This window comes from Neodiprion pinetum, chromosome 3 (genome assembly GCF_021155775.2).
Source record: "Neodiprion pinetum isolate iyNeoPine1 chromosome 3, iyNeoPine1.2, whole genome shotgun sequence".
Lineage (NCBI taxonomy): Eukaryota > Metazoa > Arthropoda > Insecta > Hymenoptera > Diprionidae > Neodiprion > Neodiprion pinetum.
Window position 1 is genome coordinate 31333892 of NC_060234.1, and position 72089 is coordinate 31405980.

Below are 72089 nucleotides of genomic sequence, written 5' to 3' on the forward strand. Positions count from 1 at the left end.
AAATTTTTTCAAGCCTTGTTTGTGCCTTTAACCGCCCTCGATCGTTGTTAAGGAATGCCGGGTCGTTCTGTGCACCGTATCGTCGATGATATCCAGAGGGTAATATTCTCTTCGGCTTAAATTGGAACCTCCGCAGGATGTTTCGTAGAGCGTGGCCACCCTACAGGGGTGTATACCTGCAGCATCGGTTACAGATACAACGTAGGGTATAGGTACGTCCGCTTCCGAGGAACGAGTCTTCCTACTTTCGTCTAATAATATGAGCTCCAGTATCGTAATCATAATCAGCGAGTGTACATTTTCTTTTAGCTGTTAGGATCCGTAGCGATCTTAGCTCGAGAGGAGGGAAGCGCATATTATGTAAACAGGGGGGTATTAAGAAGGCTGCCGGCCCCCCGCCACCTGTGCCATCACCACCACCACCACCACCACCACCACCACCATCATCGCCGGCCCCATTCGGCTCTTCCGCATCTCAGTCTCTTTCCTCCCTTCGACCTGCAAGATGAATTTATAAATTCCAGACCGTAACATTTTATCATTTAATTAAATATCGGCGATAAAATATTCTTAATCTCGGTAACGAGCGCACCACTTCTGATTACGTGCTCGTCGACGCCCAGGACCCGTGCAGTGTCGCTCACCTTCTTCCACACTTTAAAATTTTATCTCTCTTTCTCTTTGCCTGCTTCTCTCAAACGCTTCTCTCTCCCCCCCACCCTCTCTCTCTCTCTCTCTTTTCCTTCATCTACGCGCCAATCTGCACCCGCGTGTACGCGTGTTCTCATCGTCGTTGGTACTTCTACTGCTTGATGAGGCATAAATAACGAGAAAAATTCCACGTAGGAAATTAATGCCGTTTTGAAAAGCTTCAATTTTCGCTTCAGCGCTCGTTAGGAAAGTGAGAGAAAATTCCAGCGATGTCAATCTCCGTCACAGGTAGATATGTACGTGAATCCTCGACTCGTTACTACCGGAGGAACAGACGCAGATCGGTTATCTCGTCGTACCTCCCTGCATCTGTTTCCTGCCGCGAATTAGAATGAATGACTGAAAGAAAAAAAAAAAAAAAAGAAAAGCTTTTCGCTCTGTGATATACGTATTTATCGGTGTTGGTAGAGACGCGGCGTTTTCCAGCGCTACATGCCTATAGAATTTTTGCGAAGAATGCTACAATTAAAACCCTTGAAAGAATGGAAGCGTACCGGCTAAGGGAAGAAGGGGAACTCGACGTGTGGCGCGTAGCCCTGCATGCCAGCTCCGTTTTACACTGCAGGTTTCCGCGTGCAAAGACAAAACGGCGAATCTTTATTCGAGATGCACGCGTTCATGCGGGTAGTAGGTGCATACAGGTACATAATGTACGTGTGTTATATGGCGTCATTGGCGCGAAAATCTCCGCGAGAGGATCCCTGCATCTAAAGCAGCTTGCAATTTGCAATCGCAATTTTCAATTTCTACCAGAACCAACTTTCCAATTAGACTAAGAGGTGTTGCGGGTGTTGGCTGCATCGCTATTAGGGGTAGCCTCGCCTCTTCTCCCGCAGGCTATGTAAATCGAAACGACGAAATGAAATACTGCACCGTTGCACAGCGATGTCTTGGGTTCGTTTTTCATACCTTTGCCTATATACTCTATTTCCGAAAGAGAATGGTGCGAGGAAGCGACGTTTCTTTGAACCGTTTCACGTAGGTACCGAGTCGAACGCAATTTTTTAAATTTAGTTATTCATCTCAATTAACGACCCTCCTTTTATCCCCGATTTTATTTTCACGAATTCGGTCATGTTTGAGCTTTCCTTATGTACCCCGCTCCTGTTGGGTTCACCTTATTCAAAGGAAACGCCGTGAACAACAATCAAGTAATCGTTTGTGCACGATTTTTTAATTGAAATAAAATTATGCTTTCCCTTTTTTATTCTCTTTGACCGTATGTACAACTTTCAGACTCGTTTGAAGTTAATATTCGCCACGTGGACAAGAAATTGAATTCAGACCAAGGATGAACAAGAATTCTTGTAAAAGTTATGCAAAGGATAACGAAAGTTTAACCACTTTCGCCGCGTAATATCAATCACAGGTCAAAGATTCGTTTGTGTGTTCAGATATTGAATGAGAAATGGATGAACTCTGCTCTTCAATTTGCAAAACGACAATAATCATCGAACGATCTCTGAAGGCAATGGGAGTTACCAGGATACCCTGAATGCATGCCTCGAACCCATCCTTCTAGTTTGCACGACTTTAACGTGGGTAGCTGTCATTGTCAGGCTGTCAATTACGTATGCACACGTTGAAGTCGCTGGTTCATCTAGATTCAAGAAAGCCATTGAAACTGTCACGTTGTCGAGGCAGAGAGGTAAGTGAGTGCGAAGCTGTTTTATTCATAATTAAACGCAGGATAGGAACGGCTCACGTGGGGAGTTCAATTACTGCCGAAGGCAAGAATACGTCGCGTACGCTTGACGGCCGCACGATAGTGCGATCCGGCTACCTTTTGTCGAGATGTCTCTTTGTTTAGCGGCGAACGATCATGTACTGCGCGTGAATCGCGGAACGAATTGAAAGTCTTTCGTCGCCAAACTGCAAAGAGCTCAGTGTCATCGGTATTCGAAGTCCCATTCAAGAAAGACGGATGTAATGGATAGGTTTGTAATCCATCGAGGCCTTCGGGGCCTTCGGGAATGAGATATTTCGGGGGCTGGGGTATTACGGGGGCGGGGATGATATCGGCAGACTGCGGGTGAAATGGCGCGACGTGCCCGCGGGGCTCGCTGCCAAACCGAACCGAACTCACCGCAGCTGGCGTTGCCGATGGAATTGTTCCCTTCGAATGGAAAGGCGCCTCTTGGATCATCCACTTCAACGATCGAACGCACACCACTCGTCCTTCGGCACATCTCGATACCGCAATCACGTCTCGGTACTGCTAAAAGACGTACGATTATTTCACAGCGTGAGGAGACGCAGCGCTGCTAAGGAATTATGTAGTCACACGCGTCAGTTGAAGATTCAGTCGTTGGGCGATCGGATTGAAGAGAATATTCCCAGATCTGATCCTTTTTTATCGTCGCTCCAATGGCGAGAGAGGAGCACAGCGGAGAAGAAACCGAGTTTTTAATTTAGCGCGTGTCACGCGAATGGAAGACGAGATGGAATGGGATGGGACGGGACGGGACGGATGGGATGGAAATGGGCAGCCAGATGAATCTCTCGCATTGTCTGCGTTTGAATGGGTATACCCCACCGCCATCCACCTCTCTATTCCGTCCTCGTTTTTGAGCGTTATTTTCGGTGACAAATATTATTGTGTCGAACAATGATAGCCCTCAATGCGATGCTCGCCTCCAAAACTCCTTGTAATCTTCGACGTTGGTTTCGTGAAAAAAAAAAAAAAAAATCCGCCCCTGGTCACATCGGAATTGCTAATAACCGAATTCTCGCTTCCGCTCGTTGTCTTCTCAAAGATTCTGTAGGTTCCTAATTTACGACGGTGACAATGAAAAATAAAGACTTTCAATTACGGTACGTCTGTAATAATTATTATATCGATCCGAAAACAGGACGGAGAAAAAAAAATGCAATACTCACTTGAAGCAGCTGTAATACTCCACTATACCGTGGCATTCGGTACCATCGTGGACAAGCAATACGTTCTGATCGCTGGAAACACGAACAGGAATGAGGGGCAGTGTAGGAATTATTGTGATTCCCAGCTCGAAGCCCCTGAGGCGAGCAATCTATACCGAGCAGACATTGCTCCGTCACAAGATGAATTTGAATATTGCCATGGTTATATTGCTGCAGGCTCTAATAGTTACTGCGATTGACATTTACATCTCAAACCCCCGAGCAACGAATGTATTTGCGACGGGAGATTATTTACCGCGAGCAAATAAGAGATGATGTAATTAAAATTATTTCTCTCATCTCTTGGACTTATTGGCATAATACGAGAATCGCCACAACTTTCTTGATACAGCTGGGCTAGATGTAAATGTTAAGTTTTGATTTACCACGTACTTATTATCTATACAATTGTCTTCCGTAAAACAACAGTACGGACTTTACTTTTCCTGAGTGCGTTGAACACGTTTGAAAACATGGCGATACTGGTAACGATGATCACCTCCAAAAAAAAAGAAACAAAGCTAATCAACCAAATAATTGATCATGCGTGGTTCGAATTTTGTCGAAATGAAGAGACGCGCAGGTTTCCCTTCGAATGGAGAATCGTCGACTAATGGATCGTTTATTGTCAGCTGCTGACAGAGCGAGGGGCTTGACAGCCGAGATGTGTGTAGAGCGAAAATGTGGTTCGAATGAAAAACTGCAGAGCGACGAGTCTCCCGCGGCGATCTGATAAAGACTTCCTGTCATAAAGCCATCATCTTAATCGGGGGCTTCTTGCGCGGCTGCGTTTGAATTTGCCCCGTAATCCTCTCATTCGTCCCATTCAATTATCGCCAATTACAGTTAAAAGCCAAATAGCCTTTAGAAATAGGGAAAACCCATTTAGGGAAAGTTGCGATTGCCGACTTTCAGCTCTATTTTCATCCGCGGCAGAGCTGCAAACCTCTTTTTAGCGGATCCACTTCGTTCCCATTTATCCTTAAAAGCTCGAGGACCATATTTCCTTTGCGGTGGCTGCACACTGTCACGTAACTGACGAGGTGTGGTAGCACCCAAATGCTCGCGGAACTCCTCGACTGACCGAGGAATGACACAAAAGCTCTGAAAATCATGCTTCAGCTCGAAGTATTCAATGGCGTATAAAGTGTGTATGGGAAGGAAGAATCGTTCGCTGAAATCGTAAAGAAGATCGACGTTAATGCCGGACACTGATACCGTCTGTCCGCGTGATCTGGCAGCTGAAACCGCCTCTTGGCATTCTAGGCGTCCCATTTACCGAGTCTGATTGAAATGGAATCGGCGAATAAAAGTGTTGTAAATAAGAGATAAAAGGAAGAATAGGCGGTGAGCAGGGGTAGATACTAGGTGGCGCTGTCTAGCGGTGACAAAGTGTACTTTTATTGAGACGTAAGGGGGCCATCGCGACCCTGACGACTCAATAATCCTCATTTATAGCTTATAAATGATTTTAACCCCCGTAAAAATGCATTAGCCTCAGGATCGTATAAGCCGCGACGGGATGTGCGTACCTGTTCAGTCCGTACACACACCTCGACAGAGACCAGGACGCGTTGAGATACGTAGATACTCGTTCACCGCATTCACCGATGGCTCTCTCGCCTACATCTACGTCTACGTAAGTAGCACGGCATCAGGTCGAAGGCACGTCTGCAAATGTGCCCGCTTTTAAGGAACTATAAAATAGTTTGGGGAGGGGTTTTTGTGGCCACTACTTTACCCGTGAAAGGGAACCCTGGCCCCCACGCCCAGAAAAGCAGTAAAACTAGGCTCCAAGTTCAGCGCAAGAAGAAATACCTTTCCATCCCCGTTCGCCTATTGCGACGATAAACTTTCTTCGCACCTAAACTCCGCGATAGGCTCCGGGATCTCTTCTGGCGTGTAGATTAATTGCCATCGTTTTTAGTTTTCACGGTCAACCTTCGATTTTCGAACAATTTTTCATCCCTTCAATGTCATCTCGGCGAGCGAGGAATTTTTGACGCCTCTGCTGGACGCACAGACTCCGATACCACCGAAGCAAGAAGTTCATATCCAACTCTGGTTCGATCGTAAAATTTTTACGATAGGCTTATTGCGTACGCAGGTACACCTAGAGCTCAGCACGCACCGCGTGTACAGCATCTGTACCTACATCCGGGTATATGGGCGCACTTCGCTCGCGCCAGACGTGAAAGTGCTTTTTCGTAGCGAAGTAGATTTCGGTAAAGTGGTAAAACGAGGGGATAAGACGCGTACATGTGCAGGCTTTGGGATCGACGGTCACTTCGTGGAGAAGGGGAAATTTCGGGACAATAACAAGTAATGGAGGAAACTGTGATTCAAAGTGGACTTTGTCTCGCGGCATCGAGAAAAATTTCTTCAATGCTTCGGTCGGGAAATTTGGCCGTTTCTTCAGAACAGGAAATCGGTTGTTGTCGCTGCAGCCTTTCGCTGGAGATAAGATTTTACGATGGATTTCCGCACCTCCTTTCGACGATGCCATATAACGCAGAGTCGCTAAAAGCGTGCGAGAACACGGCGCAGAGTCAACATTTCATCCGGTGAATGCGGCTATTGTATAATGAGAATATCATCGGCTCCATAATTATTATACTGCACCGGTCTGCATCGCCGTGCTGTAATCGTTATATGTGACCTTCCGTAGTGCGTTTCTTGTGTTCTACAACTTTTGACGAAATTTAAACCCAGGAGGGCATACGTTTTTGCGATCTATTTGATTGATTTTCTTCCTGGTAAAAATTAGTTGCTTTGAAATATTCTACTTACAATAAGATATCTAGATACTTTGTCACCCACCGTGAACATTGAGGGCTGATCAGTTTTTCACCAAGTAACTTTTTCAATTCTAGTGAAAAAGAACTTGCGCATGTAATACAACCACGAAGGCGAGCCCTGATTTTGCCCTCCCGCGCAAACACAAATATTCGCATACCAAGGCTGATTTCAATTCCCGTTTGCTTTCCCGTTAACAAAGCGCAATAAGTAATTGCTCGAAACAATTTCAGCAAGAACAATTCGCTGCTGACACCGGGTGTGCATTGGATCGCGGAATCTCTCGCCGTTCGCTCGTCAGAGGGTCAGAGCAAAGAGGAGAGCACACAGGACGGAGGACAGAGCGCCAAAAGCGGCGGTTGGCAGGACGTGGGGACGAGTGAAATAGGCGGGGAGAGGGTTGCCGGGGCTGGCTGGGTGAGGGTGAACGGGGCGAGGGGGGGGGGGGGGGGGGAGGGTCGTGCCCCCCGACGCGTGAGTAACGCGTACTCGCTCGCGAACCAGAAAGCGCCCTGTTTAACAGAGTGTTATAATCTATTTACGTTAACATTACCAACGTTTAACGTGGTTGTTGCGGCTGGGCAAGGGGCTGCAAGGGGTTGCAAGGGGATGCCGGAGCGCCAGCGTTTCTCTGCGGTAGACAGCGCTCAAGAATTGTCGCTCGCACGCAAGGCCATTTCGTGCGAGCGTTAATTTCTGCCTATTTCTCCTCCAGCCCCCTCCCCCTCACCGACCTGCAGCCGGTACCGAAGGGGTGACATGCAGTTCCGCCGTTTGATTGCGCCGGATTGAGCAAAAAGGAGAAATTAAAAACAAAAAAAAATAAAAAAAAAAAGAAACAGAAAAAAGGATGGATGGAATGAAAACGAAAAGCGTGCGGTTAAACAAACCCGCGGAACGAATCGGAGCCGGAAATTCTCGGGGGGTGGTTAACCCGAGAGTGCGAGACACCGGCGTAACCTGTGCGAATTCAAGTATCTATATGTCCCGCTCACGCGACAATACGGGCTAAATGGCTCTCAGCTACCCCGACCCGTTAACTAACTCCACGGAACGTCTGAAACTTTAGACGCGATTATCTGCGGGCTGTGCCGTAACAATTACCAGGCTGCCACTCCGCTAAATCAGCAACCGGCTAACTTGTTTGTTCGCGCGGCGTACGTGTTGGCCTATTGTCCCTCTGTCACAAATAATTTCGCAGACGGTCGCTAATGGACAGATTGCCCGATGCGACGCTCCGCGAGCTGCATGTTCACGTCCCTGGGAACATCGCGGTGCCAATCGAGTCAGGAAAAATGTCGGATCCTTCGTTCACTCGGTGCGATATTCTCGTTTCGCAATTTTGCCGCGCTGAGAACACGTTTTATCTTGCGATACCGTGTATGCATCAACGCGAGAGAGAAAGACCTGGGAGGAACTTGCAATTCCATCTTGCTATCTTCTCAAAATTATGTGATTCACCTGTTCCTGTTTTATTACACTTATATTGCACTGCGCAACAGCCGTTATAGAACCTCGGTCACTTGGCTCTTGGCCTTCTTATATGTTAGTTTTGGAAATAGTTTTATTTCTCTGCGGATTTCCTGCCGTACCCATGGAACGATATACGCCAGCTGGTCCCGCTAGCAGACACTTTGATTCAGAGTTTTCTCACTCGTATTTCAAGAAATGTGAAACAGCATGTATTTCGTTGATCATTCATTCGGCCGAAAGGTTGATTTTACCGATCTTACAATTACGTGGTAAGACGTTCCAATTCGATGGTTGAGGATTGGTCTAGCGGTAATTCGAAGGATGTAGGTGAAAAGACGAGTATCTATCCAAGAGAGAGACGCAGAGCAAAATTTATGAAACACGTGAATAGCTATGAAGTTCCCTTAACTTTCCCGACTTCTCGGTAAAATTATTCAAATGTCGTAAGTTTCCCGTTGTGTTTATATTCAGCGTTTCTTTGGTATGTATACCCGCCCTACAGCGTACGTTTTACAGTTTCAAGGGCAGGGCATCGCTTTCCTTCAGGGAAAAGAGCTACGCGTCGAAAGGGGTGCGAGCTCTGCCCCAAATAGTAAACTCCAAACATCCCCGACTGTAAAACTTTATGGCAGCAGCTAGAAACGAAGATAATATTGTGACTTAACCGCCGGCTGCACTATCTGGCGACTTTTAATATTTACCCGGTTACAGATTTCGTTTGATAAGCGTCCGGCTACTCGATAAGATATCAGAGCATTGAATACACAAATCTGTACAACCTGTCTGAGCGTGTGTACAAGCATAAAATGTTGTGATTCCGTTTGATAAGGACAGGCTACAAAAGTAACCGTGAGTGTCTCACGGTACTTAATTCCAGTGCATCGCTTATTCACAGTGCGTAATTACATATTTCGTAAATTTATGCAAGTGTGATGCATACCGCGTCGCCGATTCCATCTCGTCTGTAACATTCCATTGCAATTTTGGCTGCGACGCTTATATCCAATAATAAAATCGCCTCTGGCATGGGGTTTCCAGTGCCTAATATGTTATAGCGTATAGATCGTTGTTAATGGACGTTATAAGAACGCATTAGTCTGATAAATAGTAATGGAGTTTATTGGCGGAAAATCAGAAAATATGACGGCACGGCCTGCCGGCTTCCCTTTTCTTTCCGTTGTCTCCCCTTCCCGCATCTTCCACATCTTTTCCTTCCCTTCCCACATGAACGGGGATGCTCAGTTTTTCTCACTGCTTGCAGCATCTCCTTCGTTCGTTCGTGCCTTTGCCACTACCTATAAGCGTGGAAATATGAACCCTACTTTATTATATTATATTTGTCGGCCATAAGGAGAGCTCATCGGCTATTTTCTTGATATACCGTCTTCGAAGTTTCAGATTGCACGCGTCATTACGGTTCCAACCCTGTGCAGTCCCCGGATTCGCAATCATTTCCGAAGCAGGAAATAACTGGGATTAAATTGAACGTTTATTTTCACTGTGCCACGTGACTTTCATAGCAACTCCACTTCTGATATTACAATACGTTGGTATGTTTACTTAGGACAGATTTTACTTCAGAAGAAATAACTCTCCTCTTCAAAGGTTCAGAACACAGTTTAATTTTGTGCTCTTCGTCGCACGATGCGTTTGACAATTCATCTTCCATTCGTCATCCCAAGATCCCTCGACATAAGTTATACATGAAGAATTTATGTCTTTAGTTCAATTCCCGAGCAGATAAACGTCCGGCAATGTTTCTAATTTAAACGTGTCCAAGTGATTCTTCACCGCGGCGACGTTGGCTCCGTTGTTTTGTTTTTTTTTTTTACTAATTCTGCGTCTAATGCTTCACACGCCAGACCTTCATTAGGAATGTATTAGACGGCCCGGGTTGAGTAGAACGTCTGGTGCATTCACCGCATCCGAATACTCGAGTGGGATTTGTTTGTCTACGTTATAAGCAATTAAAAAAGGTAACTTTCTTCCAAACTTGACAAGGAACAGATTCGTTAGGATCATCAAAAGTCTTGTGAATATTCCTAATGCGAGACTTACGAAGATGCAGCTGGTCCGTAACATTATTTTCTTTCTGATAAATCTGGGAAACAGATTTCCTAGCCGGTTTCATCAATTCCCACAGAATTATAATGAATCACAAGTCTCCAGCGCCACGTGACTCAAGGAAAGTGAATCTGATTATACGAACACTTCGAAGTTTATCCTGCAATTAATTCATCAAGCTGTGCAGCGAGTCTCTGCGTCAGGCGATATAACAGACGCGTGATTCAAATCTTCCGTTTTGGGGTTTTGTTTTTTTAATTTTTTTCAGAATAAGCCTGGTTAGGTAGCCTGGAATCATCTATGCCAGACTAAACAGTGTCATAGACTGTATATGTACGGTATATCCCTATTTATATTAACATTGAGTCAAGGGCCTTTGGTTTATAGTAAGCAATGCGTGGCTACTGTGTGTCTACACATCCCTTATTTATTTTGACTCCCTATCTGAAGCTGAGAGATAGTTGAGTGCTGATCAGTTAATATCATTTACGTTCGAGTTTTTACTTTCCTTTTTCTTGCGAGATGAAAAGCTCGAACCGATCCTCCGGTGATCAGAAGGAACGCTGATTACACTCGGTGTGAAAAGAAATGGAAGAAAAAAGTACAACAGGGAGTTGGTACCGAAGGGTCGTACGAGTCCCGGAGATTCCGTTGCTTATCTGTATTTTAGTGTAGACATGTCAGTAACAGGTTAGCATAATATGTTTAACATAGCAGATAGCTACTATCAACCGCCAGACTTGTTTGTATTACACCATAAAGTAAGTTATAAAAATGCAGACAGAGCGTCATGGTGTTTTGTGAATTATGGTACTCTTATTAGAAATGCATATAGATGCATATGAGAACCGTTTCTTCTTATCGCATCGTTTGATAAAAACTCTGATGGGTGCATTTAATTTACTATATATATATATATATATATGTGCATGTATGCGTATAATAACCTGCATCTTAGACTTTGAATTTTAATAAAACTTTCTTCCAGCCTTATGGCCGTCACTTTATTAGCTCTATATCACGTCGCGTTTAAACAAGCAAACCATAAACCTATCACGCCAAGTTTGCACCGTAAAAATTGTTTCGTTTGTCTAAGCCCAAAATCTCGTTCAATTTCATTGCATTCCATTTAATTTTCGATGGCTAGGTATCGATCGTGAGAATCCAGCTCCAAAATACCTTAGGGGGTATTCCAAATGCCTGGGACAAAAAAAGGAGGGATATATTTTCCGTTGGATCGATTTACCAACGTCAGCTGTTCTTCAGAGTCTGTCTGTCTATCTTGCGGGCATATTCGAGAATAGATGCTCTCTAATTAAACAAACCCTTCCCTCACCAATACTAATTCTTTCATCTCCGGCGTGTATGGGGGGATCTGATGGAAATCATAACGTGCAGATAGTGCGTTTAAGAGAGCGGGCTGGCAGTACGGGTGGGCACAGGCTACCCTCTGTTATGACGTTCACATCCTTCTGGCTCGGCGTCTCCCTTCCTCCCGAATCCTGGGCCAAGGATCCTTCTCTCTTTCAGCCCGAGGCCTGCCCCGTATCACCGCACCAGGACCACGCGGAGGGTGACACGTGTTTTTAATTTTAGGGTTATGTTAAACATCCCCTAAGCGTGCAGCGTAGAAAAAAAACGTGCCCAGCTCCGCCGATCGGCTCACTTGAAATATTTTTAATATCTTCTTGGGAGCCCATCAGGATTCCGATAAGACAGAGCTCGTGTGTGCGGTACGTTCCGAATGACCAGGCGCCGGGCATTAATCACTCCTAATACGTATCTGGGCCATTGTAACGCACGTGCATATTGTCGTACGTAACGTGTGCATAAGTCAACGAGGGAAATTACGCGTTAGTGGAAAATCCCAGACCTTTGCCCCCGCGGATATACCTACGTATGCAAAGACTTACAGCTACCGAGAAAGATAAATTCTACGGGGCAGGGGGGCGAAGGGGAGCCGGGCGGGGATTAAGAATATAAGCTTTAGAAAAAGGGTGCCGCCGTGAGGCAGGCATAAATTCTAATATGGGTACCGCGTATTATAATTGCGTGGCTCTTTTTCGCGCTGGCCAAGGGCTACAGGCCAAATTAGCGACGATCATTATTTATGTCGGGTTGCGGAGAAAAACCGCACCACACGAGGGAGGGGCTCCAAAATGTCCACTTATCGCCGCCACCTAACCAAGGTTTTCAGCTTCCTCCTCGACGGGGTCTAGATCACGCTTTACGACAATGCGTGGATAAGTTGATGATAACTTCAGCCTCGTCCGGACTCATTAGTCGTAAATATTTGTCAAACAGGGTCGAGGTTCCCAAGGAAGGAAGGCAGGAAGAAGAAGTCGACGCTGGGGGCCAAGCAGGAATGGGGTGGGAAGGAAGGATCAGCTACGTATATACGATAAGAAATGTAAACTGCAATGCAGGATGCATGGATGCCTGTCGAGAGGGTTCGGTAACGGCGAATTGTCGGCGGCTCGTCAAAGGATCATAATGTCAAAGATAGCACGGCGCTGGCCATGTGTTCGGGCCACCCTTCTTTCCCCGCAAACGCCAAACCACCACTTCCTTGCCCCCACCCATCGGTGAGGGGGCAAGGAAAAAAAAAAAAAAAAAAATGACACTGGCACTGCCTCTTACCTAGAAAGTTACGAGCACGTTAATTTGTACTCAAGAACGACTCGAACATGAACATCACGTGCTGTTAAGAAATTGGTATCCGAGATTTGATACCACTTGAAGCACATTATAGGCATGCGTCTGACATTTCCTTTCTGTATCCAACTCGGTAGACTAATGATCACATACGCGGCTGAAAAATATGTTTCATTCAAGTTCAATTTATTACATCTCTTTCGTTTATTCGATCATTATGCGACTGTTCATCTAGTGGTTAAGGTAAGCAGGCACCGCGATAGGTTGAAAGTGAAACGCGTGCTCCAATCATCGAAACGTATCACGCCAGTCATCGCAGATACGAGCGTTAATTAAAAGTCTCTAATTGGTACTCGAGCTCTTAGACCAAGGACGCTACGAATGCTGGATAATTATGAAAAATATGGTACGCATTGCGGTGCTGTCTAATACACCGTGTATACATGGCTGGGAAGTTCAGTTCATTCGGAATGATTTTCAACCGAGAAAGTAATCGCAAGCCCCGCGTGAAAGCGATCCGTTGTATTTCTAGTGTGTAATGCGCGGAAATACGTGCAACATTAAATCAAATTCAATTCGCATTCATACTGGCGGGGTGTGTATGGAGTGGCACCTGACAAACTCATTGGTCTGATAAATTGAATCATTCGCCGTTCAATTGCTTCGCTATATACCCACTCTACACCACGACGCAGGCGGATGCCTATACGCGTTGAATCTGCCACGCCGTCCGTCCCTCGCGTCGGCGTCAATATGTCGAAGCCTATTGTACGCTCTATGCACAGTCACGTATTACTCGCGATTTGTACCGTCTAACCGGCGTTTCACTCCGATTCAAAAGATCCCGTCATTCCTCCGATCCGCTTCTACAACCCGTGAACAGCGTGGAATGACGTGTTTAAAAAAAGGTGAGGTAGATGAGCATAATAGAGAGCTAAGAACTCAGCTAGGAATTCAATCTGAGTTTAAAAATAGCTTCACCTTTGTACAAATAGCTATAAATAGAAGTAAGCCAGTGTGCAGACTTACTATACGCTATATCTCGAAATAGGAAGCTGGCTTTTTGTGTAACTGTAGCTGTAACTGATATATATATATATATATATATATATATATATATATATATATATATATATATATATATATATATATGGAGCTTTTCGTGATAGACTTTCACGTTGGGTCCTGTAATTTGATTCGGATTGTTATTTTAATGATTTAATGTTTTAATGATGCTTAATGTTTTCTATGTAACCAGACATAAGTACTTTTATAATCCAGATTACATACCTCATGTCACCCAGATCCAGATTACGTATCTCATTGTTTACAACCATGCTTTAAAAATGATGCCAACTATTAGTTGACAAGTGTCTTCTGCATATGCTCAATTCCGGCGCTGCCGATCAACCCTTACAATTTCCACTCGAAGCAGTTTAATTGCAAAGCCATAGCCATTGCACATTTTTCACGAGATAATCGGCTCTGCGAGAAGATTTTCGTAGCTCGAAAAAACAATTTGCTCACTCCAAGCTCAGTGTATTTCTGGGTGATTCGCCCGGTATCCGTGAATGTCCGCTTATGCATGTGGAAACTATACACGTGCACGCAAACACGTTCTTCAACGGTTTAGTACCATATCGCCGATGAGTTTTGGCGGTGGTGGTGGTGCTCGTGTTGGTAGTAAACCGAAGCAGGGGGTTGTGATCGAGCCGGTGGTGGCGAGGCGTCGGCCGTGTGACGCGATCACACGGTGCGCGATATGTGAAATGGAGCAGGGTTCTGTCTCTGGTAATTATATGTATCCCATCTCGCCCTGTCCTACTCCATCCCTCGCCCCCCCCCCCCCCCCCCTCCGCCCTCCTTCATCCCTCGGCCACCCTCCGGGTGTCCGGGCCTGTCCTCGACGCCGTATCGCGTAGCGCCGCCGCCGGCGGCGACCGACCGATTCTACGCAAGTTCGCACGTACAATCACATGCACACATGGCCGCGGGACACTCCGTGCGTGACTACTTCCCGGCACGTGTGCGTTGCGGAACGCTGCAGCGTTATTGTTGTTCACGGCGCGTTCTGTCTCCTGGGCGAATCTCGACAGTGCCCCCAACTTCCGACTGCAAACCGGCTGTATGCCAAACCATTGGCAAATCACCCAGTCCACCATCGCCGTTCTGATTGCGAAATTCACACCGCGCTGATCGTTCTATGTCAGCGATGCAGCTGATTTCGTTTCAATCGCGGAGCTATTCCTGACGGGAAATCAAGGATCTGCTGTGTGAAATTTCCAACCTTCATCAGCCGTAAAGGTTGGAAAGTTATTTTTCATACAAGTCAAGATCTTCACCAGTTTTTAGCTTGAACTCTTATTCGCTTATTGCGATGTGCGATTTAAATTCCGTTTATGAGAAGTTCTCCACGAGTTGTATGAGAAGCTCAGAATACGAAGGAAATTGACTCCTCTACACTTCTCCCGTTCGCATTTCTGTTCTCCTTCAGCTCGGTGATCACGATTCGTTCCGCGGAAGGTGAAGAATCGTCGTCACTTCGAGCCGACACCCCAGACTTTTAGATGACACTGTCTTGTGATCGCGTAACAAAAGCGAAGTGCTCGAGTTTATTTCGTAACTGACCAATGCAACCTGCAGTCTTGTAAGAAAGTTATGCGGCAACTCTGCAACCAACGATGATTTTACAAGATTGTCCTAATCGAGGACACCGCATAATAGGTCCGAAATGCCATTCGTTTTCTACCTTCTCTGCAAGTGATACAAATTATTTATTGAACGAGGAGCCATTCAGCGGGAGAACTGTCCTGATAATTTGAAATGTTGAATTTTTAGCCATCTACCTATAAATTTTTTCGCCCGAAGATGTAGCGGCGCGGAAAGCTTCGGCGGTGGCCGCAGCGAATCCACCGTTGGTGTTTAGAGCGGACGAAGCGCATGAAACAATTGAGAATGACAAGAACACGAGGTAGACATTTTATCGTTGCAATCTGCAACACTTGGCACGACGCTGCTGCGTGGGTGTCGGTGCGGGATGCGTTTATATGCGTGCGGTCTGCAAAGGTGGGCGGGTTGGTCGAGGTGTCGGTGGACGATTCGACGCGTCGAATGCCTGGCGCCGGGTGCGTTAGGACACCGTATATTGCACAAATCACACGCGTTATTGACTGCTATTGTATTTGCACTGCAGGCAATATGTTGTCCAGACCGACCGGTGCGGATTTCGCTAATTCAAGAATTTCACGATCCCGCATAATTGTTGAGCCTGAATCAACCGCTCGGAATGCACACGCGCCTCGATTCAACGGTAATTTAATTAACTATAAATGCAACTCCGTAATGACTGACAAAATCATCTGTAATTACCATGACACACGTGTGTTGCATTCGGATCACGTAATTTCGGAGTTACAGGCTACAACAAGTCGACGCAACTCAGGGTCCGACTTGTCACTCGCAGTTTATCTTTGATTTAATCCAAGTTTAAATCAATCGAGGTAAAGCTAAACGCGTGAAAAATTAAACATTTCCGATGAGACGAACCTAGCTGCAAACACACGCTCTGCTACGGAATCTACGTGCACCGCAGACACCGTGCTAAACACGAAACAGGAATGCTTGCTGAAATTTACGTACCGGATGTTGGGCACCTAATAATGTTATTTGCGTTGTTTAAGCGCGAACGCGAAAGCGAGCTATGCGGCTATCTGCCACCGTCACCGCCAACCTCATAACATATAAATAATACGCAGTGCCATTTCCGATGCCGTACTTAGTTTATTATTCAGAATTTTTTAACCGGCCCGACGTCCGGCGTCGGTGCAGTGCAGCTAATACGTGCGGCAAGCCGGTGTCGTGGTAGTTGACACTCCTCGTGAATAACATGTACAAGATATTGTTTTTCCTGCGATATGCGAGTTTTCACTTTCTGTACTACGAAGGATGGCGTTTCCATGATTTTCTCGAATATCTTGTTTCACTTCACACAACGGCGGCGTGAAATGTTGCTCGCTTGAAGGGTCGAGCATTTGAATCGTAGCAACCGTCGGTTCACTGTTTTCCAGTAATGAGATCAATCGGCTCTCAGAGATTTTCAGGAGTATTGTACGTGAATATTGTTAATCCAGGATACTTTTTGAACATCGAATCAACGATAATCGTGTGAGCTCCGTGAAAACAGGAGCAATGGAATTGAACTTTGTGGTTTCACAGCTAGACCGGGGACCACTTTCTCAGCCATGAGTCCCTCGCAAGGAGTGCGTGAGAGAAGAAGACGGCGTCTAGACGGGAAACTGTGCAGCCAAGATCAGTGCGCGGCGCAGGATAAATCAATGTCAAGTGGGGCCCTAACCTGACTCAAGCGAACAAGTTCGGGCTTTCAAACGTAAAATATCTCGAGAAACTGTCTGTCGTACCGAGTGCTGCTGGACGGTTGCCTCTTCAGGTTTCAAGTGGACCGTCTCCCCGCATGTTTACGCATTGTCAGCAATCGTTGTGTGCGCCTGCACCAGCGACGGCGATACGGACGACAAATTATACACGATTTGTTTAAACTCGTTAAACTCGCGAGTCAAGTTGGTCGGTAGTTGACGAGGGGAGTGTTTACGCGCTACCTTGTAAATTAGTCACTGCATGTATACCGCGATCCTCTCGCCGGGCTTAAATCCCTTCTCTAAGTCCTGGAAATCATCACTGTACGCATCGGATGCAATGCAGAATCACGCCTTGATCCGGAAAATTCCATACTTCCCTTTCATCACAAAAGCTATTGCATACGCTTCTGTTGAGGTGAAGTGATACTTGCGGAAAAAAGCAGAAACAAATTGTCGATGCCACTCACCATCGATAACATACTTCTGATTACATTTTGAGCTTTTACAAAACGTTGCGCTTTCAGTTCCAACCAGTTTCTGAACAGAATAATTTCTGTATTATACGTACTCTGAATTCGTCTCCGGAATGGTAACATTCCACACCTTTTAAACGAATAATTGAACGAAAGCGTCTTCCTATCGATCATTCATCCTGACTAGCAGGATCTTTGGAAACAAGGTGTGACGCTGCGACTGGCTAGAAAGTAATTTCCCAGACTTCCTCTCTTCCACTGGCCTACCGTACAACAGAAAGTTGAAAGAAAATGAACCAAACGAAAAGCTTGGTCGACTCAGGACCCCGTCAATAGACTCATTGTCACTAATCTTCGAGGACTTCGGAGGCCGCCGTTGTATACTTGTAGTCGTTTCTCTGCTGGAGAGAGCGCCGTTGCAGGCATTCGAACTACGAAGTGTAGTGCACGGCACTCGCCTCGACTCGGGCGTCCCACAGAGAGCAGAGAGACGAAAGGGAAGGCCGGAGAGGCGTCTGGGCGCCAGTCTGGTTGCCACGGGAAATTGGGTTTGGGGCGCCGCGACGGGGACAGTAGGCCACTGGACCACTCTCGGCCAAGCTGCACTCCAACTCATCGCTGGATAAAACTAGCGTACGAATCCAGACCCGGTTGGGGTAGGCCCTGCACACACCGCGTGCACTGCCCGTTCTTTCCCATTGTGTTCCGTTACGCTCCTGGCCTCTGTATTTGGCCCATTGATCTATGGTCGCGTCTCAGTCTTCCTTTACTCAAGATTCAAGGGTATCGGTATCCACATTGTGCACGAAGAGAATGTTTTGGCAGTTTAATTTTACTCCGGAAAAACTTGACCAACTTGACGCGTAAAATCATTTTTTATCCGCATATACCGATGCGTGAGAAATGCTTGTCAATCTGTTCAACCAGAATGAAATGGAAACAGATACTGAATTACAATTATTTGTACCTACTTATGTACAAACTTATCGACGATTGTGTGACATTATTCAGTGCTTGTTGTATTCTGCGATACGTACGGTAATATTTCGGCAATACACGAAATCATTGAGGGTAATTGTGACCGCTGGGATTATCGGACAAATCTCAATGGCACTTGGCATAGCGTAATTGATCGCGTAGCACGTGTCGCCAGTCTGCGGAATTGGCCTCCCCCGCTTACCTCTCTGCAATATCTGCATTATCGATACAATTCGCAACACTGCGATCGAGGGACATAAATTACCAGTATGCTCTGTTCGTTGTTTTTTAGAATCGGTTGACAATGAATTATATCTGCAATGTAGGGTAGGATGTATCATCATTACAGGATTTGTAACTAATGATTTGCTACAGGGGAAACAATAGCATGGGGTATTTTCCTCCGATTGCGTATACTAACTGTTTTTCATAATTAATGACCGTTTACCTATCATCACAACTGTATTCATTTTTCAAGTAGATACGATGGTGGATTAGGATTTGCAGGTTGTGAAAAGCGATGAAGTTGGAGATGGAGGATGGAGCATTTTCATTCGTGGGTGAATCGTGTAGGGAATTAATCTGTTTCCAATTAGTCAAAATTCTGAAGTCCCATTTTAATTGCATCTGACGGTTTAAGCGCGAAGACACATTGGCGCTGTCGCCCAGGTAGAGGCACTTCTGACAATCATGCAGTTAGTCACTCGACACTCCCTGCTGACTGTTGTAAAGCGGTGTCACTATCTCACGGACGTCGCGACGCCCCGTGTAAAAAGCATCCGCGTATCGGATCCCGAGTGCCTGCATACCTACCCTGAGCCGGTGAGTTGCGAGCGTATTACCGATTCACAAGTCACATAAATGATTCGTTCAATCCTATGCCTGAATTAATAAACACAAAACAGATTGCTACCGCCGACCGTCCTGACTAATGACGTATTTACCTTTTTGAGTTCTCTTCCCGCCTTCCCCCTCCTCTCTGTATGGCAGTAAATACGCGATGCAGTTCATTAAAATTTACTTTATGAACTCGAGCGTTGGCGCGTTCACTGTGCGCATAATAAAACCATGTTTCAATAGAGAAAATGTTACGCGTATACCTCAATAATAGCTGATTGCACTTTCTGTTGCAGTGAATTACAAGAAGAGAAATAAACGAATACAAAAGAAATTTTTTTTTAACAAAGGTGAACAACTAGCATCTTCACGCGTCGCTAGCTTCGTACCACGCATCGTTCGAATTGAATAAAACATATTTTGATGGTGAATCAAGGGTTGACTTTGTCTAAAAATCGTTAATACTCGTATTCGCTTACCTATATACACGTATGTATAATGCGGGTACGAATGAGTGTTTTTGTTTTATTCAAATTTTTTAGTATCAGAGAGCGAGCTTTCGGAGACGTGACAGATAAATCAAAAGTATAAAGTGGCCGGTACACAATTTTGGCATATTTATGCGGACAATTTAGTGATACACATGCGTGATAGTCGATATTTCCATCAAAAGCATACCTACCTAGGACTCGTTCCCGGTCACGCCCACGATTCCCAACGATGCTTTATGATATTTTGGGGCGGGTTTGACAGCCAGGCACCGACCAGTTGTTGCTATTTATTCCCACATTACGTTGCTCTGTTACTGCGTTTCGAGTGTCACCACGTAATTTGCATTATAAGTGCCAATGTTGTCATCATGCTCGTCCATATTACCCGCTCATCCCCGCGGTTGACCAGTGCCGTGGAATTATCGTTTTATGACCAAGATCAACCGAACCGTTGACGCTGCAGTGGAAATGAGCAAACGTGCCAACCTTATCATAATTTATTGTCCCCGTTTCATGTTATTATTACATTTGAACTTCTTTTTCGCATAATATCCTTTTTTCTATTCAGCATCCGTGATACTCCAAGGAGGTACAGAACTAGGTGCGCAGTTCCAAATGTGAGCACAATTGATATCGTTTAATTGTTTTACCCCATTTGTAGAATTGGGAACTGAATTTCAGGGATTTATGTTGAATAGCCAAACATTGGAGGAAATTGAGTTGATCAATGAAAAAGTTGAAAATTGATAGGCATAGGAAGTGAATAGAGAAAAAAATAAATGGAGATGGTATCTTTCGAGCTATGAAACTGCCAACGACCTGGTACAACTTGCTGTTAACATTATGCTTACCGTATCACGATATTTCGAGTGAATTTGAACATTGCAAACCAGCGTGCGGAGAATGAACGCGTCGAGAGAGAAAGAGAGATAGAGCGAAAGGGTGAGGGAAAAGAAGATGGACTACGCGATGACCGTGGTCAGTGGTAAAAAAGAGACTCCGATGAAGGCACTCGAAAAGCCCACAAGCTGGCAAATGACCCCAAACAAATTTCCGGACACTGTTGAGCACTCTGCCGTTACAGGTGAGGCAATAAATTTCTCATCCGTTTGCCAAAATTTCAAAGTATTGAATTGGTATGTTTCGAATAAGAATCAGACGCGATCCGCGCTCTTCGCAATTGCCGATCTTGAATTTGAATTTCCAGCTACTCAAGTATATAGATGGATAGAACGTCTAAATCCGGCGAAGAAATTGCAGGTGGTATTCGCAAAACAAAGCAAGCCCGCGTTTGGATCGACGATTTGTTGAAATTTATCAGGCGCTGCTCGCAATTAGGCAAATAACCAGCCTAACGGAATAGAAACGGAAAGGATGCTTCGCGAGAATGGAAAATGGGGTGCAGGAAGGGCGTAACGACAAACAATCTCTCTCTCAACGGCAACAGAGTTTCATTTCATTTGTTCATCCCTCGAATTTTCCACCCCCTCCTCGCCCGCCTCTTGCCCTCTTGCCCTCTTGCCATCCTGCCACTCTTCCTTCCGTGTCTCGAACACCCTCTAATTTGCCAGTGTGCCCACGCCACCCCGTGCCTATCAAACCACCCACCCACCCAACCTTGTGCCACCCCCGTATCGTTGCGCTGACACACCGAGCCGTGATTTGGGTATCTCGAGGCTCCGATTGGTCGCTTCGTTTCGTACCAGCTCTGAAATCAGTTCTCCGGAATTGGCTGTGAGCCAGATTGATCATCTTCGTTCTTACGCGTTAGTATATAAACACACACACACACACACCCAATTTGTGGTACCTGAGCGGTGAGATAATGAGGGGAGTTAGTGCACGGTCTCAGAGACGCGGCAAATATCTTGGAGATTTCGATCTAAAGTACAGCTAATGAATGAACGTGTATTATAGTTGCAATAAAATGGCAGATAATAATAATTGTAGTTTTTACGAGGTCGTCTCGCGCCGTCGAGAATTCTTCGGGCAACGACCGCGCGGCGGAGATAAAGATTTCAATTCCAGGAATGAAAATCATTGATCAATTTAACAATTGACCTGAAATTCCCAGCCATAACGAACCGCCGCAGTCTTATACCTCCCACGCGAAACAACGATCGACGTATTTTCAGTCGCGTTTATACCGACCGACGGATTCGTCCCGTCACTAGTTCGTTCTCCTTTTCTCCATATCTCGTCCTTCTTTACATTCTTCACCCAGCGTTTATTCCTCGCGCTCTACCTCTGTCGGTGTACTCTATACTTTTCATTTCCGGACTGGTGCGTAGGATCGCGTGTTCAACGTCTACGGCCACACGGTTGTTAATCGTATCTTCATTCGAGAAAGATGCAATCAACTCGGAGACACGATCAGGATGGCTCTTCGTGCCTTCGCCTTGTGTCATTATACCTCGATCCGTACATTGACGCCTCTTGTGTTCTCGCGCTGATGAAATTTCTAAACGATCCTAGTTGCGGGAACTTGAAAATGTGCACAGCATACGTAAAGCAATCCTTTGTGTGGTTTAAACGTCAGTTAGTTATATTACAATACTGTCTGGTGATTGCAACGATGAGTCGTTTGTTGTACCGCTGTATACCTATCGTCGTAGTATTCGGCTTGCAATAGTTTTTGCTGAAAGCACCGATATAAAAATGATTGATGCCCGTTATTGCAACAACTGGGTAAGTATTACTCGGAGTGCATATCCTTGAAGATATAATGTAACAACGTGGGTTTTTCCCTTTGTTCAAAAGCAGTGGAGTGAAACGAGGAGAACGACAATAGAGCATGCACACCGAGTACCAACTTATCGACACAAATTAATAGAAGTGTGAGGGAACAGCTGAATATTAATAACCGGTCGAAGGTTTTTGCTCGAGTCGAAATATTCGGAATCTTCTTTCGCATATCAAACGTCGTCGCTTCACTGAGCTCGGAACTTATTACGAGCCTGTCGGCGCTTTGTGCCCACAATCGTAAGATCACTTGCAGTTCTTTTTGATTCTCTCCGTTTTTTTGTTCCTTCTTCGCCACTTTTTCTTCGTAGTAGGCGGTTAAGTCAGAAGAACTGCAATTGATGCGGCCGACGACTGAGATACACTGCTGTGAACCGACCGAAGACGAGTTTACGGAGCTGAGGGAGTGGGAAATGAATAATTAGTCACGCGGATTCACTGCCATTTCTCAGCTCTCGTATACGCATGCATTCCGAACGAAGTAGTACATCGACACCACGGCTTATACTTATATTATAACGGTTGCGTTAATTTACGAAAAATGGAAGCCGGTGTGAGGTTAAACTTCTGATAACTTTTGTGACTCAAATTTGCGAAATAGACTTTTCAGCGAGTCAAAGCTGATCTGGGCCTTGTCCCCTGCTTACAGCCGCTGGGGAAAAGATTAAAAATCTTGCTTTTTCTTTCGGTATTTTTTGATCGCAAAGTGGATCACTACGGCGGGTATAGCGGAAGACATGTGCATAACAAGACACACGATGTCGAAGTGGCTGCTCTGCGAGTGGCTATTGAAATTCCGAGTCCTGAAGCGGGCGGCGTGCGGCGCAGAGATATTGGAGGCAATGAGGCGGGCCACTTTTAACAAGACGACTCCACTCCAGGAGCCCGATATCCTCGATGCTCCGTTGTTATAGAATCCTATAAAATTACGAACCGCCCCTTGTCAGCGTGACGTCACTGATCCCAATTTACAAACGAGAGAAGGTTATAGACCACTTCCCGACCTCGTCCGCCTCTTCTTGTACATTTCGTTATGCGTACACCTACGGATGCTTTTGACGGCTGCATTTCCGCTCCATAATTTTCACGATTCTCCTAAACCAGGGTTCACGTTTTTCACGGATCGTATCGATCAACGGCGCCCTGCTTCATTTTCCGGGAAAACGGAAGACTCGTTCGACGATCTGCTGCGGATCGCGTTGAAGAGATTCCTGCGGTTTTGGGTGAGTCGATTTTGTATCCTCTATCGGTCACCGTTCTGAAGTCGAGGACCCGGAGGGGGGCGTACAAGGCGTGCGTATTCTACGGCCGCAAAGTGCCCGGAGGCGAGCGACGCGAGTTCCCTCGACGCAACTTACTACGATTTTATTCGTTTTTACATACGGCCCGGTACGCGATAAGAAAATAACCGCGATATTTTACCTTTTTATACGACTGTTTTGCCTTGAGGTGTCGGCCGACTCCCGTTCCTCCCGCGTGGGAATATCAACTACAGGGATTTCACGTATGCCACTGATATGCGAAATAAGTAGCCTCGAGCGGCCTTCCTTCCGGCACGCTTTATTGACCTCAATCCCTCCCCCATTCCCGGTACCATCGACTCTCCTTCTTCGCCATCCCCAGCTTCGAATCTTCCCATGTAATACGCCCTCGTTCAAGCGTGCGGATAGGTGTGCTGAATGTATCATTTACAAGGTCCACCTGAGCCCTTGTTGGGCAAAATTATATTCATACAGTGTAAATGAATATCAAAACTTTATGAAACTTAACAGCAGTAGCTGATTCGATTATGAGGATGCAAATTGATATTGTCAGTCTCGTTTATAATTCTTGTGGCCCCTTATTTTTTCAGAAAAGAAGTAAGCCTCCGTTGTGTAGATGCCCAGGCATGCGTCGTATTGGAGTTAGAAGTGGCCTGATTAAGGTTCATATGATGTTGAAACATTGCAGATCGTACCGAGACATTGTTGCCCTGTCAGGCTTTCAAATTGTACAGGCAATTGTTAGTCTGAAAATTCGACTACTTAAGCTTATCTTGAATTAAGTCAAGTCAATGCGCGTTGCAATTCACCTTGCGCCGTAAACTTATCCTCTTGGCACTCTTCAGCACAGTAATCAATTTAATGGTTCGCCAGACGATTACTAAGACGACGAGTGCCTACCAGATGTAACAACTGCTCCTCGAAATTAAAACAACTGGAGGAAGTATTTAAAGGTGATGTCGAACGTTCAGTCAAAAAATCTTAGGTGAAAAATGTCCGCTAATAAGTGCATTTGCGTAGCCGGCTCTAATATGAGTATATTCTGGGTTACTGTTTTAACTGTTGTCAGTCAACGGGAATAAGTTATTTTTGTTCCCTGATTCATCGTCCGTTTTTAAATACCAATTTATCCAGTCTTCTACTTTAGATGCCATGAAAACATACTTTATATTATATCTCTCCCAAATTCAAACTGTGTAGACCTTTTCGTCTGAGTCATAATTGTAGCTGAAGTGGTGAATGCCTCAAGCACTGTAAAAGAAAAATTGAGGGTGAACGGTTTGGATTTGTCGTTGGTGAGCCGTAAATGATGATCAAGGATGACGAACAATTTACATATGTATAATTTTTATTCGTTGCTTATCAATCATCATATATAGTGAGCATACAGGTGATATCTGTTTTAAAATACTATGGTTCTTTATGCGTCTTTCAAGCATGTGCAATCAACTTTTTGAGTTAACGTACAATTTACGAAGTAACACGACTTCACCGGAATTTAGTCGATTGGACATTAGAAATACCTCAAGTCTGTTTGAGATGTTAGAAATATTGTAATTCCGTAATGCGCTGTATTTTAAGGATGTAAAGGCGTATAGGTCGAAATCATGCTAGATCAATGAAAATTATACAAATTGTTCTCAATTTTATTTTAAACACCTATAAGACTATAGTAGGTATGCAATATTACATAGATATGCTCCTCAACGCTCGAAATTAAGTCGAACAAATATTTTATTACACACATAAGTCCTTGAAAACTAGATAGATCCTGATCACTCTCGGTTGAAATTGGTCTGTCAGTGATTACGGATATATCATTTAAGTTCGAACTGCTTATCAAGTGATTTTCAGATCAGAATGATTCTAGAAATTATAAAATATGACTTTCGATATTTCTTGAAAATTGCTTTCATCGCATTTCCATGCTGTAATAGTTTACAGTTAACAGTGATTTGTGTCATTGGATAATCATTTATTGATAAAGCGGAAATACCTGTCCAATTTGACAAGTATTAATATACAGAAAATGTGAAGAATGTAATAATCCAAGATTTGGTTGTTTTAATATCTCTTTTCCCATTCATCTAATAGCTTGGCTGTAACACAAGAATATTCGTGAGGTACGACAGACTTTAATTAAATCTAATTTATGGGATCAACTAAATTATTCATCTCAATTCAAAAGAAATAGTTGAGTTACAAACGTAGGTTTGTTTTGCTGAACTGGTTGAAGTTTTTTACAGTACAACGGAATCCACCTGTATATCTTTCGCAAGCGTTGCCTGAATTGCCTGTGCTACAGTTAAGTTAACAAATGCAAACGGAGATCAACGATAAATTATTTTATTGTAAAAGTTGAAAACGAATTGTTTCGTTATTGTAACGTAAATGGAAATGAGTATGAACTGCACACGTGGGTGTGGAAGAAGGATATGTATTTCAAACCCTAATAGTACCGAAGGTATCTACACTGTTCTCAATTTCATTTTGAGTGAAGATCGCGGAAAGGTCTAAAATTTGAACATCTTGTTCCACCCCATCAGTTTTACCCTTTAATATAAAATATCCTACTATGACGATAATTTTTATAGGAAGAAACGAATTATATTCAAAAATTTCGAGATCAGTGAAAGAAGAATTTTTGAAAAAATCGCATGAAATGAATGTTTAATTTAATGAATTGAACATTTTAATATGAATTGAATTAGAATATCTATATCGAATGCAGGTATGTTAATTGTTTGATACACTGCATTGGGAGTGGATTATACGCTCTAACACGAATGAGCTGTAGTTTTCGCATTACACATTACGTCAGCCGTAAACGCCAAGAGAATATCGTCGAAGAAAGAGTTAGTAACAGGTTTGAATAGCTGCTTTGAGGTTGTCCCTTGGTATTCTATTGAAATTGAATTGTTCGTAGATTGAAAATAGTACTTCATGTAATTGACCATAGTTTCAATTACATTGCTGCATATATTACGTAATGTGAATATCGTATTATTAAGTTCGTATCTCATTTCAGTATTGTTCTGTTGGTGTGCTATTTTCATTAACGGTACATACCAACTATCAATCACAGCATGACTTAAACAGACTGCTGTATCTTTCATGATATCCATTTCCTGCAAGATTCCGGACAATTCATTTTGTTGGATTGTTCTTAATATAGTAAACAAACTCCCAACCATTGAATTGAGCGCAGCGTATGTTGAGCCCTGAACGGTCGCTACGCTCGAAGAAGTTTCGGGGATGACTGTTTTCATTGTGTAATATGCACATTCGGTTAGTACCCTGAAGAACGTGTACGTCACATTTGCAGCACTGTCGATCATATCGGTTCCACTGTAATTCGCGCTGCAGGCATTTTTACGGATTTCGTTGAAAAAAACATCAAACCCTTTGTCGACAGCAGCGTGAGCTTTCTGACGTTGCATTTCTATTAGAGAAAAACCATCCGAAATTTTGGATTTTCGAATGAGACTGACTACTACGCGCAATTGTATAGCCTGGTACGTGAAAGATATTCGATATTTCACATTGGTGTTGCACCCAAGTCGGAGGTTATTGAGAAGAATCACACTTCTGCTGCTTGAAATTCTGCTCGACGGGGAAATCTGCCCAGCGAGAATTCTGATGGCGTCGAATATGTTCTTACATGAATCTTGACTTCTTTCTAATGATTTTTTCAAACATTGTTTCATAATCGCGTCCACTCGAACATCTTTCATATTGACATTTCCAATAAATTCGTGAACCTTTGTAACCGCAGCTGTGTAGTTGGAAGCTGATTGCTTCTCCATCTCTTCAATTTTAGCCTGAAATCCTTTACAATCTCGACATTGCGCCAATTGGCATGCCTCGAAGACAATCTCAATCGATTTTCTAACACAGCCGATAATTTCTGTCCGTGCGGATTGGGATGTCCATGAAGCTCCAATTTTAAAAAATGAGCTGAAAGTAATGTCTAATGCACCTATGAGATGGTTTACCGTTTCATTCACAGCATCCGTATAATTTGCGATGGAATAATTGGACGACGAATAATTACCAGAATTAATGTTGTTCAAGGCGGTAGATATTTTATCGAAAATAATTCGGACAGCATCGCTCATTCTTGAATTAGTTAGTGGTTCGTTCATTTGAATCTGAGACATATTCATTGTGCTTTGACGATCCTTGGTCGAAGTATATACAGCAAGCAATCGCAGCGTATTGAACCAGGATTCAGACAGGGTTACCCATCCTGAGGATGCATTTACACGGCACCGATCGATCAAAGATTGACTATCATTACATCCATGCCCGGTTCCTTTCATAGTGCCAAGCAGGGTCTCAAGTCCATTGAAAACAGGATCTATTGCCCATTGGGCATGCTCAATTGCACTGATTTGACATTTCTTTAAGAGATCACCCATATAGTCTGTGGATGTTTGATCGTTTGTAATTACCCTGTCTAAAATTTCATACCGATTTTTTATTTCAGACAAAGATAAGCTTCTGTAGGTATCATGTAAATTTTGCAGCACGGAATCACTTGTAGATTTGCTGAATCTTATTTCGTCAAAAATGTAGCTGCATACTTGATTCACTGATTCGGATATTGAAAACCGGGTAGCTATAGCAGTCGATGCAGTTACCTTATTTATTGATGAGGTTACATGTTCAAGCACATCATACGCTGCATTGTAGTAGGATTTTGCTTTCTCTTCGGCCATGTCGAATTTGCAGCATTCACATCCAGTATTATTGTCAACCATTCCACAAACTGATTTTAGTTTGAAATCCATTGCATCGAACTCCGTTTTAAGACCTGCTTCTATGTAATTCAGCATCGTGTCTTGGCCCGTTTGTATAAGAATGATTAGTTCCAGTAAACTATCAAAATTTTTTTCGGCCTTGCTAGAAGCCCAAAATTCAACTATACCGTACAGAATATATATTTCACTTCTAAACAACTTGAGTGTATTATTCATTCTTTCGTACAACGCGCAGAGATAATTCTCACTATCAGAGGCAGATCCGGTAAAGGCCTCGAGCATGATCAAACTTCCGCTATAAAATCCTTTAATTGCTGTCACGCAGCCGTCAATTGCTTTGGTTTCGGTATGATTAATAAAAAATTCCATTCCAGGTTGGAGTGCCTGGTAATTTTGCATTCTCATGTAAAGGCTCTTGACGACAGTAGTGACTCCAGATGTAATGGAATTCTGCCTTTTTTTAATGTTATCCATAATTTGGGAATTATTCATACTGTCCTGGTTATTGCACCGGACATTTGATATTTCCGTAAATGTTTCAATAAGTTCATTAATGACTTCACGCACCCCAAATTTTATGATGTATTTGCTCATTTCAGGTGTCGCAGAAGGCTCTATCTCAGCAAATGCATCGTTAATTAAATACAATGCCTCCAAATTTCCACTATTCATTGCATCTTTGAGTTGCATTAATTCATAGCCGATATCGTGACAAGGATCTCTTCCCTCAATAAGGGCAATAATTGCAGACGCCATGAAAATGAAAGGTTTCCCGTTGGCAATGCGAAATTTCTCTTCCGAGATCTCCTTGTAATTTTTAAGTCCACACCAGTTAGGCGATTGTCCAGGCGATGATAACACTCCGAGACAGCATTGTGCTGCCATTGCGAGCATCACTTTAAAGATACGACGGTTTTCCATTTTTTTCGGAATCTGACTCTTTAATGCCGAACCTTGCTTATATATAGCTCTGTGTTCTAAATTTGAATTACTTCATATTGATACAATTGGTGTATAATTCGTTGTCAAATTGTGTACACAAGTAGGTCGATATTCGATGGTGTTGCAATTGCATACATACACTTTGGATATTTTAATGATTATCATGTGAACGTTACCTGTCGATGTGGCACTCGTCGCGCAACCCAGTTTAATTTTCACTCAAAGCATATTCGCAAGCTATAAATATACGAACACAAAAAAACTGTAAATTATTACTTTATTTTTTCTTGAATAAAGCTGACTGTTGATACAATTTCCAATGGAGTTTACGCATCTGTAATAACTTTCATTGTATCACCATCATTTTGTCATACGATATCGGCAGCGGTAAACGCGCGCCAATTCCATATTTTTATAATGCGGATTTCTTGCAATATTTACATATTTATTGCAGTGGATGAAGATTTCAACAAGACAAAGAACAATAATCTATACTCAAGAAAAAAGGTAATCTATCGCCAACTACCCGGCACTTGGACGGCAGGTGTACTTTGTTGACCCTCTTAAGCATTCGCTCAAATTAAAACATACATCTGTCCAAACTAATAACTCACACTTGTCACAAAGTCTGAGTTGTTTTTCACTATGACTGTTTGCAAAAGAGGCAGACATTGCATTACTAATCATCTTATATGGAATCGCTTGAACTGGTCAATCACCCGCGGTATCATCAAATTCAATACGTCTTTCCCACACGCTCCAGTTACTATTATTTGAACACGCTAATATTTTTGGTAGACAGGTGTTCAATATTGACAAGCAACAATATACAAAAGTCAACCATGTGTTAAAAAAGTTGGATAGGTTAGTGGTGTTGTTTTAAATTTCTGTTTCATCACTTCCATCGCAAATTACTTGCACCACGATTAATAGCTGTTTGATGAAACAATTTCAAACGGATAGGAGAAAAGTTGAAAACAAGTAATTAATCTGGCTGAATATGTTGGGCGAGCCAACGAACTTCCCGCTTGTTTCATAGTTTCGTTAGTGAGATTTCATAATTTGACCTTTTTCTTCAATTTTGGTATCGAAACAACTTAAAAACCACTGAACGAAACATATACAAAATCTAACAAGTTCTGAAATTGGTTGATCCGTGCTCGAGATGTCGTCGGTCAACAAGTTGATTACGGAGCATGAGCATATTTCTATCTGAGAATGGTCGGAGGTGATTCTTTGGACCTTGAAATGTGGAGATGGATTGGAAATTTCAAAACTTCACTTACACGGTGAGCAGTTATACAATAACTCTCCTTATTTTCTTTTTCCTCCGAAAGAAAGAGGAACGGAAAGTGAAGATACCAGATTTCTTATTAGCATGAAGAAAATGAGAAAGCAACAGTGCTATATAAAGTAAGAAAAACTGCGTCACCGCGTCAATCTCCATCCGTGGAAATACCGGTATTATAAACTCTGAACGAATAAAATACACTATGATTTTAAGGCAGCATGTAAGAAATATAAAGATGAATAACAAAATACATTTATAGTAACTGATGTATCTCACGGGGAAGATTCGACCAGTGCAGTGCTTCACAGATAAATCTGCAGTGTGAATAAAATTTCTAAATGAAAATGATGTACAACACGCTGAATAATAGCATACGGCTTACACAGTTTCTCGTTACATTGAAATGCGTCAACATCGACGTTGCAGCGCTGCAGCGTACAGAAATGAACGAAATAAGCAACGGGCCAAAAGCTATCTCCTTTTTGTGATGGCCTCCGTTTCTCTGCCGACAAGAAATCCCGCAGTCCCAGACTATCTCGTATTGCTGCCAGACCTTTCTGCCCTTTGCGAACTCACCCCTTTCTCTTCCGCAGGCGCGGTGGTTCGGGGAGAATACTGCCAACATCTCCGGTCGAATCACATTACGTATTATTGCTTATTGTTCGGCAGTCACTAGTCGGTCAGATCCTACCATCGCCTTCGACCACAGCGCATCCCCGAGTTACAGGATGTAACTTGTAACTTAATTTTTTCAGATACTTACCCAGCGGTGGCCAAATTACAACAATGCGTTCAAAGATTTTTAATCCGTTATTGTTACATTACGAAAAACCAGCCGTTTTGTCATGGCACGCCTGTCTTGGAAATAATATTTGTATTTTAACCACCGCATGATTGCTCTTCTGTTCACTTCCCTGCGTGTATACAGAGATTGGCTGACTATGATTACTTTTGCCAGAATTTACATCACTTCGGTTCTGTAACGTGCATTGATTTTTACACCTTTATAAATTGTAGTTAAATGTGTACTGGGTTGCACTGATATAGATTTCATTGCTCGATAGAATGAGTCGCTGGCTGAAGACTATGGACAAAGTACAAATATCAATAGTATTAAAGAAAGCGAAAAGTATGTAATTGAGTTTATAGCACATATTTAAGTGGAACCATAATACGATCTATGTAAAAAAGCAAAGACTCGGAGACTGCACGAAACTAGCGAGTTTTTAATTTTTTTACGTTTTGGCATTAGTAACGCTTGATTCAGCACTTGCTGCTCGGACAGTTTCATTTGTTTTGCACAGTGAAATGCGTAGTTTTAAAGGGAGAAAATTCTGCGACAAATTGTTTCAAAGATGGCGTTGATGCGGAAAGAGGGTTTACACCGATACCTGGTTGAGTTGGTAACAAACTTAATAGGATCCCGGAGAGACGAGGCTAGAATATATTTGACGAGGAAAATTCCATGGCAAGATTCAAGAAATGCCGCTGGTCTAAATCAGGGGGTAAATGACACGCGAAATATAATCCATAGCTTCACCCAACTCCTGAACGTACCTTGGACCCCTTTATTCTGATAATATAACTCCTTACGCTCTCTCTGTCTACGTCAATCCCACGGACCCCCGTCTTTGTCGCGTTCAAATTGTGCGTAACTATGACAATAGTTCGGTCGAATTGGAGGAATTAATGAAAGCCGGAGAGAACTGAAGGCTGAAGGCCTCCCTTCCTAGATTCCACCATTGTCGCTGGAGGAGCAGCTAATCGTGACAAATACTGATCCAGGATTGCCGAATTATAAACTAATGTCTCGCGCAAACTTTGCCGAATGGAACCCCTTCCATCCTTCCTGCCTTCCTGCCTGATTCTCGTCTCTTACGGCTTCTCTTCAAACCTCGAGCACACTTATGAAAGCTAGGGATGAATCGCTCTTAATAGAATAGCCCGGGAAACGGAATATCTCTTTGACGTCTTTCTCCATTAGTTATCCCCTACCCAGTGGTTGTCAAATTACAAATCTGTCGCGCATTCGTTAAATCGTCCCTTTTTTTCAACATATCCTACATCACTCACGCTAGTTAAGGTTCGCCGTAATAATCGATTAACGGTTCAGCATATATGTAGTTGGAAATGTGGACGTTGCCGTACATTAGATTGCGAACGTGATGCAAGCAACGGTTCATCAGTTGAGTCTCGCGGATAAATTTCCGCGCTGCCGAGCTGAGAGGTCGAAGGTCTGGGCGAGGATGGGTTTCTGGCATCAACGGACTACCGGGAAGTAAAACAGCCGCCCAGTCAGCCCAGGCAATGCTCAAGTCGAGAAGGGAGGCAAGGAAATTGGATGATATTTCCCGCAACGATCAAATCTTATTGCCAATTGAAAGAGGAAACTTCGCGGTACATTTGCCGCGTGGAATTACCAGCCTCCAGAGGTGAGTCGGTGAAAATGGCCTTCAAGATCCACCCCTGAGAAAACCGCTGGCCACTAGCTACCATGCCCCAATAATGAGCATGTGGCGCTACTCAATTGAATGGCAAGGAAAAACAAACTAACGAAATTACAACGAGTCGGCGTGTCTTATACGTTGCCAGAGCTGATTGCGTTAAAAAAAAACCTCGAAACCCCGTCACTATCGTTCTCGACATTCTTGTGGTGACGTGCACCGTTTTTACTTTCCGTAGCACCGTTTTAATTACGTAAATTTCCTGAAATTCGACGCAGCAGTCCCCGTGTTACGGCTTTACTGTGCTGCGGTTAGTTTGCTCATTCTGAGCCAATAATAAACAAAGTTTCACTCCCATCGATTACTGATATTATTGGTTTTCTGTCCGCCCCTCTGCAGCCGATCGTCGCTACAGCACCGAATGTGGTTTCGATTTTTGTTACAATAACATCTCGTAGCACCCCAGCTAACTGGATGACTGCTTTCTGCAGGGGCCAGCCAGGGGTGATCAGATTTTATTGGCAATATGCTATCATTTCTGATATTAGACGTCGCCGACGCTCTTAGACTCATTACATCAGGATGGTTCTACGTGATCTTTTGCACACGAGTGCATGAGCTGTTTTTATGGGTCTCTGATTGGAAATTATGGCCAGCTATATGTGTATTGGCGTCGAAAAGTTTCTACCGTTATTCCGAGAGATCGCGAATGGAATCGATGTAAGCAAGCCAAACTCGTAACAACGGTATAAGGATTAGGACGGACTGTCGTATAATGTAATGTACTTAACTATGACACCTTTTTTGAAATGCCGTTTATTTTAGTTCATTATAATCGTTTCATGATCCAATTGTTTTTACTGTTATAGCAATTCGTAAGATCAGTGTTACAATATTATTAACGCACGACGAAAAACAATAGAACTGAAATAAGAAACAGCAATAGCATAACGTAACACATTTGTCAACTCTGAAAATCCTCTCTATTTAATCCGAGAGTCTTATAATCGAAGAGAACTTATAGCTTCACAGTAATGAATGATGCAAAATTACTCGAGTAATTGGCATTCGCTCAGTATGCGAAATTAGGGGGAAAACATTCTAGATTAGGATTACGCAGCGCGGAATTCTGTCAATTTGTAGAATGATGTAAAAATGAGGTCAGCATAAGAAAGCTACCACAGTTTGTTGGTCCAATCCATTTTTTCCGATCAGTTGTCTTGTCTTTTCCATACTCCCGTCAATTGCATATATAGCGGCGCGTTAGACTTGTCAAATAACAGATTTGTAGACTCTTGTGAATAATGAATTGCAGGGTTTCTCACTTCTTTCGAAACACCTTAACGGTCTCGCAATCACCGTAACGTTTCAGCTTTTAGACACGTTCAAAATCTAAAGAATCATTAACGCAATTGTGAGATGGTTCGTAATTTGATAATTAAACACAAAATCAGTTTATTCAATTTCTCACAATCAAATCTCTAAGGTACATACATCCTGACGTCAATCGAGTACTATCAAATCAATTCGAACAAATGAACGATAACAATAAATATTATAATCATAATATCTTGGGAACGCAATACAGTCTGTACCTCAGGTGGCTCCAAACGCGAGCCTGTGTCGTTTATGTTTGATCGGGTGATCAACGTATCTCTGACCATTAGAGATGCTTCTCCAACAGGTAGGACTGGGGTTATAGTTTTACTTTGACAATCGAACGGCGCTGATTTGGCATCAAACTGGTCAGCTCCACTCTGCCGCGTTGGCGTCGACGCTGCGAGAAGGTCCACTCTGGTTGGAGATGCTCCGTCATCCAAAGAAACGTCGCTATATTTGCAATTGGGTTCCAAATTTTTTGACAATCTCTGATCATTGTTCTTCTGATATTTCTCGATTTGTTGCTCTCCAAGGAACTTTCCGTCTTTTCGGATAGTATCTTTCGTTTCGGAGGCAATTTTTTTCATGTTTTCACGAACGTGCTTAACATCTACTCCGTCTATTTGGTGGAGATTTTTTTCGACAATAAGAAAGCGTTCTTCATCCTTGACTAGTTGCAAATCAGTCAGTGATTGATCATTCGAGGTGTGACCTGTGTCGTTATTTTTCAACTCTTGTAGCAGCCAGCTTTGTATTTTGCTTTCGACGGATGACAGTCTTTCCATGTTGGCAAGCAATTGTCTGTGATGATGGTCTGCCTGCAACTGACACTTCGCTAAAATATCTTCAGATGTTTTGGCTCTTTGCTCTAACTCGCTCAACACGTGGATGCTACTCCTCAGCGTCACGTCCATACTTGCTTCCATTGGCGGCATCTTGATCAGATCCCGATGCTTCAATTCAGAAATTTCTTTCTGCAACTCATCGATTCTCATTTCATGCTCATTGAAGTATACTGTGGCAGTTTTTTCGGATTGTATGTTCGTTTGTGACAGCTGTTTTTCAAGCTTCGATACTTTGTCGTTCAAGGAATCTAAGTAACGCCTTTCCTCGTCTTGTCGGAGCTTGACGTCTTTTTCAAACGCTTCCATTTTTGCCTCGCAATTTACTACCTTTACTTCCAATTGCACAAAAATATCTGTTACTCGTGCATCCTTTTCCAAGTTGTTAAAACTGAGTGAACGTAGTTCCGTCTCCGTTGATATTCTTCTATCTGTTAGTGGAATTTCGTTACTCTCAAAACTAGCTTCGACGGTTTTTATTTCCTGCTTGGCATTTTCTGGCCTCTGGAGAATTGGTTTTCTATTCCCCAAATTATCAAATTTTAACTGCAACCTATCCAGTAGTTCACCCACCGAATTTTTAATATATAACCCAGTAATGCTCAGTTTACTATTTCTGCCATCGGTTTCCAAATCTGTACCTACTGGTTCATTAATTCGTTCCATAGTTTGATTTTCACTGCACATGGTCACTGCAATGCCAGAATCATCTATACCGCTGGCAGTACTGAATTTGAAAGAGCTTTGATTTTCGTTACAAACAGAACCGTCAGTGTTATCAGTGCTACTAGCATCTTGCCTTTGAAAAATTCCCTCGTTTAGCGAATCCAAACTCATAATTCGGTCTCTGGTGTTTTCGAACCGTTTCGTTGTCACAAATTCACCTTGAATGGGTGAATTTTCTATTTCAATACTGGTTATTTCCCTATTTATTTTCATGCCTTCAAGTCCAGTCACGGTTAATTCACAATCAGCATCATAAGGAAATAGGCCGAAATTGTGCTCGGTAGGATTAGAGTTTTTCTGAGCACGAACGCATCCAACTTTGTGCATCTTGTTAAGATCTTCAACCGCGCCCATTAGGTTCAACCGAATAGATTCAGATTTCTTCAACTCTCCCTCTGTGTAAATCACTCGCGCTTCAGCATCGGCCAACTGCTTGGTTTGGCACTCTAATTTTTCCGTAATCTGGTCTAGCCGCTTTGATCGTTCCGCCAAGCACACGCTCGATTGGTCCAGCTGCTCTTCAAGGTCGTCGATCTTCTCGGCATGCTCAACGAGATTCGCGTTCGCCTCGATCAATTCTTCCTGCATACGACGGGCGTCCGAAGTTATCCTAATGTACTCCTCCTTGGCCTCGTTTAGAAATTCTTTAAGATTTTTAATGCGCTCCTCTCTACTGTTGAGTTGCCTCTTTAGTTCCTCGGTGAAATGCGCTCCGTCATCCTTACGTCGAATATCATTTTCAGCTGCTTCCAGCATTTTTTTCACGCCCCTCAGTTCCTCCTTGAGAAGTGACAGCTCGAAGACAGCTTTATTTTTCTCGGCAATTGCATTTTCCCTGGCTGATCTGAGCTCTTTAATTGTCTCTTTAGAAACGAGAATTTTCGCAGTCAAACTGGCATTCTCAGCCTCCATTTCTCGGATATCGGCTTCCCTGTCGTCAACAGCATCGCCGTCGTCCCAACGCCTGCGTTTCCTACTGTTCAGACAGTTTAGCTTTTCTTTGTAAAAATTTTCCACTTGGTTCACCGACCAGGCAAGAAGATGCTCCTGCTGCTCTTCCACGTCCTTTGAACGACTCATCCAGCTGGCCTCAAGGTCGTTTATCAACCCGGTATAAGTGTTGGCCATTTCTTCGCGAATTTCCAGATCCTTGTCTATCATAGACTTTTTCAACTCTGCGTACTCTTCCTGTAATTTTTCGTGTTCCGCTATCAAATCCTCGTAACATTCGCGAAGAACGTAGTCGCAGTTTTCGCTCTTTTCCGGACAAACTTCGTGCGTAGGATCTTCTACCACTGCGTGATCCCAATCGGTATAAGTTTTCACGCTCTGCGAAACGGCTCGCGAAAATCTTGTCGTGAACATTTTCTTCTTAACCTCCTTAGCCGGTTCTATGATAATTTTTTTTGCGATGGCAGAAAAATTTAGCACGTTCTGCGTCTCGGCGTACAAACTTGGCACAGGGTTCACATTGACGATCAGAGTGATCTGTTCCTTCCCGGATAAAGCTTTCTGAAATAACCGTGTCAATTTTGATTCGCGGAACGGTCCGAGCAGCTCCGATTTTTGCCTCAACGACTGTCCTTCCCATATAGATTTCAAACATCTGCCAAGAACCAACAGACTCGTATTTATATTCTGCGTCTCCTTGAGTCGATCCCCCACGTTTTTCGTCATCTTCAAGCGTCCTGATCCTGCCAGATCGCAGAAAGACAGAGCGCTGACTTCGACGTCCTCGGTCGCGCTCTCCGCGTAATATTTGAGGAGTTTAATCGTGAATATACAGTGCGAACGAGAGCTTCGAAAATTCAGCGCCGTGGCTGCGGTCTTCGACCTGAACTGTCCGGCTAGTAAAACCTGATATGCCTCTTCATCGGAGTTGACGTAGACCATTCTTAAGTCCTTGATAAATGTCCTGCCTTGTTTGTCCGTCACCATTTTTAACGGTACTTTTTTCTTCTGGCAGTCAGTTGACAGCAGATCATATATAGCGTCGTTGTAGATCTCGGCGAAGGAAATCCAAACTGAGTACATGAGGTTCTCATTATGAGACAGCGTCGAATCGCTCTCTGTCGCTCTGATCGTCTCTCGCATAGTTTGGTAGGCGTTAATAAATTCCGTCTTCTCCGGAAACGGGAAAGAGAGCAGCTTGTCTCTTATCTCGAGTTCGCGCACTCGCTCCGTCGAGCTCAAACCAATAACGTTACTCTGATAAATCGGCTTGTACCACGGCGTTGACAGCGTCGAGTTTGCGTTACGGAACACGAAATTAATACTCAATGGAATGATCCCGGGCGCCGAGGGGACCCCGTTAAGGGTGTAAGACTTTCCTGAATTGGAAGTGCCATAACTCATGACAGTCGAGCTTTGTCCGGCTAAGAAATCCTCGACCTGAGGCTTGATCGCTCCGTCGAACAATTCCTTCTGGGTGATGGACGGCCCGAAGGCAGACGTGAAGGTAAATGTTCTGCACACCCTTTCGTTCGCCTTGACATTCTTCAGGGATCTCGTGCTTACGTCGAGACTCGGGAATTTCGTTAACAACGTTGTAGAATTGACGATGGTATAAGCGTCTTCTTGTTCCTTTGTAAGCTCGATCTCTGGCGGGAAAGGCTTCAATCGAAGGTAAACCTTGATCGTCTGCGAGGCCATCGGTTCCGATCCAAGTGTCATGATGGAATCCTCTTCAGATTTGTTTAGTCCTATCTCGTTCTTCTCCTCTTGGAAATTAGTGTTTGATTGGGATTCACGGGAGGCGAGGGATACGGTTTCTCGCCTTTCAAGGGCATCTTGGCTACCTTGGCTATTCAGAGCAGAATTGATTTCCTTGTTGTCCATAATGAACTGTTGAAACAATTTACGTACCGAGGGTCTGAGACTGCTAGATTTCTAATCTTTCGCGAGCAATTTTCAATTCCTACGCACTCATAGTTTTGACTATCACAAACCGTATCGGAAATTGCGGCTCGATTTTTAACTTAATTACCGCACCGTTCGTACATGAATTTCAGTATTTTTTCCATGCCACTTGGAAGAAGATTTTTCCGCGACCGTGCCTTACGTCGAACTGTCAAATAGCAGCAATAAGGTTAACTGCATCCAGAAGGCATTCAATTTTTACTTCTACACTCGCGTTACACTAACATTCTGCTTTGCTTTTTTTTTGTTTTGCGCTAACACGATCATGCGAACGAACGTGTGCTTCAATTGCCAAGGAGAGAGCCAATTCACAAGAAGTACAAGAAGGACGATTTTTTATACTCTCAATTCTCGAGCTGAGAAATGGCGTTGAAAAGCACGTTGACAGCTATGGACTTGTATGTAGGAGTCTCGGAGTCGTTAAGTATTTACGTTATAAGGGAGACATCACTTTTGATCTACTGCAGCCTCGTATATACGATGCTACCTGACTTATAGACCATAAAAAGCTCGAAGAGTATCTCTCTTCTGGAACGGCCTTGGAGTCGTAAGACGCAACGGTATGAAAAATAACAGCCCAGACTCGGCTGTATCGGGCGTTAATGTTTCTACGGGGATTGATGCCGACCTTTATGGGATATTTATTTAATACTGACAAATTCCCTAACCTCGCCGTGTCGGTAGCCACTTTTTTTATGGCTTCTTTAACGGCTGCCGAGGAGAGAGTTTTGAAGACGAGCGAACCAGGGCCTGAAACTTTAACCGTTTAGAATCGGGGAATGTGGAAGGATTTGAAAAATCGGATGGATTTCATTCTGAAAATGAAAGAAACAGCGAGACGGTCTATTCAAATCCTAGAAAGCTGGCGAGGAGCTGGAGGGACTGGAAAGTACAACACCTGCGAAGGAGAATTGTCAGTTTGACGAGCTGTCTCATTTCTTGCGAAATGTGATCCCGCATAGGGACGTGAGAGAGCAGAGCAGAGCCTCCGTCACATACCTTGCGGTATCTCGCAATTCTGAAAATATCTTCAAAGCAAACAGCAATTTATATGCGCCTCGGTCGCCCCATTAAGCGTGGCCAATCAAAGCTAGAGCTAATAGCTGGGCGTCTATTTGAGATGGGATTTGCGATGCTGCGTATCTGAACATCGGAATCTATTGGACACAGACAAGCTCTGTCTCTTTGGTCGAGTATTCCCCTTGCCGTTACTCGACGTTCATCTCGCCCCACAATCGGCTCCTTGTATCGACAGACCCGCCTTTGCCTGTGGCGTTTTGTTTTTTCGCTCGCGACTTTCCTTTGGGTCTTTGCCGCAGCTCGCATCGCCCCATCGCCCGCGTAAAGCTTGCCGCGAGAGCTTTTTCGGCAGCTAAACGTGCACCGCACGTTGTTCATCGTCTGTCTGACTGTCTGTCTGTCCGTCTGTCGGGAATCTCGCGATGCCCCCGTTGGTGGTCTTTGACGACGAGTCGCGAATCGTTTCGTCAAATTTTCCCTTTTCACGAAAATCATCCCGCATGAATACACGGCGAGCTCTACCTTGCGCTTTATCCTTAAACCTAAGCCTGCACGTCGGATGTCGTAAAATCGAAGAAATATGTGTTCTCTCGAGTTAATTTTTCGTCGAAAATGTACAACGCGTAACGGGCGCTCAGCGTTGGGAGAGAAGTTGAAGCGGCATCAGCAAGAGCAACGGCGGCAGCTGCCAATATCTACTCATCAGCGCGTAGGGCGACGAAGAGTGCAGGGGCGTTATGAAGGAGCGTGGAAGGGCGGGCGAAGCCGAAGGCACGTACCACGCGTGTTTCAAATCAACTCAAATAATAACGATGAGCTGTAAACGGCACTAACGGGGAACCGGCCAGACTGATCCCAACTCTAGATAGATTTCCTACTTGTATCCGCGGTTGAGGCCCACGCGCAATCGGCTCGACTTGCCCCTTTAGTTGTGGTAATACACGCGTCTAACCCGAGCCGACATCATCTGCGCTTATCGTTAGGTGTTTGGATCTTGTGCCGCATACCGACTCACAGTGAACGTCGGCCACGCGTCCTCATTCTCAATTGTCCAAACGGATGCGGGTGAGCCGCACCGCGCCCTGCCATATCCCGCGTAAGGACTTCGGTGACGTCTATCGAATGAGCAAGTCGAACTCAAACTCGTCATTTTGCTCACCGATGGTATTAAAAACTGATCAGATCTCGCTCCAGGAGTCAGCCCCTCGTCAGCCCGCGTAACAACGACTCTTTTAAAGTCTAAAGATTGACTCAGAGTCTCTCCGCACATCACAGACGAGTGCATGTGACCAATAGAATTAACGACACCAGCTGTCGCCGAAAGGAAAAATTGCTTTTAGATCATCTGTTCAAAGCGACCTATTATAGAGTTACTCTTGACGATGTATCTTAATTAAAGGGTATAATTCGAGTGTTATTAATACATGAAATGACGGTTATTATGATCAACGAAGCGGCGCTGCCCGCTTTATCTGGTTATGGCATCTCCTTGGTACAGGATACGACAAAGCTCCGATAATTCAGGACTTTGCTAGGTTCACTGTATAAGGTACGCCTCGGGCATCGAAGCCCTAAGAGTGGCTATACTGAAACTATTTGCGATGGAGATCTGAGGGTTAGATTTTCGCGAGGAATTTAGCCCCAACTCGGTCTGCTGATGCGCTTGAGAACCACTGAGCTAACCATTTAAGCTGTTTGTTAGGGCAACGGCCACGTGCCAGATTTGAAGAGGATAACAGGCACCGATAGTTCTGTGCACCGTCCATCGTCTGTGTGGCTTGGAGCCCGAACGTCAGTCACTAAGCCACCCTTTTGGCTTCCGATAGTTTCACCCGGAGATCTCTACTTTTTCTTCTATTTCCGTCATTTTAACTCCTGCTCGTTGACGCGGATGATTTAATTTGGTGGCAATGATCCTCGCATAATATTGAGAGCGTATGAATTGGCAATATGATGAAACGTCGTTGGATGATATCGGATAAAGGTTCCTCTGACGAAAATCGAGATATTATATTTATCCATTTGTTTGCAAAAAGTCTCATAAATAAGATCCCTTTGACGAGCCGGTCTGAGCCGAGGGAAGCTGGGGAGAAGAGGAGGTGGGATGGGGTACATTAAGGCGCTGGTAAGATTGAGCCAATACGCTTTCGGGCTGTCGTCAGTATTCCCAATTAACGAGATCCTTTCATCAGCTGAGATCCGAGTGAATTGACAGAGAGAGAGAGAGAGAGAGAGAGAGAGAAGAAGAAGTGGAAAATGAAGTAAGATGGCGATAGGAAGGCAGTGGAGGGGTATTTATAAATATGATAATCATAAAAAGAAGCATTAACATCGATGAAGCGGCAAAGCAGATTCCTTCGAGATAGTGTAACGGGGGTGAAATTGATGGCGGAAGGTGGTTCGGTGATGGGGAAGGAGAGGAAGCCAGTTCGTGCGACGCGTAATCTAAAGGGAATAATTAATGCGGATCGCAGTGGCGTAGAGGCGTTGATTGGCTCGAGATTAAAATATCTCTCGGTTTCTCATCTCTCACCGTCTTAACAGTATAACAGAAAACCAACTTGCACGAATGAAAAAAAAATTCTAAAAGTTCACCTTATATCACCGATGAATTTATAATTAGCAAAATTTATTATTATTTTCCCTCAAGCTTCATTCAAGAAAGAAGTTTAATTTCGGAAATTCCGCTGATTCCTGAAATTCGGAAGATTCACCCGGCGCTTCCCTATGTCGTTGTTGACAACATCTGGAAACGTGTGACTATTTTAAGTATATCACGAGTGCCCGCCAATGCCTGATAAAAGTAGCGATGAAGCAGGTGAGACGACGGATGGCGGTGCGTGGGGGTTGTCGTCGAAGGAGTGGAGACATTATAGGGGCGCCGACAGAGCTGATCAAAGACGATGGAGCTTTGAGGAGGAAAATTGGCAAAGAGAGTCTCGAGCTCGCGACTCGCTACTCGCCTTCGCTGTGAGAGCATCAAAACTAATACGACGTTAAATCAGAAGTTAAAGGTGTTAGCGAATTACGTCGTTTATCGGATAGAGGCTGGATCGAGGCAGCGGCGGTACAGAGAATCCGAAGACGAGGTGGATCATCAGACGTACAGGCATGGTCCATAGGTGGAGGGATACGGGGTAAAATTAATTTCGCATCATGCGTGTTTCGATAAACTAACCTCGTTGATCACCGAGACCAGCCCGAGGCTTTTGCAGCAAACTTCAAAGATCCCGCACGATGAACAATCGTCCGCGATGGCGGCAGATTCTCACGTATCTGTTATAAATGTTTTATAAGTCACAGACGCGAGGATCGAAGGTTGTGTAATCAGTGTTGATTGGCTACATCACAGCTGCATGAAAGTTCTGTTCGATGAGGTTTTCCTCCTTGGGGACTTTTTCAATAACTTTCGCTCTCTCTCGTAATTGGCGGCCAGTGACATCTCCCCGTCTTCCTCCGCCTTCCTTTCTCCGTTCCATTCCCTCCCGCAACACCCTCCGTCGTCCCTGAAACATCGTATATAACAATATCCCCACGGTGCTACTGTCCTGCTGGGTATAGATAGAGAAACATTAAGTAGCCCCCGCCTTCTCTCCCACTCGCTCTCCCTACGGACGGACACGCATGGACATTCGCGCTGTAACCACATCGGCTACCGATGGCGTTGCCCTTCTTTCATTTCATGTCTGGCGGACGCTCTTTCCTACCAGTAGTTCTCATCCACGCAGATCTGTGCGTTATAGAATAAGGGGGATCGTGGTCTTATTGTCCATCCGTTGATCTTCGTGGAAACAACCTCAAACTACTCGAGTCAATGAAGATCAATTGTCGCGCTTGATCCATCAAACTCAGATATAATATCGACCCGAATGATCTCAACGTAATGAGAACGCTTGTTCGGTACACGTGAATTGTACTACGAGAGCTGTGAATATTGATTATTTTTTAATTAAAGTTGCGCAAATTCTCCTGGACTTTATCATCCTTATATATTTTTTTTCCTTAATGACGAGAAACAATTACAGATCGCGAATCTCGGAGAATTGCAGGGTGACAACCACTATATACTTATAGGCGAGAGAATGGGGAAAAGAAGAGGAGATCTCGGTTGATAGCTCGCTTTGGGACTCGCCTATAAGGCATAGGGATGGGTACACATATTTGGGCCATAAACGTTTATATTGGGCTCAGTGCTTCACTAATACTGATATTGGCAAGTTATTGGCGCCCCGGCTCATCGCTGACGTCACATCCTGCGCACATTTCGTCTCTGTATATCCTCGGCCATCACCGCAACGGCACAGAGCACGGAGAAGACTTGATGAGAAATACGCTGATCCGTAAAACGAGAACAGCTTCGGGGACACGGGTGAATCCAATTAGTACCAAAATGCGAAATCGTCGAATTTTTGCTACACATACTCCGTACGAAACCATAAAACTTGTGGGGCAAGTTTAGGGAGGTGGTGTAAGCATATAGTTCTAGTAAATGTACAGGATCGTGTACGCATACGTGTGATTGCAAGCCATATTATCATAGTGCAAAAATGACGAAATTGAATTGCGTCGATCATGGTTCCGATTATGGTTCAAGACTCGATTGAGAATTTCGAGAGCTTTAGCTAATTCAATTGGAACCTTTCTCAACTTGCGATGGGCTTCCAATAGCGTTTCGCATTATGCCTAATCGGGGCCTTTATAATTATCGGTTCCTAAAATTTGTGTCAAGTGCGTGAATCTTTGCAGAATCGAAGTGTGGTGTGGTTTCTTATATTCTGCACGAACAATTCGCAGAAAAAAAAATTAGAAATATTTTTCGGCAAGTACTTTTCTGTGACGCTTGCACTTTAGCGGTGGCGTCCAGGCACCGGACATAAAATCAGAGGATACGGATCCGATAGCAACTAGGTTCGTCGAGGGAAGCTCCTGGCGTTGGCGAAGTGCATTCGCCCATCAAATAACATCGGCAGTACCTATAACCGGCTTAAGCCGGACCCATAAACCGGCCGCCTCTTCCTCCCTTCGTACCTATCCTGGTTCCTTCGGTGCCCTCTAGCCACCAGCCTCCCCCCGTCGTATTCCGCGAAAACACTAACTTGTGATCAGACCGCTTAACCACAAGTCGACCACTGCCTCGCCACAGCCGAACTGCCCTGGTATCAGGAGTTGCTGGACTTAGAGGCTTTACTCGCGATATCAGTTGATTGGGTCTCTGGTTGCCTCACTCGATCGCCGCCCTCTTAATTATACGAGAAGATGAGGACAGCTTTTTCCTTTCCCCGAACCCCAACCGCAGCAGCGATTTTCCCGCACTCTTCTCTCTCAGTTTTGGTCAATGACATTTGATAGCTGAAGAAATAATTCGGATCGTGGTTTGATTTTACTCCTGAGTGTTCAATGTTTTTGAATTATTGATCTGAAGTCAGAATAATTGCAGGTCAGCAATGCTTTTGTACATAAACTGCCTTTTATTTGACAATTGTCGCGCAACAACTGCATGCATTTATTTCTTACGTCGTTCTCCACAACAGAGTTGTTGTCAAAATGCGATCAAACTGTTGCTACTCCAGTCGGAGGACGGATATATATGCGTTTACGGGGGTGACGTTATGGTGCTATCGGCTATCTGCACCTGTAAGCTACAACTCTTGACTGTAAAGCGAATAATAGCCAAGACATTCGACGCTGTAATTATTCGCCGTGACCAGTGGCATACGCCTCGTGTAGCCGGTGCGTGCAATATCTCAATACTGATGTATCGTTCTATCTATTGAACTTCTGTATAAATGTTAGTTAGCAATTATGTACATGTGCAGATGCATACAGAACGCCTTTGTCACTTTAGTAGTCCGTAACGTATGAAGTATGTAATATGTATAACGTAACATTTGTTTGCACGAGTCAGTATGTGTATAACATGCATCGTCAATATCAATTCATCCGTTCAGGTCTCAGCAGCAATATCTTAAAAAGTTACAGCAGAATTCGTGACCGAGAAATTATGATAAATCCACGTTTACTACATGAAATTCGTTTCAAGACATGCGAATCGTTAGAGGTGATAGGTTGAAGGAAAATGATGCTATGATCTATCTTAAATAATTTTCAGTACGTGCAGTTTGATGGATGCTAAAATTCCTCATATTTGTTCAATACATTGAGACAGTGAAAAAACGTTTTTTCAGACTGTCTTCGACTTAATTTGTAAGTTTAGTTAGTCCCTTTCTCCATCCGAAGCCTCAATTGAAAAGTGCAAGTTTCTTACGCCAAATCATATCTGGCTGAATGCGAGAGGACGCATAAAACAGAATTTAGAAGAAAAAAATTGATGAAACAAAAAGAATGAATGACTGTGAAATATCACGTGCAATCTTTCAATGATTGCCACCTTAGCGTCTGTCGTCGCAGCAGAGTAGAAGGAAGAGCAAATCAAATTGATTCGATCATCCTCGGTAAGAGTCTATAAATAGGGCCGATGATGAAACGGAGCAAACGAGATGATGTGGCCTCTGATCGACCCAATCAATGCATACACTAAATCATCGTCTAAACTGACGGCTATAACACACATTGCAGGTTTTAACGCGCGTGTACGGTGGGCGGCCGGAAGAAGCCACTCATCCAGTGATTGCCGATGTATGGCATCTTTATGAGACACACCGCTGTTACACGAACCTACGACTGTATTATATTCATACGCAATCATATACTTATCGCTTTCATACCCAGATATGTGTGATACGTCGATCCACTTGCTATCTGTCACGAGGTAATCAACGCGGGCCGCAGCTGCGCCTGTTCAATGTTTTATAATTTCCCCCGCCCCGCCATCCGTCGCGGTTTAACTTCGGGAACAAACCCCAGCATCCATGCGTCCGTCCATCGATCAACAGCCGACGATGAATGTCTTTCGACCGGTCCCAAAGCTGTTTGGAATAAAAATTGGTCAAAAATCGACATCGACTTGAAAGTAAACGATCGTTTCGATGGAAGTCAGTCGAATCTCGCGAGCCGGTTAACCGTTGATCGGTCTAACGTCCCCGTCCTGCGGCTCCTCCACAATCAGGCATCGACTTTTCCATTAGCCGCAAAGGTTGCGGGTATATCGTAACGGCAAGATTGGTCGTTGGTTCGTATACGGAACGGGAGACGAGGGGTGAAAACAGGGGGTGGGAGAGAAAATAGAGCGAAGGGGGGAACGAGGGAAAGGGACATCAATTCTCATAACATTTTACAAGGCGGTATCTGACCGGTGTCAAATCCCCTCCCCATCCCCTTTTCACCCCTCTTACCCCTCCGCGGTTCTCGCGCGGTTTAGGACTCGTAACTTCCAATCACCCTAAGACACGCAGACCCCTGTAATTCGGGGTAGGTAACTACCGTAGGCGCCTGTATGGTTGTTATCTTCGCAACGACACACGCCTGATCGTCTCGGACGGAGTTTATAGCGGGTTCGAACGCGACTGATCGATCACGATATTGGCGATTCGGATTTCCATACGGCATTCGGGAGATTACGTCAGAGTATATCATGCACACAATGCGAGCTCCTTGTGGCTTCGGTGTTTTTTCCATTCAAAATATGCCCGCTCGTCGATTGGGTAAGATTAAAACGCAGCTCAAGGAATGCAATTTCGGAACTCGTTTGATTTTCTTTGAACTCCCGGTGGGGTCGGGTCAGCCTTGCACTTTACCGTCGCAAGGTTAATATAGGTAGACGGAACCGAAGCTTGGTGAATGAAATAAATGAATATAAAAATAAATTTATAAAAAAAAAAAAAAAAAAAAAACGAAGAACTGAAAGAAAAGAAAAGTAAAAAAGAAAAGTTACGAAAACTCTCGAGTAAACAGGGAGAGCGGAGCCAATAATCGCTGATAATTTATTAAGGGGAAAAATGCGCTCCCCCGTTATTTAAGAAGATAAATATTTGATATCACAAACAAAGCCAGCCCCTCCCCGCTACTCCTCCCCCGACCAGTTCAACCCCGGCAAAGAAGCGTACCTAAAAAGTGAGGGGTATGAGAAAAGGGGAGGGGGACTGAACTCATTGGCCGTAAAATATGAGATAAAAGGTTCAATAATTGATTACACAGATTTTTTATCCCGCAAGAAATGTTCATTTTCACCGAGCGGCCGCCGCGATCCCTTTGCTCGTGTTTAATCCGGGTGAAATCGATACGCCAATTAAACCCACCAATTTATGCCGCCAATTAAACTTGAAGTAACCGGTTCAGGTCATCAAACTTGTTATTATTACGCGAACGAAAATGAGAACGAGATTTTGGTACTCGATTTTTCTCAAAGCGCAGAAACACTGTCGCGCCCAAGTCCTCGGAACCTGGGAGGGAGGAACGGGGGGACCATATTGATTGAGCAAAATAATCCAGCGGCGGTGTAAGGCGGCGGGTTCGTGTGTGTAACTGCAGTGGGGTGTCGCAAGAAGGAGAGAGGAGCCCCTTTCGCGCCATCAAAGCTAGCGGCAAGGCTGTATGAAATTCGCGGGCAATTCCGCGGCCCGTTTTAATACCTTGCCGCAGCCGCAAACTTAATGAATTCTTTAGCGAGATCAAAAAGAACGGGGTCCCGGCCCCCATCGCGCCCCGTACAGCGTCCCTTTCCCCTCGATCCGACGGCAGAGAGCATTTTTAAGTGGAAAATACGAGTGTTGTAAAATTGAACAGTGTACAACGTGCCATTTTTATTGCATATAATTCCAATCTTTGTCACGGTCGGTCTTTGCTAAGCGCACGGCTACGACTCAATTTCCCGACGCGAAAATCTCCGAGGCGTACAGGCAACATGCGTTCTTATACCTTGCGAGTGCAAGGTCTCGTACTCTCGGAAGTGAAAAATTATCAAACAATATGCGCTTGATCGAGTGCGTAACGCGGTATCACTGCGAAATATCAGTTCGACGCACGCATGGGTAAAACGTCCGTCAGTTCACCACGTGGAGGATCTGAGGAAGTGGAATATTCGCAAAAATGATTAACGAAATCGATCGATCGCGCCAATAAAGCCGGGCCGCGAGTAGGAAACGGGCTACCGTTCTAGAAAAATGACGGAAGCGAATATTTTCTGAACGAAGAAGCACGAGTTCTAATATTAATTTTTCCGTCGAGGTTTCAACCACCGGAGCGAAGGTTTTAACCACCAACGGCAAGCGCGGAGCAAAAGCGAAAAGCGAAAATCGGAGGACGGGTGAATTACAAGCTCGGCAACGAGAGTTACGTATTGATTAAAATGTGACCGGGTGAAGAATGCTTTGTTTGATAAAAATCATTCGCCTGGTAATTTGAAAATATTGAAGCCGCCGCGTGCGAGCCTTGCTTCGATGGCTGATGCGGAAGAGGCGAGGGGCGAGGGGTGGCTGCGAGTTTCAACGTGACTTACACACCGAGTGTTTGATTAAATATTGCCGCCCCGATACCGCACCGAGAAGGGGCTTCGGCCGGATCAACGAAGCAGAACCCGCGGCTTTTCCCGATTTGCTGACTTCGACGTTCGACGCTGTTTTCGAGGTTCGGCTTGACGCTCGTCTATCGACTTGTGATTTTTACATTAATTAAACCTGACCAGGCAACGGTACTGTGGCTACCGCGACTCGTTCTCACATCGTTCATGTTTGCTTACAACCTCGTTCATCGATGTTTGATCGCCGTTATTTATTCAGTCGATTCGTGAAACCGTTCGATCGTGAACTGCAGCTGTACTGGTTACGCTAGAAATTGACGATTCGGTGCATTTCGGTTGTTTCCAATTTTCATTCGTCTGCATTGAATATTGCGTGTCAAACGTTGGTGATGCAATTTTTACTACCAATTTGAATCGCTCGAATACAAAGTTCGAAAATTAGACAAAACGTGGGAATCAGTCATGATCAATTCGTTACAAAATGTATAAGGATTTCCAAGTAAAAAGAATTAAACTCACATTATTCAATCTTGAGTTAATAATTTTGAAAATCAAAATGAAGTATCGAATTATACTGCAGCTAAGCTGCGAACGAAATTATCATTTCAAACGGTACGATCACCTTCAAGTCAAATGCATTACCTTTGAAGCCGTTACACATTCCTTGCCGAATTTTTTTTCATCGCCATCTCGTTTTACAGCCGCACACGTTTCTTGTAGCGTTTCACAAATGAAGAGACAATATGTCATTTAATAACATGAGTCAAAAAAAAAAAAAAAAAGAATAAATCAAGGAGCAATATCCATTATTGTCAATTTCCGAGCAATACAATACACCTATAAATGCCCCTTCTAAAATTGCCAACATCGTTGCAAATTGTTCTCCAATTTCAATTAACTTTTCATTTTCAGGAAAAAAATTTCCGACGGCCCGCATTTCGTGCGAACTTCTTCGGTGGGACGAGGGAATAAAATGAATTTACAAATACCCTCGCGTGTGTCGCCGCGCCTTCCGCCATCATCCTGACGAATTTTAATAAATTTCTGATATAAGGATACGCGACAGCAGCCATCGGGGGTGAAAGCGCCGCTATGCAATAACCGTGCGGATGGTCAGCCTGGCGCATAATGAAGAAATTAATACGCTTTCGAGCGATCCGTCCTTGGCTACCGCGACCCTGCGCCGTGCGTCGTACATCACGCGTAATGCCTGCGTGTGAGTCGAGGAGGGTGGGCGGGGGTGGTTGGCGGTTATCCTTTGAGTTTTGCTTGCTTAGATTAATATTATATCAATGCCGTATCAAAGGGATTGCGGCAGTGTATCTGCCCCTCCCCGCCGGTTTTCTCCGGTCCAGGACGGCATCCTCGTCACCGCGGCGTATCGCCATCGTGGGCCGCACACATTGAAACTGGCCTCCTCGTCCTGCCCGGGATATGTGAGCTCGGTGTGAATAATTACTAACGTACGCCTCGGGCCTCAGAAATGAATTTCTGAAATTCCGCCGGAAAGACCGCCCTTATGTTATCTCAATATTTCGGAACTTTCATACGCGGTGATCGCTGCTTTGTTCGGGATACGAGGGACGATTGTTCGCCGGTGCGTGTAATAGCTGTTCCGAATTCAGAAATCAAAATCGATTTCTCAGCCGGAGGTTATTACGGCCGTAATATAAACAATTCCGCAAAGTAAACGCGACGGTGGATTTTTAGCCGTTTTTCTTACTCTTTCTTTTCACACTAGTGCCGCAGCTACAGGCTGAGAGACCGCAGTTGCGAAACGTGAAGCTTTCGAAGTGTCGTATGAAAATAGCGAGAAACCAATCCCTGCTATAAAACGCGAAACGTCGCGTTGTCGGGGTAGCGCTTTGCACGCGCCGGTTGACTCGGCCACGTAATGACATTGTATACGCGGTTAAACAAATATGCGAAATCCACGGTGGCTTTTTTTAAATTGCTGAGAGTTTGCATTCGTCGCATATTATAATCCCCGTCGCGGTTCGCTGCCTTATTTTACGAGTAAATCCTCATGCGCCTGGCTTGCTCAGGTTCTACTTGCATTTTTTTTTTTTTTTACCTAACTTGTATTTTTTGTTTTTTAAATTTTTTTCTTCATGTCCCATACATCGCGGTACTTAGACATCAGTGAGACCCTACGGCGTTGCTGAAACTCGACTCGACAATTCCCAAAGAGACCGCGGAATCTCTGTTCCACTGTATATACATGCACACCCCTTCGTAAAAACCATTTTACAGAATGCGACATTTTTCGAAACAAGTATGCATTTGCAACATACCTGCTGGCCCAACTCGACCTTCTCCATCAACGAGCCTGGAACATAATTCTGATAATTGTGATGGGGGCAGTGAAGTTTGGATGCGAGTGTTATTTTACGTATACTGATTGAAGAAAATTCAGACATGTCGACGAAAGCCGGATGGTGAGGAAAATTTGAAATTCCACTGGACACAAGCGGCTTAAGATTTGGAAATAGTACCTATGACGAATTTTATATACTTGCAGAGTCTGTGAAATTTAATTCCATTGATATAAAAAAATCAACCTACTGATTTCGGCAAATGGTAGGTAGCAAATTCACGCGAACATTCAAGGAGGTTTTCTCTCTACCGCAGGTTAAAACCTGCAGTGTTTTGCAATAAGTGAATTCGTACTCCAAAGTAGGTGTTTTATTTCTTGTCGCAGTAAAAAGACTTCAGGCACTGTAGATATGAATATACACTAGGAAACATTGTCTTAAATATTCTATACTTCATTTTTATTTTGTTTTTAATCCAACACCCTGTCATATAAGATTCCTTCATTCGTAAAATAAATATTTCACTCTCACCTTGTAGAAAGACACAATTAGGTACGCTATTTACGATTTTTTAGCATGTTACATAAATTCACATCTAGCTTCAAATTGCTTAGAGGATAATCATTGTTAAGCAACAATAGTCTATAACGCTAAACAAATTTATTGAGTAACTTAAATACATATCATCAATCAGTGTACGGCACTTTGCAACAAAAATAATTTACAGACTTTAACGTAATTAACCACCTGTCCAAACATAAGGATATACCAAAATAATTTATCATAATATTTCCACGTCGATAATTAACCAACAAATCATATATTTCCGAATATCACGATTATGCGTGTATGTAATTACGATTACACAGAAAGCAACGAACTAAAACAATTCCGTCAAATTTATCCGACAATTAGAGTCGTGTTTCTTCACTTTTAAGTGATTGTAATCAAGTATAACGATATATAAAATAATTCTCTTCTTGCTTATAATAAGTGATAAGAAATTCAACCGGGAATATGAGAGCCAAACTTGACTATCAACTAATTTTTGAATTATGTACGATTATTTTTCATATGCGATACCAATCTGTGAGTTTGCAAGTCGACGTAATTATAAAAAGATTGTTTGCAAAGCTTGCAGTTGAACTTTTTTCCCTCGTGAGTCTTGAGATGTTTGGTCATCAAGTCTTTTCTGGAGAATGACCTTTCGCAAATATTGCACGGATACTTGTCAGGGTTTGTGTGAAAGGTCCTGTGTCGCGTCAGATTGTCCATTCTAGTATACATTCTCGGGCAGAGGCCACACGGGTATTTATTCTTCTCGATATGACACCTCTGATGGTATCGAAGATATCTTTTTTGCCCAAAGGTTTTCTTGCAGGCGCAGCAGGTGATCTGATTGTGCTCGTTCATCCCGCGAGATTCGAGGTGATCGTCCATCTCCCTGCTGCTGCCAAATTTCTCCTTGCAAAACTGGCAAGTCAGCTTCTTCGCCTGTTTGTTTTGACGGATATTATCAACGAACGTAGGATCCGTCATTATCTGATAAAGCATACTTCCGGCGAATTCCTCGCTGCTATTGCTTCCGCAGTACGCGGTTTCGGACGCTGATGACCCGCTCGGCTTTTCCTCCTCGCTGCAAAGCTTGACGCTATCTTTGACGCTCAAATTCATGGCTCCAAAAGTGTCTTCCACGCGATTCTTGACTCCGGGCACGTGGTAGACTAATTCTAAGGGAGACGATTTGCTGGTGCTAAAATCTCTCGATTCGTGTACGCCGGTTGAACGTTTGGACCCCTCTCGCACACTTGCTTCGGATTTCTACGAAAATACGTTGGCTTACGAACATAGATACGACCCATCATTATCAAGCGTGGATACGTACGTACTATATATGTTTTGGGTCGAATCAAGGTGGCGCGAACGGCCAGCTCGCTTCGTACATGTATATTTATCAGATTTTCTCGGTAATTGCTGCGTGGCGGTTCGAATCGTGTAGTGTACTTGAACGAGGTATACGGACAAACGGTGAAATGTGCACGTTGAAAGAAGTGCGTAGTTTAGTGCTAGTGTGAGACGGTCAGCTGTTTGCGGGACGCTACACGTGACATTGGTTTGAACGGACAAAAATTAACCAAGAACGAAGTCCGACTCAGATTACGTCAGGTTAGTTTGACCAAAAAGACTCTGACAGTTGTAAAAAAACATCTGTCGTCAATGTCTTTTACAAATTTTTGTGTTTTCATTTTTCTTGTGTGTTTGGGAGTGTATCGTGTATTACAGATATGTTCTTGATACGCTATCACGGTCCATTTTATTTCGTGCACCATTATTCCGGATGATGTGAAATTTACGAAATTTCAACGCTCACAGTTGAGTACTTATGTGTTCGGTTGACTTCTACATTGATTGAAATATTATCGTGCAAGCTTACCTTTCGTATTTCGTGTATTTGAGTGTGTTTCCCAATATCCAAAAATTCTTTCCTCGCGTCTTGTGCGATAGTTTTTGTAAGATTTACGGTCATTCTTTGTCTGGGTATGGTTTTCAGTCGCATTCTAATCTGCAAAATAGATCTGAATATAATATAATGTACATTACGATGGCACTTGTATTTACGGTCCAATACTCATTGCAGATGATGTATAATCATTCGCTCGTTATACGTGCATCGCTTCGCAGCCGGCACTTGACTCACCAGTATAAGCAGGATGCAACTCGTATTAAATAGTTCTCCACACGATTACGAAACGGTGAGAATCACGTATCTCTATTCAACCTTTGAGGCACAACTGTCCGGTGCGATGTCTTCCTTGAAATGACACACGCAATAACATTGTCGGCCGGTAGCTCAAGCCGATTGATATTGACTCGACCTCACTTGAAGCGCGTAACTCACCTGTATCACAGACAACAGCGGAGTCGCCGAAAAGCGTCGTTTGACAACAGACCGATACGGAGTACCTCTCGCATCGAGGAAGCAGTTTTCAAATCTCAAGGACGTGTTTTCGCATCGGTGTAATCAAGTCGTGGTACCGTAAATTCCGTCAGAGATATAAATTAGAGAGAAACCGGGATTCGTGGACCTGGAATTCGTACCGATCAAGTGCCAAATGCCACGTATACGTACGTACACATCTGTAAAGCGTGTAACGGATGTATATTTTATTCGAGTACTCATTGTCATTAATTTTTTTAATTCCGTTATTACGAAAGTACGACGCCTGTCTTTCTCAATTATTGTATTTCAACTCCAGCGTTGCTTAACCGTGTAGTCAAAGCTCTTTAACAGTCACGGAAACGTGAAACGTGAAGAATTCTCGAGAGTGGGAGCAAAAAAAAAAGTTGGCATCGTATGTCAACAAAAGAACGGTTCCATTAAAACCTTCGTCTTGTTTATCCGTATTACAGGTAATTAACGAGTCTCTCGAAAAAGCGTCTCGTATTTTTTTTCTTCAATTTTTTCCGCTCCTCTCGGTATCATCGCCAAAAGTTCAGAACTTGTTCCCCGACGCTGTAAAACCCGGTTGCGATTGTCATTCGAAGAGATTCAGCAGTTGGCCGAGCCTGCACAAGAGCAAGATGCAGAAGGGAGGGCAAAATCAATTATTCATCCAAATTGGCCGGGAAAAAAGTCCTAATTATCCGGGGCAAATACGACCTTAATACACCGAAGTGTACCCCACCCCGCCCCGCCCCTCGTGTCGTAGTCCTTTCCGCCCCTACCCGCTCTCGATTCTCAACCCGCTGCCATTCCCTTACCGTGAATAACCATTTGTATTTCCAATTAGCTTTGCTAATAAGAAGACGGAGGTATTGCCTTAGTGGAAAAAATGTATAACCTCATTCAGCCACTGGGGAAATAAAGAAAGGTATGACAATATACTCGGCTACCGGCACTACCACCACCAACACTGCAACGATGTCAACGAAATTGGTGCCTGTGAATATAACTCCGAATGTCGGTTGTCGGGTTATATCGGGTGGGTTACAATTAAAAACCTTTCCTACCCTTCCCATCCTGCAGCTCAACCCCGCAGACTCTTCCTTATATTATATTAACAAATGGAGGGTGAGGAGCACGGAACATCGCTCAAACATCGCCCGACATAATTCAGGTTTTATTCTATTTTTTTTTTGTCGTTTTTAATTTTACCCCTCAAATTTTCCACTTCACTGTTACTGAACCCTGTTTTAGTCAGTTTTGCTATTTAAATTTTTAGGCTCGCGTTACTTGTTATGTACCAGTGGATTTAGTATACATACATGTGGAGCGTGCTATCGGAGTTAATAATTAACGCGGCTTGGACACAAGTTGAATGATTAACACGTTATTTTATTCATGTAACAAAATGCTGCCACGCTGACTACCACGCTACTTTTCTCCTCTCCGCCCAATACCTAACCAAAATGAGCACACTTGACACTCGATGCTTACTTTAGTTATACCAGTCTTAATTTTTTAACCATTACGTATGACCCAAATGTTTTTCAAGTCACACGTATTTGATTCACGTTTGAGGCATGTCGAATATCCGTTCAAATTTGTAAGATTTCGCATTGTGGATGGTACTTTGGTTCAATTTTTATTGTTAAGAATTAAAAAATGCTATGCTTAATGTTAATCTTGTGTAAATGTCATATGGCTGCATCGAACGGAAATTTGTAAGTTTTATTCAGCAAATAACGCGTCAACGGATTCATTGCAGACTCCCAATCATTCGGTATTTGAAGCATTAATTTTTTGGGCGAGTTGAAATTTCATTTCGGTCAAGTGTAAACTAACGTTGTAATCGTGATGTATTAAAAAATTAGCAAAATTAGAAATATTCTTGCAAAAAATGTGTCCCTTCGACTATAGAGAATATGAATGATTGAAGAAATGATCAAAGTAGCACAGGAGGCGTGCATCGATAGGGATCCCAAAATTACGGGTGAATTTTTTATCCAGGGATATTTCATCCCGATCTCCCGCGAGAACTTCAGTTCCGTGCCCAATTAAGCTTTAATTAGCCATTAATATTGACTATGGGCGTCAAATAAGTCAGTCTCGCTCGGCTCCTGCTCCACTCCCCGTTTTTTTCCACGGGAAATGAGGGCTGCTAACTTTTTTTCATCAGCATTTTACGGTTATACTTGAGCATTAATAATGCACATGTTTAATATAAAGAGAGGCCTACCGTAGGCTGACTAATAAACTGAAGGAATGCTTTATATCCACCGCGGCTGTAGAGTTTCGTTGTTTCGGTGCTTCGGCACTTCGGCCCTACGTATATTATTTCGGAGCGCTAGAACACGATTTTACATTTTCTACACCGCTGTTTTTTATTCATCCATTTTATTCCCTTCTCTTCTTTCTCGCGCTCTATCTTCCGGATGAACCTAATAAATAAATCGTGGATAACATTGCGGCTAAGGTTACGTATATGTATCCATACATGTATCGTGTATATATTTATGTACAAGCTGCGAGACAAGTTCGACTCCGTACTCGGTGCGTATGTATACGTATACCTAGACGAAACGTCGAGCATTATTTTAGACTTGGTTTAATATTCATTGAGATATCTACGTGCTACGGTGTATCCTTCAGCCAATAAGTCTGGTCTTTATTGAACCCGAAGGCGCCAGACGGAAGGCAGGGAGCGAGTGTTGCGTCGGTTCGGGAATTCGTCGGGAAAGGGAAAACCGCGCTTTCATTTTCACTTTTATGCGTTTTGCGGCCGCCAAGAGCCTCCCGGAAAACCTCCGCAAGCCTCACCCGGCTGATTTTTGAGTGAGCGGGGAGGTGTGCTTTAGATCATGAAAGTGAGGATTCCTGAAAAATATGGGTTTAATAAAGACGAAGGCGTGATGTATGGTCGTGTGCCGCGTTGACGGGGGTGAAGATGGGCCCGCGAACAGGGGCTGCGGCGGAAAAGCTGCGGGCCAAGGGCTCCGAGCCAGAGATGAGATGAGAGTAGATAGGATCAGCCGTCGCTCCGATATCCAGCTTTTTCACCTAATATAATAAATACAATATAACCGGGATCAGCGGAGGTGAAAAAAACACGTCGCGCCAACCGCATCGTCATATTTTAGAGAGTATTTCAAGGTCGAAAGATGGCCTGACATGTGATTTCAAGACGCAGAAATTTTCAACGATAAGCAACCCTGATCAATGAATTGTCTCGCGACAGAGTTCATGCGCTTGTTCCGGAAAAAAGTTAAACGTAGTTAATAACATATCGATGGCTTAATACGATCCTCGAGAAGCTAATCTGCTCAACGGTAATAAGAATAACTTCATGGTCGTTTCTTGGCAGACACTGCTCGTGTTATTCCCATTGCGACTGGGAAGCGTATTTCGGAAGGAAAATTAATACTTCCTTTGATAATGGCGTTGTTTTTCCACTTTTCGCTCTACTCGAGGCGCGAGTTTGCCAGCGCGAAACGTGGGACGTATAACCGTTAAGATAAAAATCCCGGAAGGTCAGCAAACGTTTGAGTAAGAGTCATTCAAAATTCTCAAGCTGATACGGCGCATTCGAAATCACTGTCGCTGGATTTGTCGTGTAAGCTTCAACGGAAGAAAAATAATAAAAAATACGCAATTCGCAAATGCGATAGCGTGAGCAGTGGAAAATATTTCCGTCAATCGTAAAAATTGAGGCACGACCCACAAAAAACACCGATTATAATTGATTTTGTAACTATTATACCGTTCCTAAAAAATGACGCTGATATTCATCGTTTCGATTTAAATCTTCATAGATCCCGCGATTGACATTTACGAACTATGATATATATTTCTTACTCACAGTCTGTCATGATTTACCGTGCAACGTAATCCGGCATCGTAAAAAACGTTTGTCGCAGAAGCACGTCTTTGGAAATGAGTGAGGCGTTGTATCAAAGTAGCGGAGACTATGGCACGCAGACGAATTCCTGAACATGAACTCCTTAATGAGTATTTCCCTAACGCCACCGAAAGCTGAGAAGCTACAGCTATTTCAGCATTTGTTGAATTTCCATGGAAATCGAAGACACACCCTTGAGACAACTTCGAACGGCATCGCTCCCTGCACAGCCTCGCCCCGATAAGGGGTTGTAAAACGATGGCGCAGCTATCTGCCAATACGTTTCTTCCTGTTAGATTCTCGGCATATAGCAGATACAAAAAAGCTATTCCACAGAAATTGATGCCATTTGAATATCGCTACTGCCGTACCGTCGAGATGACTTTCCCAGCTTCGCACAGATCACTATCTGCCTAACTCAATCGCTTCAATATCGTATCTGATTCTCTCTTCTTTTTCTCGCAAGAAGTATCGCGCTGCGTCTCCCGCTTGACACGAGGGTGATAATAAATCCCGATAATTTGCCTATCCAACTACCCCTAGAACAGCTTCACCTTCTTTTTTCGAATTGGATCTTCTTGAATTGCAATTTTTATCTCAACACTCATCGCTTCGCGCCATATTAATTCTCTGCCTTCGCCGAAGGCTCGTACTCTTGCACACATTCCAATTGAATCCATGGCTGTCAGATTTGATCGGGTGTTTCTCAGGAATGTGCTCGCATCTCACGACTGCTCTTTCCAAACTAGCTCTGTAGAAACCATCGATGCAGATTCCTCGCAGTCAATCTCCCTTCACCCTTCCTGGTTCCTTCGGTCGTCCCACTTGCTCGCGAGACTTTCAGCAGAATCTATCGCAAAATCTATAACCTGGGGGGAGGTGATGGGGCGAGGGTGGGGGGAGGGGGTGGTTTGACAGGGAGAAGCGCGAGCGGATGCTTCGAGGGAGGGTGAACTCCGTCACATTTCACTACAGACTAATAACTTCTGAATATTCATTTCGCGTTTCTCCTTGCCTGCTTGCGTTCGGTAAGCAGGTTTAAAGCCGCGTTTACACTCCCTCACTCGGAGCTGGCAGTACGAGTATCGAGTCATCGAGCAGTGCAGACCGAACTTGATGCAATGAGAAGTGATCCGGTTTTATAATTGTATCGCACTATTAAAGGTACCTAGAATATTCAATGGCCCTGAACCGTGACGACTGTGTAATGGATCAGCCTTTATTCGGTATGAACAGGGCCTAAGAGATTTGCCTCGCATCTTTGGAGCGAGAAAAACAGAGTAGCTGGGAGTTGGCTGGTTAGAGTGAGAAAGTGAGAAAGTGAGACGGTTACCATGGAAACTGTGAATTAAGTAATCAATGAATTATTATTGACATTGATGTCTTCGCCCCTTCGTCATATTTCAGGACTCATAAAGGGCGCTGAGCTACCCCCCCCCCCCCCCCCCTCCTCCCACTCCCCTACCTGCCCCCCTTTCCCCTCCGACTCCTGATTAATACGTCTATATTATGTTTTATTAGATTTGACGGGGAAATTTCTCGATAATGCCGTAGCGCGAATTCGTGCCCCGAATTAATTTGTCAAGAAATATTGCTACCCGTCCCGATATCAGCTCATCGATATAAACCTCGCCTCGATGACATAAATAGAGTAAATTCACTAGAAGCGGCGTCGGTGATGCTGCAGCTGAGTAGTCTTCGAGTTTCGAACGGAACTCCGATGAATCCGAGTTGTAATCCGCATCGAGAAAAATACCCCACCGTACTTTGAAGTTACCGTGTAAATATTCAAACATTGCTCGAAGTCGAGTTCAAGAAGAATTCCGTGCATATAATTGTGACATTTTAATTACACAATATGTGAGCACAGAGGAAATACAGACGAATATTATATAGAGAAATGTGGAAACGGCGGAGAATACAGAAATAGACGCGCGAGCGCAAGAAATGAGCACCCGAGCGCACACACGTATAATTATAATAACATTACTTGACAGGGGTGGAAAGCGGGGTGCTGGCTAGCAGCTAGCGAGCATTGAAATATTATACCAAAGAGAAAATAATTAAAATTCAGCCCTTGTGCTTGCTTGCCCGCGTTCCTCCTACCTCCCCACCTACGTACACGTATGAACCTCGAGGTTGGAGGCGGCTTGGATGGATGAGGGTCCTGCTCTAAGGACGCACCTGTATATTTTTACACCGAAGTATACCTACGTACACGTTACTTGGGTACCTACACTCGCGTATACACTGCAGAGCGAGCGATACAATCACCCCCTTAAATTATCCTTCTTTTTCCCGTGGTTTCGTTCTCTTCTTTTTGAGTCTCCTTTTCCATTTTCTACCGTCATTTGTCGGTGCTCCTTTGTGCTCCTTTTAGTACGAAATAACGATACGGCGATAGTCAATTAGCGGAAGTTTCATTGACCAATTACCGGCGATTCGAAATTCAACTCTTTTGCTGTAGGATAGTAATTATAATAATTTATCAAAATATTGTTCAATGCTTGATGTGGTAGAGCGTATTTTCGTGCGGTTATTCTACCACGGATGCGGAAACGCGCTTCCTCGCGGTACCGGACGGTGATTAACAATGAATTAATCCAATCAGTAGACAAAACGTGGAATCCTATTATCCAGATTTGTTCGTACATCCCATCATGCCGAGCTCCATCTGAATCTCTGATTCCATATTTCCTCCTCCTTCCGCGGTTCTTCTCGTCCTCTAGGTTTCCGTCCCGCTCTCAGTGCACGCCTCTATTAAATTTACTTTCTAGGACGTTTTAATCAGAATGTACCTATGCAAATTTTTGAATACACATCCTCCTCGGCGGACGATGTTTGTATAGGTCAGATGAAGGTATTTTGCTGCCAAGCAGCCACCCCTGCCCGAGAATTAAAGAATTTGCAATTCTGAATACAGGTGATCGTATATTCCGGGCTTCCTAGCACTCCTGCTGCAGGCTATAACCTTGCCCTGCCGCCGCTGCGTATTCTTTCATAAACTTGAAAATGAAATTATCCATTCCGAAGAGAACGAGATTTGTTGTTGCGGCGGTGGTTCTCTGCACCTCAGCCTCGCGCCTCGAGTCTTCTCCGTTCGACCTCGTTCGAGGCTAGAAGAATCGCCGAGCTTTCGACCGGAAGCATGGCATCCCCTCCAACGCAAAACCCCATCGTTTCGTCCTTTTCCGCGCACGTTCGTCGACGCGACCGGAAGAGGGCATGAATTAAAATTTCACGTACCGACTTACGATCGGGTGAATTTCTCGGGGAGCGAGAACCGAGGGTGGGACACCGCCGGTCATTGTTCCCGCGCCTAACTCCGGTTAGGAAGTGTACAATAATAAATATAGAGAAAATGAAAAATTATTAAAAACTTCCTTTTTAACCTCGACGGGTAATCCTCGCCGCCCCCAGGAGATGTCGCATTAAAAACCTGACCCCGTCCCCACGGTCTCTCCCGCACTCTCTGCAGCTCTCTTTCTCTCTTTCTATCTCTCTCCGACTCACCCACGCCCGGACATGCGAATTATTTATGCGGAGGAGTCTCTGTGACGACATTACCACCGCGTTAGTATTAAATCATAACGAATGGCCCGTTACGAGTTTACATCTACTGGACGCAACCGTCGAGATTTTCATTCCCACACTACCCGATTATTTTCCTGCTGCACATGCAATCTCTCCCGGGGATTTCTTCCGAAATACAATCGCTCGACTCAGCCATCTGAGACCGGTATTATGGTCAAATTCAACGAATTCGGTCACGTGGTACTTGTTTCCCGAAAACTTGATTTCTTCACCCTCGATTGCGAAAACCGAGACATACTCCTAAAACATGGTCTAGTTTATTTATATCCACGTCACCGTCGCCAATTGCTGGTGGAGCAATGGCGTTCAATGAGCTAGAATAGTTTTCAGAAATTTCGGACGCTGAATCGAACGTCGCTGATACGCCTTCTTGGAGTTTTCGCCAAAAACGAAACTACGCAGAATATAATTTCACCACTGAATCCATATTTTCCCCATTCGCTACAAGTGAATTTGCATACATTATATACTGGTCCACTTAAGAAGCCGAAATTGACGGCACAAATGCGCGAGTCGGATTGAACGGTTGACTGCCACCGCGGTTAGATAAGGGTAGATACGTTCCGAGGGGATGCGAGGCACCAGCTTGCGGTCTCGATGTTATTTGTTGGGATCGAACGAGCCCCGTATCCTCCCCAAGTCTCAGGCCCGAGTTCCATTTACAGGCGACAAATAAGCCACGTACGATTACGTGGATTTGAGAATCACGCGAGGGCCGTTGCCTCCAATATTTTCAACCCTATTCCCCTGGTCTTTCTCTCGCTGTCCTGCAAGCACTAAGCCCGATTCGCAATCAAGGAGATTCGCAGATATCCCTTCTCCTAACAGAGCGTACAGTGCAGACTGAAAGGCACGGAGGATCCTACCTCACCTGAGATCATCCAAATTTTCTTCCGTTAGTCGAAAATCACCCCCGTGCCCCGCTGTAGTACGACCACCCCCGTGGGAGGGCGAGGTAAGTGTCCTTTCCAAGCGTGAAAAAGTATTGTTCCCGGTTCAGGAGTTTTTAAAGTAAGGGCGGCTCGGTCAGCATACTAAATTGTCCTTTGTTTTCTGCCGTAACAATGGAATTCCGGTCTACCGCAAGTGATTATGGGCAGAGGTCGCGGTGGTGTTCGTCGCTAGATGTACGCTGCTATGGTATTCCTGTAATGCACGCTGTATTATACATATGTATTGGTGCCGTTTTATAATCGAGGGAAATAAAAGCATTGATTAGAAAACTGCCCTTGGGGACTTAATTGATATTTTAATGGACTGTGTTTGAAAAAAAAGTCCTTAAAATCACTCCCAGGTTAAAGACAAAAGAATAAATGGAAGCTTCGCTGCCCTGCCCCTCCTCCCTATCCTCCGTCTCCCTTCGAGCTATCAATACCCCACCGGGCTCGGTGCGGATTCAACGCGATTATAAAAACCGTCAAACACCATCGGTTATAATTTATTCAAATTAGCTCAAGAATATTCATTAAAAAGTTGAGGAGTGAGAATAAGCCCTCGTTGTCTCTCTCCTTTCCGCCTTCACACTCCGCCCTCCTCTTCTCATCGTACCCCTTATTTCTCGCTTGGACAACGCCAGGTTTAATATAGATTATTGGAATTCATTTCCCATTCAACCTCTAACCGTGACAGCGCCACAAAAGCTTTCTTCGCTCTGATCTCCTTCTCTCTCTCTCTCCTTTCTCATCCCCGTCCTCTCACCGAATCCTTACTCAACGTTGTACTCACAGTCAGCTGTTTTGTGTATTTATACGAAATATTCGTCTGTTCCAGGCGATACGTGCACGCTTTTGAGGAATTTTCGATTCAACTGCTTAACATCGGGAACGGTGAGTCGACTTTATTTGTAAATAAGAAATTAGAAAATTATTACTCATGTTACGGAAGTCAATCATTGTTCAGGGTGACCAAACAATATATTCTGATCAATTTTACCATACACTTCATGTGCCCACTCTAATTCGGTAATCGTATATCGGTTTGGAGGAGACGAAAAAGCCGAAGTGATTATCACCTCGAACCATTTTCATTACCTGAAAAGCGCGTCCTTCTCGGTAAAGCAAGTCGATAGCGAGGCATGATTCTATCATACGGTGTTAACGCACCTATTTCCATTTGTTGATTAACATTGACAGCACGCGTGTCCAATCCCCGTATCGTGGTGATCATTGGGTATGGTTTCTGGCTTGTCCATTCGTACCGGACTCCTTGATTTAAACAGAAAGAAAACGAACGAGAAACAACGTAGTTATCTGAAAATGAAACAACGGTTCGATTCAAGGCGGCTAAGAAATTGAATTACTCGTTCATTTCGATAATTTCTTTACAGGAAGCTTCTTACGGCATAAATCGAGGAAAGTTTTTCAACCACGCAGGTTGTAGCCTATAGGTACGTATTAAGTATCTGCGGCAGAAATGACGGCTAATTCGTATTCCCCTTGATGTCTGGCAGAGTTAACGGTTTTACGGGATAAAAGACTATAGATTGAGAGGCGGGTGGGTGCCGGGGGTGGAAAACTGGGGGAAGCGTAAGCAAGAGAGGCGAAGCAAGAAATTGATATAGGATACGAAAATGAATTGCCCCTTTGCCGAAGAATATTCCACGGCAATCTGCCCGCGCCTCGTTTTTATGCTTTTTATGCTCATTTTCAATTTTACCCACCCCCCTTACTCCGCGTCGCCTCCCTCTTTCACTCGAAGAGAACCCCCAGGTTTGCCATAAAACGCGCACCTATTACCATACCGCCGTTTCGATGACAGGGTGAATACAAACCGACGCATTACGCAATCATTGAATATTTCCGAAGAGAAATTAAGGTGAAAAATTATCAGAAAATATCGAACCCTCTTCCCACATATCACTTAGAGAATTTGCCGAAGTGATATATCTCGGTCTTAAACGTCACAGTGACTGAAACTCGTCATCTTTCTCACGGCAATTCCTGTTCCGTCAATAAATCAAGCACCCTGGTTTCATCAGACTTCGCGTCTTTGAGTAATTCCTTTATACGGCGCCTAATATCACGTTCATACGAGCGAACTAGTGTAGAGGATGGGCGAAAGGCTTGGTGCGGCGATCGATCTTGCATTATAGACTCTTCGCTGACACCCGGTGATTGATTGTTGTAATTGAATAACCTGTAGCGATCAGTACCCGCGGATGACCGAGGCTCTAGAATTTCACCCCGTGCGGGGATCATATGTGTCTCGCATCTCACGCTACCAAGTAATTGACAATTCGACTGATGCACGCGGATTAACACGAGGATGCAGGCTCTGCACCTTCGCGTATTGTATAATACCTATTGCAGATCCGGTTGTTAACGCGTGCATCGCGAGGCTACGTTACGATCCCCCGTCAAATCTGATGGGAGAGATGATGTGGAACCGCAGGTCTACGGTAACGCGTTTACTCTCCGTGGATTTTGGCGTTGCAATAATCAAGGCTACCGATATATTAACGGCTGATTCGTCGATTGCCGATTTCAATTCGGCGTATTCAACGCACCCGTGGCTTAGGTACATCGAAACTTGTATTACCTTGGTACATATATATATGTATAATATATATATTTACGCGACAAGATAATCTACGGAGGAGGCCGCAATTTCGCCTCCTCCCTTCTCTCCCTTTTGGCCCCGCTTCGAACAACCGCCGTTTCTTCCTTATTTCCTGCCACCCCATTTCTCGATGCTTTTTTGCATATTAACAATATCGCTCTTCGAAGGGATGAAGCGGTTTTTACGATAAAAAATTATGGATATCCCCCCAGCTCCGCGCGGCCTTTCCTCATTCCCTTCCCCCGCCTCCTCACCCTCGGATCTTTTCTTCTTCCTTTTCCTACCCTCGCCTCACCCGCTGATTCTTTTTACGATACTGCCAATTACACGCCTGTTTGAATTCACTATCTGACTGAACCGAATACCCCCGTATAAATTTTTATCGTTCGTTTTCTCTCGCGGTCCTGCGGGATGTAATTCTTACTCCTATTCTGTGCTCAACTTGGATTCGGTCTGGCTTTCGAAATCTTTTCTCAAATTTTCATGCGTCCATCTATTGGTCTGTAATTAAAAGACGGTCATGCAAAAATGTATTACACATATCCGAAGGCATTATTTTTTGCAACGATTCGCCGATTTTTAAATTCAACGTCTAGCTCTGGATCTTTGGTCGTTATTAAATTGTCCGCTTTGAAGATTATAACGCGGATATCAATTGCCTTCATAAGCCGCCGGTGTTGCGGGGGAGCCGTGAGTTCGCGGCAAAGATCAGAAAATTTCAACGACGTTGGAGTGGCAGGGGCGAGGGGGTTGGGGGTGTAGTGCTCGGTGCCGACCCTCGCGAGTGTTCAACCAATTAATCCACTCCAATCTTCGGCACGAACTCTCCCGGGTATCGGGCTGGTGTGCGTTTAATCGAGGCACCGCGCATGTAAGGCAGAGGCGCCAAGTTGACGTATTGAGATCGACAACCGATCCGCCGGGATCGTCGGAGAGGATACGTAAAAATGTTTCATCCCCGACGGGAGGATCTTCGGATACGGCGAAATCAATCGAGAGACAAGTAGCGAGGACGAAACGCGCGGGAGGGTGAAACGGGGGGTGATTTTCAAGGGCATTTTGCGGGGACCTCGATGACAGAGAACACGGTCTTCGGCTGTGAAACTTCCGAGTAACTTGCGATAGCTTCTCGGCGTGGCGCGAGACGCGGAGCTTTGGGCATCGGCAGGGGCGGCGGAAAGTGGGCGAAGGCGGGCGAGGGCCGCATGCTAATTTATGGCACCCAGGCGCTCCATTACGAATATTTATTCGCGGCGGGTTTAATCTAAACTTCGAAGAGCGCCCATCTTCACCCCGGCAACCACCCGAAAACCTCCCCTCGAACCTCGAGCCAGCCCCACCGACGTCTTAACGACGTATTGTCTCCACGACTTATCAAAACAATTTGTTGAACTGCACTCATTCCGCAGCGGAAACATTGTTTTTACCGTCTCCTGATTAAACATCTCGGCGCATCCCTCGAACCGGTTTCGCCGTACCGTTCAATAATCTAATCTTCTCGATGTTAAGAAACGGAGATAGAAAACTCGGGACTCTTTTGCGGGTAGCTGATTGACTGAGAACAGTTGTGAATTATTATTTATCTGCAATAATTACATCGATCGCAGTCAAAGATAATTGCCGATGAAATGACTCGTCGCTTCTTTTTCCCTTACAAACTGGAAACTGGTAAGAACATCGAACTTCGGGCTCTGATACATTTCCACGGACTAATTTTAACATCGTTATACGTGACGTAGGGAGGGCCAAATAGAGTCGTATAACTCTGCCCACTTTTCCCTCTCGCTCCCTTGTTTCCTACTTCTCTTTCTTTATTTCTCTATTCCGCCAATCCGCGCCTTTACTTTGACTCCGTGAGTCTCCAAGTCTGGGTCTGACTCTCCGCTCCTCGCCCTCCTCAAAGAGAGATTGTCCCGCACAAATTGGCCGTGGGTTTTTTAATTTACACTTGGCTTGTACTACCTCAGTACCAGCTCTGGTATATATGAGCACCAGGCAGGTTCTGTGATATTTCTTAATTAAATATAGCCTCAAATTAAAAATTAAATTAAACAGAAGGCGGCATTTTTTGCGCTCGACAATGGTGAATAGTTGCCCAGTTCTCTAAGTACTGCCGGCTGCCTGACGTACATGGTAATTTTTTGATGGTTTTTTTTTAAAATCTTTTTTAATTTTCGTTTATGTATGTATAAGTTGAAACAATAAAAATTATTCCTCCTGGAGCTCCCGGACAAAGGCTTACACCGTCAATGATTTTTGTTTAGGTCATCAGCGCGATTCCACCTTTTTCATTATGCGCCCGAGGGTTACAGCATATTTGATCGTATGTAGAAATAAATTTCACAATATCGAGAGATGACGAGAGTCGAAAAAAAAGTCAAACGAAGCGTCATTAGTGTCTCATTAGGCGAACTTCGAACCTTTCGTACTCGTCGCTTTGTACGATAATAAACACGGCAATCTACCTTCCGGTAGAACTTAAATTCGTGCGAATCGGAGGTAAAAGAGGGCGGAAAGTAGTTACCGTGACTGGGAAGGAAATAAACCACTATTAATCCACATCGGAATTGAGTATTATTAGGGGATGTAACCAGGATTTGTGCAGGGTCGGGTTAGAATCGCTTTCTCTCGTATCTCAGAGTATCTCGAATCACGCTGTAGCGAGTTAACTGCTAGGTACGAGCCTATCTGTAAGAAGATAAGCTGACCGGATGAGGATTTCGATTGTTTTATTGGATCAGCTGGTCAACTCCCGCCGGCGACGGTGTTCCTAATTGATAGGAGGAATTCCGTTTGGATTCGGATTTACTTTCAAGTCCGCGTGGCAGAGACTTGGACAATTTCTGCGCGATGTCTCGAGTGCCGGTTTAACCGCGATGTTGCAGATTGCACGAAACTAATAAATTCTGAAAGAATTATAGGGACTGGTATAACACACCGCAGTTTTCTACGACTCTGTTGCATCTGCTTTAATATAGTGTGGTGACAGTAGTCCTTCATAATAATTTTAAATATCACGGAGTATTCTCACAAAAGATTTTTACCCGGCGATATTACGTCGTACAATATATATTATGTATCCACCTGCTCGTATATTAGATTTTAATATGAAAGACACGAACGGCCATGCTCAGGAATTTTCCTTTGTGAAGAATAATAATTTACTCCAAATGCAACATTTAATCCGATGCGCAACCCAAGGGATAATAAACTCTACAAGGATGAATCATAAAGCTATTTTCGGCAATAACCGTGCGTTCGAGACATCTGGTAACAAGTTCTTAATTTCACATCTCAAATCCACCTAAGTTTACGGTTGAATATTTTATTAGCTACGCGCATTCTTCGTGTCGTTATCTACTCGCTTTTCATATAAGAAGTGACTCTCGTTTGACCAGACTGTTTTCAAAAATGAACTTGAATATCCGATCTGTGAGAAATTATACAGCTGGTATACTGAGAATATCGAACGAAATTTGCAGCAATTTGCAAATTGAGTAATATTCGTCTTTGACCGGGAAAGTTTACTACTTCGCTACGCGACGCGTCCGTAGACGCAATATTTCGTCGAGATTCTTCTTCGGCGCGTCAGCAAATAGCGAGTATTATTTATATCGCATTATTAATTTGCATATCGTTGCTATACATGTAAAACTAGCGAAGCCGAGTACATAAGCACACAAGGCGGTTCATTAAAGACATTCAATGTTCTGGCTTCTGGGGATGGCAGTGGTGCCGATGGTGGTGGTTGCAGGCTGGTTAGTGGGGTAGGAGACAGACAAAATCAACAACGAGTAGCGAGAACTCCGCGATATTAATCCACTCGGGAGTTTTCAAACTTCCTACAAAGCCGCCGAGCGACTGCCTCCCTACATATTTACAATTAAACCATAATCAATATTTTATTAGCGTATGTGGTAAGAGGAGAATACAAAGTCAACGAATTTGGACGTGATATTAACAACTCGTTTCGCTTTGCACAGCTTCAATTTTAAAGCGAACCGGCCATCATCTTCACGTTCACCGATGCAAATTGTATTTTCACTATTTCTCTATTATCCTTCGTTCGTCACTGCTTATCTTAATCGAAAGTTAATAGCTGTTCGAATCATATTTAGGTGCAGTAACAGTTTCGACCGACGAGACAACGCTAGATCCAGCCAAACTCTGTGATAACAATGGCATACATCCAGAGATAATTGCCCGTAGTAATTGACCCGGTAGGGCCTTTGTTGTTACTCGCGCACGCCGTGTCAATTATGGCACGCGCCAACCGAATCTATATGGAAGACATCCAAGACTGGAGATCTATTTATGAATGACTCGTGCGTTACGTCACCGCTTCGCTGCAGCTTCGACCGTTGACCGCATTGACACTCTAATAAAAGTAACGCGTTGTTATTCATCGGGAATTAAAATGCTCGACGAAAATCTATCGATCGAGTAGTTTTACCACCTTATTTTCCTCTCCCACATTTGATCGTTGTACCCGAAGTTTTCTCTCGTTGAAAACAAGTTTCGAACGCTAATTAAAAGTTTCCAAGAATCGCGTCAAGATTTTTTCTCATCTTCCTTTCTTCTACTTCCAAAAAATAACAAATTTTACCGACACGCAAGAATTACTCCGAATGAACTTCACAGCCGCTCAGTTCATTCAAAGTTTTTCCCTCCCGGCATATCGGACCGACACTTACGATCATCTGTTTAGATTATTCCATTACCTAATTATTCCTAATTTAGTCTAAGCGTGCGTTGGTGTCAACCGCCATAAACAGAAGTCTGGCTTGTCTAGGGCAGCGAGGATGAGTCTCCGCGCTGCATGCACGCTGTGTTGACAACGTAGGCGCCTCCGGTTCTCTTCTTATACATGTTATTATCAGTTCTAAGCTTTTCTTATGTCTCTTGAGTTGTATAAATTAATAACTGTCCGGCGCCGTTCGTAATGCCCGGTTATTAATACAACCCACTTTGTTGACGTATAATACGAGCATTCTCGCAGGCCGAGAGAGACTGCCTACATGATTCTCTCCCGACATTTACGCGGCTGACCCAATGATTGGTATCGCGTTGTGGAACTTAGTCATCATCGCTATTTCTGTCGATATTCTGATACCGTTACCAATTCAGTTGTAACCGTTTCACGATCACGTCATCATCTCGGGTCAATTTCATATTCCCCCCTGTTCTATTTCTGCACTCACGATCAGTCAGCAGCTTTAAAAGTCCGACCAGTGAGTCAAAGATCCAGCTACACGTGCGAGTGCTCAGGTATCGAAAGGGGTTGGTCATTCTGCCGCTGATTGTTAGCTGACAACCGTCAACTTTGCGTTTTCTGCGTGATGCTCATCACGTGCGAATTTACGCAGAATAACGGAGAATCGGATAGTCACTATAGGAAAATATCGAGGCCCGCGTATATCGCAGTGTCTACGTATTTCCATATCTCGGTTTCGTACATCTTAATTTGCACTCCGGTGCGGAAGCACAACCTATAGCTCTGGCAGATTCTGCACGAACAATAGGAATAATTAAATTCGGAAGATTTACTTCAATATTTTCCAGGGTATAAATCAAACATTTAGTCACGGTCCATATTCCTCGCGTTCACAACTGTTCTTCTCAGCTCCATTCTCTGCCGTGCAGAACAGTTCAAGAAAATATTTTGCAAAATCTACATTTGAATTCTAATTTATGACACCGGGATTCACGCGGCTCGTGGTTGGACCGCTGCCTGCTTCTGGGTAAATGAAGAAACGAGCGGGCTATCAAAGCGGGAGAGAGGGAGGGAGAGAGAGGGAGAGAGGGGTGGGTTTGCTCGATTTGCCTTCGTATTTTCACTCCGCGGCCGCCACGCCGATGTTTCCCCAGTCCTGGGCTTCCTCTTTACCACGTTCGTCTCGGATTTTATAATTAATTATCCTAATGCATTCGATTCGGAACGGCGTCCCTGCATTCTAGTGCAGACATCAGACGTCGTCGCCGAGTCTCACGAACAGCACTGAACGGTGCACAATCCATTAGAACATTCTTTACGCTTCCCTCTCGCGGAGTAGACTTATCCGGTTTGAATATATGCGACGATGAGACGTATTTTGAGCCCGGCGATGCAGCGGGTGAGGGGCGGGGGTGTGCTTCTTTGACGAAGGGTGGATCCACCACCCCCTTCACGTGCAATTATACGCTCGCTTTGTGCAAAGTGACTGCGAAGCGCGTCTGGATCCACGGACGGATGCAAATCCATTGAGTGAAACGGTCAGATGCAGG

The 72089-nt window shown here is 44.1% G+C and overlaps 3 protein-coding genes across 4 annotated transcripts; all 3 read right to left on the minus strand.

Moving 5' to 3' along the window:
- Positions 1 to 25152: 25152 nt before the first annotated feature.
- Positions 25153 to 29441, minus strand: LOC124214626 (uncharacterized). Of its 2 annotated transcripts, none has more exons than XM_046617083.2 (2): positions 28421 to 28482; positions 25153 to 28236 (listed from the first exon to the last, which is right to left on the minus strand). In XM_046617083.2, the coding sequence occupies exon 2, from the start codon at positions 28196 to 28198 to the stop codon at positions 26555 to 26557; it is 1644 nt and encodes a 547-aa protein (XP_046473039.1). In that variant the 5' UTR covers positions 28199 to 28236; positions 28421 to 28482; the 3' UTR covers positions 25153 to 26554. The 2 variants fall into 2 exon arrangements, with proteins under 2 accessions (XP_046473039.1, XP_046473040.1); XM_046617084.1 differs by having other exon boundaries at positions 28217 to 28236; positions 28421 to 29441.
- Positions 29442 to 34734: 5293 nt separating this feature from the next.
- On the minus strand, positions 34735 to 39003 carry LOC124214420 (kinesin-like protein KIF20B). Its single transcript, XM_046616689.1, has one exon. It carries the CDS (start codon positions 39001 to 39003, stop codon positions 34735 to 34737), a length of 4269 nt encoding a protein of 1422 aa, XP_046472645.1.
- A 13214-nt stretch (positions 39004 to 52217) lies between these two features.
- Positions 52218 to 54744, minus strand: LOC124214627 (RB-associated KRAB zinc finger protein). Its single transcript, XM_046617086.2, has 3 exons — positions 54533 to 54744; positions 54269 to 54397; positions 52218 to 53655 (listed from the first exon to the last, which is right to left on the minus strand). The coding sequence occupies exons 2-3, from the start codon at positions 54389 to 54391 to the stop codon at positions 52888 to 52890; spliced, it is 891 nt and encodes a 296-aa protein (XP_046473042.1). The 5' UTR covers positions 54392 to 54397; positions 54533 to 54744; the 3' UTR covers positions 52218 to 52887.
- Between the last annotated feature and the right edge of the window lie 17345 nt (positions 54745 to 72089).

Bases quoted from the DNA above. Each gene is read 5' to 3' on its own strand.
- LOC124214626 (XM_046617083.2), bottom strand. From the start codon at position 28,198: ATGGGTGATCTCTTAAAGAAATGTCAAATCAGTGCAATTGAGCATGCC.
- LOC124214420 (XM_046616689.1), bottom strand. From the start codon at position 39,003: ATGGACAACAAGGAAATCAATTCTGCTCTGAATAGCCAAGGTAGCCAA.
- LOC124214627 (XM_046617086.2), bottom strand. From the start codon at position 54,391: ATGCGACTGAAAACCATACCCAGACAAAGAATGACCGTAAATCTTACA. The intron at 53,656-54,268 runs GTAAGCTTGCAC...GTATTTTCGTAG, and splicing joins AAATACACGAAATACGAAAG to AAATCCGAAGCAAGTGTGCG.